Source organism: Paramormyrops kingsleyae, chromosome 7 (genome assembly GCF_048594095.1).
Source record: "Paramormyrops kingsleyae isolate MSU_618 chromosome 7, PKINGS_0.4, whole genome shotgun sequence".
In the NCBI taxonomy this organism is placed as follows: domain Eukaryota; kingdom Metazoa; phylum Chordata; class Actinopteri; order Osteoglossiformes; family Mormyridae; genus Paramormyrops; species Paramormyrops kingsleyae.
In genome coordinates, this window is record NC_132803.1 from 2,349,106 (window position 1) to 2,410,053 (window position 60,948).

Genomic DNA, 60,948 nt, shown 5'->3' on the forward strand with positions numbered 1-60,948 from the left:
GAATCCAGTGTGGACGGCTACGCTTTGACTCGAGAACTCTGGAAGGCAAAGATTGAGCGCAGTCACTAGTTTTACTTGGACTTTCCAGGGGATTCGTGGTATTTTTAGGCTGATTTATGTATTATGTATTATGTATTGTGTATTATGTATTGTGTAGTTCCATTACAAGCCAGGGGTCTGTTGTAAAATGATGTAATTGAAGTGCGATACATGTGATTACCTCTGTATCTCTAGCCCTCCTATGCAGAGTTTGACATCAGCGGCAATGTGCTCGGTCTGGTCTTCAACCAGGGCATGATTTGGTAAGAATGTGGACAAAACCAAAAGCTTCACTTTCATGTCATGTACTTCCTAAAATAAGCATAATATTTTCCATCCAATTACACTCCAGTTTTCTGTAATTGAAGTTCAAGCCTATGATTTGGGAAGGATGCTTTTATACATGCTAGGCCTGCTATACAGGCAGTGTGTCCCAAAGCATTTGCATTGTCATTGCCAGCATGTGACGTCATGTGACGTGTTTCTTTCAGATCGGACAGTGGGCCACTTCGGAGCATGTTGTGCCCCACCCTTAGACATGACTCTCTTTCTGTGCAGGATGGTCGCTGCCCCACCCTTAGACGTGACTCTCTTTCTGTGCAGGATGGGCGCTGCCCCACCCTTAGACGTGACTCTCTTTCTGTGCAGGATGGTCGCTGCCCCACCCTTAGACGTGACTCTCTTTCTGTGCAGGATGGGCGCTGCCTCACCCTTAGACGTGATTCTCTTTCTGTGCAGGATGGGCGCTGCCCCACCCTTAGACGTGACTCTCTTTCTGTGCAGGATGGGCGCTGCCCCACCCTTAGACGTGACTCTCTTTCTGTGCAGGATGGGCGCTGCCCCACCCTTAGACGTGACTCTCTTTCTGTGCAGGATGGGCGCTGCCCCACCCTTAGACGTGACTCTCTTTCTGTGCAGGATGGGGGCTGCCCCACCCTTAGACGTGACTCTCTTTCTGTGCAGGATGGTCGCTGCCTCACCCTTAGACGTGACTCTCTTTCTGTGCAGGATGGGCGCTGCCCCACCCTTAGACGTGACTCTCTTTCTGTGCAGGATGGGCGCTGCCCCACCCTTAGACGTGACTCTCTTTCTGTGCAGGATGGGGGCTGCCCCACCCTTAGACGTGACTCTCTTTCTGTGCAGGATGGTCGCTGCCTCACCCTTAGACGTGACTCTCTTTCTGTGCAGGATGGGCGCTGCCCCACCCTTAGACGTGACTCTCTTTCTGTGCAGGATGGGCGCTGCCCCACCCTTAGACGTGACTCTCTTTCTGTGCAGGATGGGTGCTGCCCCACCCTTAGACGTGACTCTCTTTCTGTGCAGGATGGGGGCTGCCCCACCCTTAGACGTGACTCTCTTTCTGTGCAGGATGGGCGCTGCCTCACCCTTAGACGTGACTCTCTTTCTGTGCAGGATGGGCGCTGCCCCACCCTTAGACGTGACTCTCTTTCTGTGCAGGATGGGCGCTGCCTCACCCTTAGACGTGACTCTCTTTCTGTGCAGGATGGGCGCTGCCCCACCCTTAGACGTGACTCTCTTTCTGTGCAGGATGGGGGCTGCCCCACCCTTAGACGTGACTCTCTTTCTGTGCAGGATGGTCGCTGCCTCACCCTTAGACGTGACTTTCTTTCTGTGCAGGATGGGTGCCTTCTACGCCCCTGGGCTGGTGGGCATCAATGTTCTTCGCCTGCTCACCTCCATGTACTACCAATGCTGGGCCGTCATGAGCTGTAATGTACCACATGAGAGGGTCTTCAAGGCCTCGAAGTCCAACAACTTCTACATGGGACTGCTCTTACTCATCCTCTTCCTCAGCCTCCTTCCTGTGGTGTACACCATCATGAGTCTGCCCCCATCCTTTGACTGTGGTCCTTTCAGGTAACCACTCACCCTGTCATGTGCTGCCAGTTTAATCAGACATCCCATAATTGCATTCTGACTGTTTTCATACAGCGGAAAGGGAAAGATGTTTGATGTTATTTCGGAGACCATAGACCTGGACCTTCCAGCATTTATGGGAACCCTGTTCAGCTACGCAGCCAATCCTGGACTAATCATCCCAGCAGTGTTACTGATGGTGTGAGTACAGAATACACTGTAATTCTGATGGGCTGTTGAGTACAGAATACACTGTTATTCTGATGGGCTGTTGAGTACAGAATACACTGTAATTCTGATGGGCTGTTGAGTACAGAATATACTGTAATTCTGATGGGCTGTTGAGTACAGAATACACTGTAATTCTGATGGGCTGTTGAGTACAGAATATACTGTAATTCTGATGGGCTGTTGAGTACAGAATATACTGTAATTCTGATGGGCTGTTGAGTACAGAATACACTGTAATTCTGATGGGCTGTTGAGTACAGAATACACTGTAATTCTGATGGGCTGTTGAGTACAGAATATACTGTAATTCTGATGGGCTGTTGAGTACAGAATACACTGTAATTCTGATGGGCTGTTGAGTACAGAATACACTGTAATTCTGATGGGCTGTTGAGTACAGAATATACTGTAATTCTGATGGGCTGTTGAGTACAGAATACACTGTAATTCTGATGGGCTGTTGAGTACAGAATATACTGTAATTCTGATGGGCTGTTGAGTACAGAATACACTGTAATTCTGATGGGCTGTTGAGTACAGAATATACTGTAATTCTGATGGGCTGTTGAGTACAGAATACACTATAATTCTGATGGGCTGTTGAGTACAGAATATACTGTAATTCTGATGGGCTGTTGAGTACAGAATACACTGTAATTCTGATGGGCTGTTGAGTACAGAAGACACTGTAATTCTGATGGGCTGTTGAGTACAGAATACACTGTAATTCTGATGGGCTGTTGAGTACAGAATACACTGTAATTCTGATGGGCTGTTGAGTACAGAAGACACTGTAATTCTGATGGGCTGTTGAGTACAGAAGACACTGTAATTCTGATGGGCTGTTGAGTACAGAATACACTGTAATTCTGATGGGCTGTTGAGTACAGAAGACACTGTTATCCTGTGTGTACAGAAGACACTGTAATTCTGATGGGCTGTTGAGTACAGAAGACACTGTAATTCTGATGGGCTGTTGAGTACAGAATACACTGTAATTCTGATGGGCTGTTGAGTACAGAAGACACTGTTATCCTGTGTGTACAGAATACTCTCTTATCCTTTTAGTCTGTGTGTACACAACACACTGATGTATTGACAAAGGGTGTTAGGGTACAGATTTAGTACTGAACACATAGTCACAGCGCTGGATTGGTGAGTACAGAACACACTCTACCTTGGCACTCTCTGTCTTGCCTCACAGCCTGGCTATTTACTACCTGAACTCTGTCTCAGAAGCGTACATAAACTCCAACAACGAACTGAAGAAGAAGATGCAGATGGTAAGTCTGAATGTTTGACATGTAATGCACAGCAAACACAATAAGCATAAAAAACAAGTGGAATGCATTTCTTTGCATTTGTGTGTAGAGTCGCCCCTTCATATCCACGGGGGCTTGAAGGACCCACAAAAATCTGCAAATGCTCAAGTGTCTTATATAAAATGGCGTAGTGATTTCATATGAGCTACGCACATCCTGAATACTTTAAGGGCGTACTCACACTTGGCCCGGTAGACGCGTACTGTGCCCAAGGACGACTGTCCCCCCTCCCCTGCTGCACTGCACTCACACTGCATTTAACGTCCCAGGCCCGAGCATGATTGCCCCCCTCCCCTGCTGCACTGCACTCGCACTGCATTTAACGTCCCAGGCCCGAGCATGATTGTCCCCCCTCCCCTGCTGCACTGCACTCGCACAGCATTTAACGTCCCAGGCCCGAGCATGATTGTCCCCCCTCCCCTGCTGCATTGCACTCGCACAGCATTTAACGTCCCAGGCCCGAGCATGATTGCCCCCCTCCCCTGCTGCACTGCACTCGCACTGCATTTAACGTCCCAGGCCCGAGCATGATTGCCCCCCCTCCCCTGCTGCACTGCATTCGCACTGCATTTAACGTCCCAGGCCCGAGCATGATTGCCCCCCTCCCCTGCTGCACTGCATTCGCACTGCATTTAACGTCCCAGGCCCGAGCATGATTGTCCCCCCTCCCCTGCTGCACTGCACTCGCACTGCATTTAACGTCCCAGGCCCGAGCATGATTGTCCCCCCTCCCCTGCTGCATTGCACTCGCACAGCATTTAACGTCCCAGGCCCGAGCATGATTGCCCCCCTCCCCTGCTGCACTGCACTCACACTGCATGTAATGTCCCAGGCCCGAGCATGATTGTCCCCCCTCCCCTGCTGCACTGCACTCACACTGCATTTAACATTCCAGGCCCGAGCATGATTGTCCCCCCTCCCCTGCTGCACTGCACTCACACTGCATTTAACGTCCCAGGCCCGAGCACACTTTTGTCATCATTGTGTGACTTTCTGTGTTGAAGGGCTATCTTACAGCACAATGAAGTTCATGATTAATGTCCTTATTTTGTGGCCTAAGATGACACATGGCCTTTTTATAGATTTATTGAGTATGTAACGCAGTGATCTCCATTTAATTGTGCTGTGCGTATAAGATATTTTACCAAATATCACTGAATTTTGGTGTATTGCATCCAGTTGTTCCTGGATCCTCTCATCAGCCTAAATTTCCAGCAAACACTGCACCTCTGTCACAGACCAAAGTATGGAAGCCCATGTCTGCCATCTGCAGTAGAGAAAAGCACTCATTTATCTCAGAATTCCGACTTATTAAGCCATAATTCTGATTTTTTATCCCAGAATTCTGACTTAGGTCGAAATTCAGACTTTTCTTAGCCAATCAGGCAGCATCACCTCCTCAGCAGGATGCTACTTATCCCAAACACGTATTATTCACATAATGTAATCTTCTAGCAGTCTGGATTCCATGTTCGCTCGCTTCATTTTGAAAACAGTAAGACAGGGTGGCACCAGCCCTGGGATCATCGCCTTGGTTTGAGTTATTCAGTTATTCTTGTCATGCCAGTGTTTGCCTGGGACTTCTAGTAGCTTCCAATACCCAACCTAGACAGCACCATGTTATTGTCTCAACGCTGATTATAGTTAAATGCCTTGAATTATGGCCAGTATTAAATTATCAGTGTTGAAGCTGAATTGATTTCTGGTCAATACTGAAAAATTGATAGTGGCAAAACTTTGATTCAATGTTGATATAAAGTGAAACATTGAAGATCAACGCTGTTTCAACCTTTTTGTCTGATATGGAATCAATGTAATTTCAACATATGTGTGCTATCTGGGAATTAACTGAAAGACACGTTTGATATTAACCCAACTGTAATTAGAACATATATTTTGTGCAATGTCACGATTGTTAGGGTCTGTGGCAGTTAATAATATAATAACTACCATTAATATAACTGTCAATAACGTAATCATTTTCCCGTTTTGTGTCTATAATGTAATAATGTGATGTTTTTTATTCAAAAATGTTAGTACACTGTTATTACTTTATTACCTTTTATTACAATAAGAACCGGAATAATTATGTTATTGGCAATTATTACAATAACGCTTGGTAATACTTCATTGGTTGCTATAGGGTCTTGTAGGTCTTATGCACGAAGCATTAACGTTAGATGTGCCAGTATCACACATTATGAGGCAAGAGATAAGTTATGTTGCCCCTTTTCTTTTCAAACCAGGTTAAAGTCAGAATTCTGACTTAATAAGTAAAAATTCTGAGATTAATGTGTTTTCTTTCTACTCCAGATGGTGAAAATGGGCTTCCATACCAAAGTGATATCAGTTAAATGTTTGTCGCAACCCAATCTGTACAGCCCACCCAATCTGTACAGCCCACCCAATCTGTACAGCCCACCCAATCTGTTCCTACTGAGTGCAATTCATGTATAATGTGCTTGTGCACATGCGTGTGCCAGTCGCACTATGATGTCATGCCTGTGTTCCGTGCTCAGGCAAAGTTAGTGATCACACTGGATGTGTATCGTGTCCAAGTCTACCTCTTGAACCAGACCTGGGCATGGTATGACGTACTCTGGCCAGGCAAGTTTAAGTTTTGATTTTTGGAACCTTTTGGATTTTTTTTTTAATATTATCGATTTGCAGTTAGTTAAATCCACGGAATAGGATCCCATGGATATGGAGGGCTGACTATAGTTTATGTTTATTGCATTGCCTTAATATATTACCACACTATTTTTACTCCCACTATAAGTGTACAGACGCTCCTCTACTTACGAATGAGATATGTTCCGAACGGCCATTTGTAACTTGAAATGTTCGTAAGTCGTTATTCAACATCATCTTAAGGGTATATGCAAGTACAAAGAACTAGGATGCTAGGAGTACGTACGCTACGCTGCTGCGCGGCGGGAGTAGCGGCCAGAAGGCGTACTAGGCAGAATTGTTGTGCAGAAAAAAAAATTGATGTTGCGGACAGGAAACGGGAGCCCAGTGAACACAATTTGGACTTACAGTCCTCTTCGTTCGTATGTCTGAAAGTTCGTAAGTTGAACGTTCGTAAGTAGAGGAGCTTCTGTATATACAATCTGTGTTCGAGTAAATGTGCTGTTTTTCATTTATTTCAATTCTTCACACTAGCAAAGAGATGAGGAGAAAAATCGCAGAAATAACACAAATAGCACTAATCAAGTGATGAAAGATCTAGAAGACCTGCTTCCCAACCGCTCTCTAGCACCCAAAGCACCTGCAGAGAGCAGTGCAGGTAAGCTGCAGTTAGAGGAAAAACTATATAATACGGACATTTATGAACCAGACATGAGCTTTTTGAGTGAAAGCAATGATTTGACCATTGTTGCTGTGTAGGGTTAGTTGACCATTGTTGCTGTGTAGGGTTAGTTGACCATTGTTGCTGTGTAGGGTTAGGGTTAGAGCTAGGCTGTGATGCCACCAGCCCCTGTGTTTGGTGTCGTTATCACACACTACTTTCAGCTAATGGTGGCTTGGTACTATAGCAGATTGATCACAACTGAAGTTGTAGTGACCTCTTCCTTCCTTTGATATTCTAGACAACGATCAGGGTGGTAAACCTGCCAAGGTTACAGGAAAGCCTGGGACGGCAGCCACTGGTGTCAACCTTCAGAAGGATGTGTCGCTGGCGAGCCCCAACCCCCGCATTGCAGTTACACACCCCCCAGGACCCCGGGGACCAGGGCCCCTACCTGGGGCAGAAACTAGCCGGAGCCGTGGGCGGGCACAGCCCTCCAGGAACTAAGTGCACAGTGACCACATCTGTGGCCTCCTCTAAGGGCTTCCATGATTCCACTGCCCCCTGGGCTGTAAGTGCAGAACTGGGATGTGATGGATGCTGCACCTCAATCTACACCAAGCCTGGACTGCTGGAGCATCTTCTCAACCAGCAGTGTCCAGCTAGAAGGCTGCAACTTTGTCCCTAAATCTGACGTCGCTTTTCTCTCACGGTATGGCCCAGAATATTTACTGAGCTGCCATTTACTCAACTCAGAGTGACACTTTACAAATGTCTGGGATTTTTCTCCAATTTAGATTTTTGTTCAAGACTTTGCAAGAATTTATCCGCCCATCCATCCATACATCCATCCATCGTCTAATCATTTATCTAGGGCAGGGTAATGGGAATGCAGCAGAGTTTGATGAATTTATTTATTTTACCAGAAAGGTGCATATAATACAATCATGCGGTCAAAGATGGACCGCAAATACAACGGTTGTCCCATATGATGAATGGAGCTGAAAAATTCATATCTCCCAGTGATGTCATAGTGCAATGCATTGCTCACTAGTTTCTGGTGATGCTGGTGCAAACAAACCTACTGCACTGCCAGTCGTGTAAAAGTATTGTTCATACAATTATGTACAGTACATGATACTTGAAAATGATAATAAACATGTTGCTGGTGTATGTATTTGTTATATTGTACTTTTAATCATAATTTTAGAGTGTACTCTTTCTATTCATAAAGTTTGCTTTAGTCTAGGTGTACAGTAGGCTATACCATCTAGGTTTGTGTAAGTGCACTGTATGATGTTTGCACAACGACAACATTGTCAAACAATGTATTTCTCAGAATGTTTCCCTGTCGTTATGCGACGCATGACTGTGTTCTCAAATTCCAAGAGGATGTGTCTTTGAAATTATGATTGAACTTTAGTTTAGTATCCAAGAACTAATAATGTAGTGCCACACACTATTGTTAAGTGGTTTAGGTATACTAAACTGAATTGAAACGATTAAACTATACTCTTAATTTAGTTTTTAAACAAATAAATTGTTCATTATAAAATTATCTATGTCTTTACTGTATTGTCTGCCTGAAACAATGTTTAAGCTAAAAATAAACATTTTAATAAAAAATTATAATACTTAACTTAAAAGCAGTCATCATGATGCATTATAGATACTGTCATAATTCATTATAATGCATTCATAAAGTATTATTAACACGACTATACAGACGCTCATCTGCTTATGAACTTTCAACTTACTAACTTTGAGACAAACGAATGAAGAGAACTATATAGTCCAAATTGTGTTCATTGGGCTCCCGTTTCCTGTCCTGTATCTCGTTCGTAAGTAGAGGAGCGTCTGTATTTATAAAAAGCCACATTATAGCTATGTTTATTATGCGTTATCAATGCTCTATGAAACTCTCATCTACAATGCACTATACATACCTTCATAATGCATTATAATGTCAGTATAAGAATTAAAGATGCTTTGCACTGCATTATGAAGGTATATAGTGTATTAAGCAATATTACTACAATTTATCTGAAGAGAAACGTCTCATCTTCACTGCACTATTGCACATCTGCTTGTCTGTTTATTCTCTGTTTATTTGTACACTGGCACTGGATTGGGTACAGGCATAATGGACTGAATCTGCTTCTCAGCAGATTTGACTTCCAGTCACTGGCACCCACTCCGCCAGTATGGCCAGCTCCAGTGCCTGTACCAGTGGGGGCTTTCAGTGCCACTGCCTTATAGTATGGATGCTGAAAGCCTCAATGAGATTACAGCAATAGTATTCAAACTTTTTCTGATATATTTATTTTTCTGCCTGCTGCCATCTACTGTTTTTATTTTGTAATTGCACTATTGGATATTTAGGGGATGAATTGGAAGATAACTGTGAAATATTGTAAGAAGTTGGCATGGATGAAAGACAGACAGAAGGACAGACAGAAAGACAGAAAGACAAATAGACCGACAGACAACATGCGTCTGTGCATTTGAGTGTTACCCATCTGACACGACAAACCTGTGGCTGACAAACACGGTACTTCAACCAAAAAAAATTTGCTTATCAGTCATCAGGTTTTTCTCAGGTTTCACCGGCTTAAAAAATTGATTTCGTTTCTAAAGTTACAATTTTCAGCAGCTTCTTTAATTGCATATTCAAAATTCAAACACTAGTGCATAGTAACTCACATCCCGAGGAAACTTTCAGCTTTTACTGACCATTCTCTTGTTTTCACATCTGAAGTGCTACTATAGTAAGTCATGAAAGTATGTACAGTCTTGAGCAGAGGCTGGTACAGCAGCATCCCTGCAGAGGCAAAGGTAACCAGATCACCCACCTTTATAGTTAATGAGTCACAGCACACCTTGCAGTGATAGTGGAGCTGTTTAGTGCTGTTTTCTTAGGGTTACACTGACCCTAACCCTCACCCAGACAGGCTCATGCTTTCTTAATCAGTCCTTCTCTTTTCTTTGTCTTCTTTGGGCTGCATATGTGTGGAACTCTGTGTGTCTTCATGATCGCCTGTGACCTTATGTGTTTCTGCAGGGCCCCTCACAATTCAAAGGAATGTTGCTTGGATGTTGTGAAATGTCTGTGTGTGTGTGGGGGGGGGGGGGGGCTGAGATCCTTTGACTAAAGTTAATAGTGTCCTGCTCTCTTCTCCTCCCCTCTCCTGTCTCTCCTCCACTCTCACGCCCTCTGCTCTCCTCATCTTGCTCCTCCCCTTGCTCCCCTCTTATCTCTGTCCTCAGTTCTCCCTATTGTAACAGAACAGGAAACCTTACGCTATGCTTTAATATACTATAAAATTAATACTATTACTAATACAGACAATAGTGTTTCATAGTGAAGAAATTTTAAAAAATCTCACTGGCATGAACAAAAGTTAAGTGTCTCTATTTAATACAAGCACTACTTTACCAAAGCCCTTAGCATACACCCTACTTGCATGCTTTGTGTAAAACATGATATGTTGTGTAAAGCATAATATGTCCACAGTTTATGTGCACGTTATGTGTACACACGTAGACCTGTGTGATTTGCCTCTTTATTTTTCCTGCTGGGTACCATGATTGCTTGGCCTTTCTGTCATATCCTTGTATGTTTGTATGGGTAGGAGGTAAGTAATTTTCTTTTCTTTCTTTAATTATTGGACAGTAAAGTTTGGGGTTTTGAGATTTGTTTTGTTAGTTTCTTTTCTTTCTTTGGCTCCACCCTTGTCCCTTATTCCCTTCAGTGACATGACTATGCGCGTAAATCAAAGGGCCTGAATAAAAGGGCTACGTTTTGAATCTTCTCATAACCATGTGAAGTACATGACTACATTACTCATTATCCTGCTTGTAGACCACTGCAGTCCCCTGCAGACCTGTTATGGCCATCTGACCCAGACCAGGGGTGTAACGATCAACTGAATCAAGCCGAAAACATGCAAAACACACTAACAAAAATAAAAGCTGAATTTGCTTAGCTGTCCAACAGCAGTGCAATAACATAAGTTTGTGGTTTCCTTGTTCTGTCATTTCGGCTCCAAGCACTGGTAGGTGAGCATGTGGGGTTAGCATGCTGGAGTTTGGCTCAGCGCTGGACAGCAGGTATGGAAAGGCAGAGGACATTGAGCAGGAGAAGCCCTGTCTGAGCGCCACCAAGCATCGTGTTACCTGCCCTGACAGTCTGTAATGCTGCCTCTGGCCACCATGACATGCAAATGCACAGGGAGCTGCTGTCGTCTCGCTGTTTTTATGTAAAACCAGGTATCTGAACAAAGACTGTTTTATGAGGTGTGAAAATGAGACCAAAGGAATCAATGTGTTTCATGAAAATCTGGTTTCATTTGAAGAGTCAAAGCAGCTAACTGACCGAAGTTATGAAAAACATTTTAATAAACAGCAGGATACAATCTATGTGAACCAAACATACAGACAATCAAATTTAAGGGATTATAGCTCAGTCAGTAACTACATAATCTGAACAGGCAGTCCAGTTCTTAATCCATTTGCTATTGGACACATAACATGTAACTAAAATCTACTCCAGTTCAACAATAACAGTGTTTAAGTCAATGTTTCCCAGTCCGGTTCTCAGGGATCCATAGAGAGTCCATGTTTTTGCTCCCTCCAAGCCCCTAGCAAAAACATGGACTGTCTGATAGGGACCACAGAGGGAGCAAAAACATGGACTGTCTGATAGGGAACACAGAGGGAGCAAAAACATGGACTGTCTGATAGGGAACACGGAGGGAGCAAAAACATGGACTGTCTGATAGGGAACACAGAGGGAGCAAAAACATGGACTGTCTGATAGGGAACACAGAGGGAGCAAAAACATGGACTGTCTGATAGGGAACACAGAGGGAGCAAAAACATGGACTGTCTGATAGGGAACACAGAGGGAGCAAAAACATGGACTGTCTGATAGGGAACACAGAGGGAGCAAAAACATGGGCAGACTGTAGGGAACACAGAGGGAGCAAAAACATGGGCAGACTGTAGGGACCCCAAAGACCGGACTGGGAAACTGCTTTAAGTGATGGGGAGGTCTGGGCCTTTTCTAATAAGTGAGTGGTGATATTTTTTTCCAGCATGCATTTGAATAACACAGGTTTATGGACCATTTATACAGATACACTTGAATGTTTTATTTTAAGCATATTCCATCTTGCTCTCCTTTAAGACACACACATAGAAGATGACATATATGACTATTCTGCCAAGGGCAGGAATCAAATTGGCAACCTTTCAATCATGGCCGCAGAAGCCAGACCCACTGAGCTACACATCCCTCTTTGTAAAGTTATCTGTGGTCTATGCTATCTATGGTAAATGTGTCTTGAGAGCGCCTGGTGGATGCAGTTGACACGCACTGGATCAGAGTGTAATTAATGTTTTATGGTTTCACTGTTGATATGGGTCTATTCAATGGGGTCTCTGCTGCCCTCTTTCACATTCTCTTTGATTGTAGAGATTATTTTATAGTTACTAATATTTAATTGTTTTATAGTTAATTGTTGTATCGTTTTGGAGCGTGGGGGCAGAAGAGGGGCCTACGATAAGTGCAGCCTAGGGCCCGTGAACTTGTTAATCTGCCACTGTATATATGTTACATCCATTTAAACACCTTTCAACTTAATGTTTCAATAGATCTGCAAAGAACCTTAAACATGTTTAAATTAACATTAATATAAAAAAGTAAGAGTGAGTTATATGGCATCTGATTTTCATAATCATTCTCTTCATGTTAAAAACAAGTCCTCAGATTTGTTTCTAAAATAAAACATATACAGTATAAAACATGGATCATTTAAAATAATTGTTAAAACATCACATTTCATCAACAAACAGGAAAACAGGATCATTAGGTGTTAATGTTTGTCATTCACGTTACCTTCATTTATCACGGCTGGTGTCTGTCCAGCACAATGGAGGCTTACACTATGTTGAATATCGTAAGGTTATGTTTGAGGACAGTGTCCTTGACAGCATCAAAAACAAAGCGGATGTTCTGTGTGTCTGTGGCACAAGTGAAGTGGGCGTAGATGGTTTTCTTCTTGTCTGGATTTTGCTCCACAAACATTTTCAGAATGAATTGTTTGGCTGATTCTGCATCATTTGGGCCTGAAAACACCACAAACCATTACCGCTCTGGGCCACTAAACCCTACAGTCATCATTATCCACCAGGAAGTACTACTTAGAAAATCCATTATTATCCACTATGTATGGTAAAATAATCATCACATAAACACCATGATCACAACTGAACCAGCAGCTATGGGCTATGTGGCTGTGCACACTCCTGACAGCCAGGAGAATTATCCACAAATTATTTAAACGTATGAAGTATTTAAAAGTGTAAATAATTCAAATTTCTGTAAATAATGATGTGAGATGAACATCAGAACAACAATGAAACCAGGTGATACATTAGAAAAAAACTATCAGCATAACCATTTTTGCATTTCCTTGTAAAATATTTTATTCTACGTTTATAGTAAGTGTGCTTCACATTACAGAGCCATAATATTTTGCTGTCAGTTTGGAAACGAAACACTGGAAAAGTCCAACGCAGCCAATGCACACAAACAGAAACAAGGGAGTATAGGAACTTACCCTTGAAGTCAGGGAAATAGTCACCTAAGTGGGAATATGCAATCTTCTCCTCTAAAATGTCTTTTTTATTAAGGAAGAGAATAACAGAGGACTCCTCAAACCAGGCATTGCTAATGATGGTCTTGAACAAAGCCTTGCTTTCCTCCATGCGGTTCTGGAAAAAAGACCATCACCAACCATGTAAACCCCAAGATACAACCACAGTCAATTGCATCATTAACAGACAGATATCAGATTTCACAGGAGACCATGATCAAACTTTTGACACCAATCAGTAATAAATAATATGTCTATAAATCAGTGAAAAATAAATTTCTTTATTTCTCAAATGGGAAAAGCAAACTTTGGGTTAAATATTATTATCATGTTTCTGGGTTATATTGATGTGTTTATTTACACATATTCCATATCAGTTTTACTTTTAAAGATCTGCTTGAATATACTTACCTCATTGCGAGATTCATATAAGACTTGGTCATATTCATTAAGTGCGGCAAGAAAGATGATGGATGTGACCTTCTCAAAGCAGTGAATCCATTTCCTCCTTTCCGATCTCTGACCTCCTACATCGACCATCCTGAAAGAATCATATCACACCAAAAACCCCATAACTCCTATAGCAGTCTGTACATTGGCATCTCTACTTCCGTGACTCTCCATAACCCTTAACGTTTACCATGAATCACGTGACTCTCCATAACCCTTAACGTTTACCATGAATCACCTCTAACTCCTAAAACCAATATCACCATGGATCTGATTCCATTCCTTGCCAGAGACGCACCTGAAGATCATATTTTCTAGGAGGAAGGGGTACTCTATAATTCCTGTCGTGGGTGCCCTAACTCGTAAGACATCTTGTTCAGTTGGCACATATGCAGGTGCGGAGATCCGACCCATGGAGTCCAGGTAGCTGAAAGTAAATGATGAAACATAAACATTGTCACGGCTGGTAAGCCTGAAGGTAGCGCAGTCAGAACAAGTCCACTGGTGTTTCAATAGTTCCAATGTGCTTAAAATAGTTCTACTTATTTATACATAGAGACACAACATACAGAACAACTTACTATTTTGCAGAATCAGACAGCTGGTATTCACGTCTGCGCTTATAGCATTCCTGAATGCCTTTGTCACTCCACAGTTGGCTGATGGCTTTGGCGTGTCTCTGGACTAAGGTGGTCACCAGGTCCACGTCCACCTGCTCCACGATGTCTGCATTTTTCTAAAATCAGAAAAGTCTCCCTGCTAAAGCTGAACATTTTACCAGCCCAGCACACCTGTGCTACCTGTGTCACGCAGCATCGGCACACCTGTGCTACCTGTGTCACGCAGCATCGGCACACCTGTGCTACCTGTGTCACGCAGCATCGGCACACCTGTGCTACCTGTGTCATGCAGCACTGCTTTATCAGCCATGTATGACAACAGAAAGGTTACCATGGCAAGGAGAAGCCAAGCCAGAAGCCCAATAAGTCTACAGCCACAGCACAATTAAGTGCCACAACTGATGTATAATTACAGGACAAGCAGTTCTCTGCTGATGTAAGCAATCCGTTCCACAAACTTATATGCAAGTCAAATTTTGTCTATTTACCATTCAAGACACCTTCTAGCAAAAAACACATATGCAAGGACCAACGTAGTAATACATACTAAAGAACAAAAATTAAATGAAAAAATAAAGTGTAAATTTACTTACAGGAGTACGTCGCCTTTTTGTATTAGCGCTTCCGTAAACTCTGCATCTCAGATATTTTTTTTGCCCAGATTCACTTAAATCATTTTGGTTTAATTCAAGAGCTACCTGTATTTTTTTCACTATATATTTAAATTCTGTGTTTATTTACCTTACCTTTACCATTAAATAATTAGAACCCCAGACATTAATGACCAAACCATAACTTTTACAAATCTTGTAAATGCTGACTAATACTCATCAGCTATGCTTGCGTGTGCCTTTCTCCCAAAACCCTCTCTACCACGTGACATTGTCATCTTGCACATGCACTCTGAAACCTGCCTAGCAAGTTACACCACTCCTAACTTGGAGATTAATCAGGGAACCTTCATCTGATGTTTTGAGTTTCTCATGACTATGTGTATGAGCTATATGAACGAAACACTCGCATGGGTGATGGAAAGATTACAATGTTCTGATGGTCCACGAAGGAGATGCCCAGTGTCTTCATGGCCTGGATCATGGCCTGTATAGCCGTGAAGATGTTCTGATAGACGAGCTTGGTGAAGTCTCTCCGGTCATCCTCTGAATATCCCGCACCATGAATGATCCTCATCTGCTTAATAAATGTGCTCTTTCCACTCTCTCCAGTCCCTGACCAAACATAGGTAAAGACATCTTTTGTACCTGCTTAAAATGCAAAATTTTGACTCACTGTTTACTTATTTGCATTAATTTGCTTGACTCACGTAACACCAAACAATCAAGAACGAAGCTTTGCCAAAATGAGGAAATGAAGTAACATTCTTATCCAAAATTCTTATGTTCTTATGTTCTTAAAATAGCAAGTTTGTCCACTAATGTAACATGTGTCTGCGTGAATATACATAAGCACAAGCATAAATAAAAGTATATGATATGAAATGTAATTCAATGTAATAAAATTTTTAAATATCGCAGTTAGTCATACAGTTATTTGTGAACTATAGTTATATACCTACAAACAGCAATGTCAAAAGACATACATTTTAATTACTGACACATTGTTGTTTGTATTTACATATTTCTTTAATGCATCAAATTCTCTTTTTTGACAGTGGACTTACCCAATAACAGTAGTTTTATTTCTCGTCTGGAGTTTTGCTTGTCACGCCGGAGCTGTCTCTCAATCTCTCTACTAATGCGTTCACATTCCCTGTCTTCCGCTGACAGGCAGCATTCAGCCATTGTTCCAAGTACTGCTGTGACCCTTTTTGATCTTTTTAAACTACTTATACAAGGACTACATATGTTTAAACAAGTTATTCCTTACAGGAGGCTCCCGAAACCAGTTTCTTTCACTATAGGTACTGCTGCTCAGTCCTCAGGTGAGTGAAATGCAGTCATTCAGGTAAAAGGTGTTTTCATATCTAAAACTGGATATGCAAGCCTGACCCAGCACGTGTATGCGGAGTCCGTTCTTCCTGATACAAAGCAGCCGGAAACTCCCCAGTTAAATGAATTGAGTAGAAGTCTGGGAATAACTTTATCGTGAATTCGGTCTTTCACTATACCCTTTTTTTTTACTGCCTTGTTCCTGCTTCAAAATACTTACATTTTACACCAGTAACTTTACATTACCTACATGTGTAGAGTTTTGTACACCAAGGTAAATTTATACTATTATTTATATGATACTATTTCCAGTACTGAGGTCTCAAAATATGAATTTAAAGGTTTTACAGGGACAATGCCATCCAGTGCTCATTGTTGTGTTATACATTGTTGTGTTAGACATCCCATTCTAAATCCATCGACACTCCATCCATCCTTACGCTTGGAGATGTGAGGCTTGCATGCAGCTACTCGGTCATAGAAGCCCATCCCATGAAGTTCCCGGGGCCACAGACTGTGAAATATCTATCTGGGAAAAAAAATTAATGAACCGACTTAATGCAAAGGTGGTATCCTTGAATTCTCTGAGCTCTTCAGAATGACCCGTTCTTTCACTGTTTGTGAACCTCACTGTATGTTTGGGTGCTTGATTGCCTGTGGCAATCAGCCTGAATGAGACACCTGAATTTTATTAAGAGGTGTGTCCCAATGCTTTTGTCCATAAGAACATAAGAACATAAGAAATTTACAAACGAGAGGAGGCCATTCGGCCCATTAAGCTCGTTTGGGGAGAACATAACTAATAGCTCAGAGTTGTTAAAATAGCTCAGAGTTGTCAATATCATTAATGTAAATTAGGAACAATAGAGGTCCTAAAATTGAACCCTGCGGTACCCCACTATGAACGGAGGCCCACTGTGACATTGTGCCTCTAATAACTACTCGCTGCTTCCTGTCAGTTAGCCAGTTTTTGATCCAAGTTGCCACAGTTCCTAAAATCCCTGCAGCTTTAAGCTTTAGCAAGAGACGTTTGTGGGGGACAACATCAAAGGCCTTCTGGAAATCTAAGTAAATCACATCATAGGCCTTTTTGTGATCAATTTCACTTGTAGCTTCCTCAAAGAACTCAAGTAGATTCGTTAAGCAGGATCTACCTCTCCTAAATCCATGTTGGCTATCCTTTATGATGTTATTTGCATCTAGGTAATCTACCATTTTCACTTGAATTATAGCTTCCATTATTTTTCCAGTAATGCTAGTTAAACTGATTGGCCTATAGTTTGCTGGATTACTTCTATCCCCTTTTTTGAATATGGGTGTTATATTAGCATGCTTCCAATCTGAAGGTACCACACCCGCAGATAACGATTTCTGGAATATTAAAGTTAAAGGTTGGCTAATAATATCCCTCATCTCTTTTAAGACTATAGGTAAGATGCCATCAGGCCCCTGCGATTTATTTATTTTAGCTAGGCTTAGTATCACATCAACCTCAGTTATACATATATATACAATGTATGTATCCGGAATGTTGAGCAGACCAGCTGCTGTGAGGAAGTAAGCCGACTGCTGTCTTGGTGTGGGGGTAGCAACTTGGAGCTGAACACACAGCAAACGCCCCCAGAAAATGCCCCCATCACCATTGGTCATACAGGACACTACACTCAGCAGGACTGAATCCTTCAAATCATTCAACAGCACCTCAAATGAGAGACAAGAATCACCTGCCCAACAGTGTCTGTTCTTCTTGCAATAGCTGAAGAAACGCAAGCTGTCACAAACATTGACTGCTCAGTTTTACATGGGTGCAATAGAACCCATTGTTCCACCCTCCATTTCTGTCTGGTTTGGCTCTGCACCATCTGCATCCTAAGCAGGGACTACAGCAAATTGTGGGATGTGCTGATCATCAGGATTGGGTTGGGAAACACGGCTCCATGTTAATTTGTTTATTAATATCTCAGTATCGGACAATGACCGTCACCCTCTGCTCACCACTTCCTCCAGAAGACCATGTTCAGTGATAGGCTCCTGTCTCTGTCATGCAGAACAGACAGACTCAGAAGGTCCTTTGTCCCTATGGCCATACAGCTCTTCAACGTCACATGGAAGGGGAGGAGTGTGATGGACTTAAGTGTTTAGGCCTGTATAGCACACTGCCCTCCTGTTACTTTCTTTTGTACTGTTGCAGTATGTATGTGTGCGTGAATGTCATAGGTCTGTGTGCCTATGTGTATGTATCTATCTATCTAATAAACCATTTTTTAATGTAGCTATTTTCATCTTTATTCTATTTACTGTTTTGTGTATTTTTTCCTGAGTGTGTTCACGCATACACACACACACACACACACACACACACACACGCATACACACACACACAATCTGCACACTTGTGCCACAACCAACAAATTCCTTTAACATCACGAGTCAAAAGATTATGATTCTTTATACAATGTTGTGTGCATGTTATTACTGAGGTTGCTAGTAAATTTAGTTTGGACTTACATGAACCATTTGCACAATGACATACAAAAATCCTTGATCTTAAGGACAGTCAGTGATGTTCAGCCTGCAGCCTGGACTGAGACCGTAGGCACTGCCTTGCACTCCATCCAGAACGTCACCTGCAGTGTCCTGTACAGCTCTTGGCAGGCTATTGCCGTTAATACTCCGCATGAACATCCATATTCAACAGAGGAAAAAAATACCTACTTTTCAAACACGTCCATTTGTGATTGTTGAGTACATACATTTCTCGCTGCTCTGTCTGGATCAAGTGTGACTCAAGGCAAGGCTGCGGTCTGAGAGCATGTGAAATAAACTTCTTTAAAAGTGGAACATACATGTAGCAGGTGGCACTAGCAAGCGCAAAGGCCTGGGGAATCCCCCCGGAATCCCAGGAAGTGATGCGATTATTCTGACGAATGAAAAGTCACCCATGCATCTTGGAAGCAGCCTTTATGCACTCACATTACTCCGCGTGGTTATACATTTTACTAGTTCAGCCTGCCTTGTCACGCTCCAAAAGCCTTATTTCTCGGTTTATTTTAGGATGTTCGGACCATATTCTGTCAATTTCGTTTTTGTCCCTCTGAAAAAAAATGTTTTTGCTCACAATTCTTGCCTCTGCATGCAACTGTGCTCATTTTGGAAGAGCGATAAAAACTGCATTTTTCAGTCACTTTTATACCCACATTAAACCTTCTCACCACACAAAGTTGGATTAGCATTTAAATCATATAAAAGAACAAAAATTAACTTGAACAAAAGCAGTGTTAGCAGTATGTAAAACTATCATTAGTCCCGTTTGCTGTGAAAAGCGATTCTCTTTTAGAACCATGAGCATCCATAAAGCCATATATTGCACAAACCACTGCAATGTCATGTGTTAATTAGCTTTGATATAGGGAGCATGTAATACGTAAAAAGCCAAACCCAGGCAGCTGAGCAGAGCGTTAACAGGAGGGGCTAAAACCTAAAGGATATATTGACAAAATCTTGAAAGGTTAAAAATTCTAAAGGTGGTACAAAATGGTACCACAGTATTTTCGTTAAACGTGTACAGAAAAGCTTTGGGAGCGTCAGGGCTTCACTGGTATGAGCGGCCGCTGATGCTCACTCAAGAAGGTCCAGCCTGAGCTGAGGATACCGTGGAAGCTGGGGGCCTGATCTGCACCCCTCTTCAACACCTATAACTTATAGCATAACGTTCACATTCTGAATGATCAAACTGATCAGTGAACATGATTAACGGGTGAGGAACGTGACACTTATGCATTTTTCTGAAAATGTGACCTATGGGCATGAGGAAACAGCCACAAGATGCATCAGATGTGGCCATTTTTTGAGCGGATGCTTGTCATGTGAGGAAAATCTTATCCCTGTTTATTCATGTAGACATAACAAAATGCATTATAAGCATTAAAACACAAATTCATAGAAAATTATTTACATAGACTTCCATTCTTTTAACTAAAACATACCAGGAGGGAACAATTGACTAAGTTTATTTTAAAAATCATAAAAGTTTCCTTACAAAACAGGATGACTGTGTACTGCAGAAGGCATGAGGACTGAGAGCCACATCACTTCCTGCCTCCTCACAGGGTGCCGTAACACGAGAACAAGCACGAGGACGGAGGCTCCAATCACACCAGAGAGCTACACAGAGGGTTAGACAAAGGGCAGGTCTGCTCAGGCATTGGGCCATCTACCTAAGGTAGAGGAATGTGGCTTATTAACAGACTCGGCAACAGTAACACTTAGGCTGTCTCCTCCACAACGTCCCCCTTCAGAAGAAGCGCCCAGAGTACTGCTTCACACTGTAATAAAACAAAAAAGCATGATTAAAAAAAAAAAGAAAAATCAACAATCAGCACAGGGAAGCTACCTAAAGCAGGCCGGTTTGTAGGGGTCTGTGGGCAGGCAGGGGACCAGAGGCAAAAAGCCAACCAGCAGTGCATGCTGGGATGCCCCCGACAGCAGGATGCAACATGACTTCGACACTGTGCAGTCTAATGTCTCTGCTTTCCTGAGGCAAACACTTCATTACATCTTTGAATTGGACTTCATACATTTCTCTTGAAAGCCAAACTAAAACTTAAACTTATACAAATCAGCAGAGGTACAAATGTGATCCTGCAAGCAGCTTTAAGAGGCGGTGCAGCAAAGCGGATGGTGTTCAGACAGACACTCGCACATACACAGCATCTATCACTTGCCTATTCTGTAACAGGTACTGGGCATTCTGGATCTGGTCCTGGGTGCCAGTGATGGTGATTATCCGATCCTCTGAGCCTTCCAAGGGCTCGTCGATTTTAATCGAGGCCCCCGATTCATGCCGTATCTGCTTGATCCGCTGGCCACCCTTTCCTATTATCGATCCCGCCAGCTGCAAGAGAACACATTCATACATTCAAATTTACCCTCTCTCTCAATCGATGACCGAAACACATTCTGCAGAATCAGCCAGCCAACTCACATCTTTGGGAATTGTCACTTGGGTTGTGATCACTGGACCGCCAATGTCCCCATAAGAGCCGCGGCCACCTACTGGGCACAGAACCCCGAATGAAATGGCTGGGAGAAGCACAGCATCCTGGGGGCGCCATGCAACACACTCACCTGACTGAAAGGGCTCCCAGGAGGAGGAATTGTCTCCATGGAAACAGGGTGGAAATAAAGCAGAAAAATTAAAACATTTTCTGGTACTAATGTATCTCAGCAAATTTTGTACAACTTAAGAGGTCCTTTGGTAACAAATCAGATTTATGACACGCTTTCAAATTAAACAGAACCAATACTATCCATCTTAAACAGGCCCAGTAAGACTGAAATCAGCACAACAACAACAATAACCCCTCTTCTAGCTGCATGCTTGGAGCTTAACAGCAAAGCAGCCAATCCAGGGACAGCATATCTGAAAAGGAAGTAGATCAGACTCACCATATCCACCACCACTCTGGGAAGAAAAAAAGCGTGATGTTAGAGTTAGTGACAATGATGCTACTGGCAAGCTACAGAAACATGCTATAAATCACAACCGTGTAACACGCCTGTAACCAAGCCCACAATACTGCTGACAGCATGCTAACAGTACCCCCCCGTCAATCACCACAGGTTCACAGCCACCCCCCCAATTACTGTCCACACAACCCAGCCCGCCACCCACTACTCACCAGGCTCTCATAACGATCGACGGGTCTTGCTCTTCTGTCGCTGCTTTCAGAATTACAGAAAATCAGTATGAGCTCCTATAGGCCCGGGGAAACATTCAGGATGTCTGTACCGACACTCACCCTCCTCTGGGGGGCGGAGGGGGGGGCAGGGGCAGATTCCGAGCACGACTGCCCCCCCTACCTCCTCTGCTTGCGAGTGGCGGGGGTGGCCCACGGCGGGGGCTCATATCGTCATAGTCCCTCCGTGAGGGAGGCAGGGGCCGACCCCCACGACCAGGAGGGGGCATGCGCTCAAACCCCCCACGGCCACGCATGGGGAAGCCCATGGGTCTGCGAGCACGCTCCTCGAACATGGTGAAGCCGCCATAGTCGTATGTTTCATCATAGAAGTTCGGGTCATAGGGCTGAGCACGGCCTTTGATGGGAGCCTGCAGCAATACAGACAGGATGAGCAGATAAAAGTTTAGGCTTAGAGCACATGCGGGTATTGAAAGGGTAGGCTTAGAGCACATGCGGGTATTAAAAGGTTAGGCTTAGAGCACATGCGGGTATTAAAAGGTTAGGCTTAGAGCACATGCGGGTATTAAAAGGTTAGGCTTAGAGCACATGCGGGTATTAAAAGGTTAGGCTTAGAGCACATGCGGGTGATAAAAGGTTAGGCTTAGAGCACATGCGAGTGATAAGAGGTTAGGCTTAGAGCACAAGCGGGTGATAAGAGGTTAGGCTTAGAGCACAAGCGGGTGATAAGAGGTTAGGCTTAGAGCACATGTGGGTGATAAGAGGTTAGGCTTAGAGCACATGTGGGTGATAAGAGGTTAGGCTTAGAGCACAAGCGGGTGATAAGAGGTTAGGCTTAGAGCACATGTGGGTGATAAGAGGTTAGGCTTAGAGCACAAGCGGGTGATAAGAGGTTAGGCTTAGAGCACATGTGGGTGATAAGAGGTTAGGCTTAGAGCACATGTGGGTGATAAGAGGTTAGGCTTAGAGCACATGTGGGTGATAAGAGGTTAGGCTTAGAGCACAAGCGGGTGATAAGAGGTTAGGCTTAGAGCACAAGCGGGTGATAAGAGGTTAGGCTTAGAGCACAAGCGGGTGATAAGAGGTTAGGGTACATTTGGATAAAGGTAGGAAAGAGAGGTCTGGCAGCACAGGCATGATGGACACTTAAGGTCTCACCTCTGATATGAGCTCCAGAATCACCTTGATGCACTCCACAACACGGTCAGGTTTACCACCAACCAACACCACGCGGTCTGTGGAGTGAGGGCAGCACTCCTGAAACAGCTTGATGGTCGTCTGCGTGTTCTGAATGGGGTAGGAAGACCAAGAACAAATGAGAGCGTGGAAACACCCCATTTATGCTCGGCTATGCTTGTGGCCAAAGTTACCTCTCGGAGCTCCTTGATCTTGGCACCTTTGACCCCAATAATTCCTCCTGCCAGACTCTGGTGAATGAGCAGCCTTAGCTCGCAGTCAAAGTCAATTCCATTGTAGTGCTGATACTGGCAGACATTCAGGAGACAAGTCACCAGTGCTGCATTCTCTGCTCCGCTATACACCCGACACACGCTGCAAACAGTCCACTCACCTCCTCTAAAGTGGGAATGATTTTCAGCAGAATTTCTCCAACTGTCTCTATGTCGGCACTGACACTGAGAATCCTTTTCATGGCATCAGGCCACATGTGGAAGACAATGCGATAGAGAGATGTGGCTTTAAACAATCACTGCCATGATGCATTACACAGCACAGGGATCACAGAACTGGGGTGGCCTCAGAACAGGGCTCAACACCCCACGACTGTGCTGAAAACATCTGTGCTCACATCCAGCACCATTATGGCTAACGTGCGTGACGCAGATGCACGCACAATCACACACGAGTATGTGCACGCACACGCGCACACACACACACGCACACACACAGAGCTGCCCTGGACCTGGGGAGGGCAGGGAAAAGCCTGTACTAGTTGACCTACAGCACTCCTGCAGGAGTGTGGGACTGACTGTGGCAGGAGGGACCTGGGGCTGTGGGAAGCAGGAGAGTATGCTTGGTTTAGGGAGGGGGGGGGGGGGTAGGGGGTGGAGTGGAGAGATATGGAATTGGCAAATACAGGGCTGCCAATGAACACTGTGGGGAGGTGGGGGCAGAGTGGGAGGCAGGGAGCGAGCAAGAGGAGCAGAAGCAGATGGGTGAGAGGTCTAAGGCCCACAGGAGATCATGAACTGAACGGGCTGAAGTGGGTCACCAGAACAGAGCAAGAAAAACGGCTTTCCACAAACCAGGAGCAAAAATGCTGTGAGAACCAAACGGACAGAAGCTGGGCTTGTTCCACTGTTTCTCTGAATGAATGAACAAACACGAACTTCCCGTGTAAGCAGACTCACAGCCGGAAACTCCCGTGTTAAAAAAAGAAAAAGTCCAAATCATATTCAAATACTTAATGGGGGTGGAGACAAAACTGAATGTAACAGTACACCGTTTAAAAAAGGGCAGACCATGAGGGGGGGAAAAAAAACGCTGACATGAAACAAGGCAGGTAATCAAAGACATGAGCTGGCTTTTCTAGTCAGGCAGTGAGGGAATAACTGTGGGACATACCGCTCAGGGCCACTGCTGTCAGGGACTGAAACACTGGCATTGTGCTGCAGTGCGAGGAGTTGGCAATGGGCAAGGGCAATCAATCACAAGTTGGTCAAGTAAGGCGCCCATTTGGGGAGGGGCGGGGTTATGGGCGTGGCCCACCAGGGTGTCAGGTGGGCGGTCAGGGGCGGATGTTGGGCCACGCAGGAGGGGCAAGCCGATCCAGTACATGGGCAACAGAGGAAGGGGCCAAAAATGAAACAAAGGAGAGGGAGAGGGGAAAAGGCACATTTTAATTGAATACAAGCTACACTCATGACTGTATTGTCCATCAGACAGGCTGAACACACAACGTCGTATGGGAACAGGAGGCCGACTCTACACATTTAAGACGGACTCGAGGACTACTGCCGTTTCAAACGAAGGCAGGGAAATTCAGGCTGTTCACCTTTACAAAGCCTCACAGCTGCAAGAGGACACCAAAGACTCGGGTAGATGGAAAATGGAAATCTCTGTGTCAACACAGAATGATAAACTGTCGGAATGTCTCCTCAAGGGCCTACATGTTACAAAGCCTCCACACTGCTGTGTGTACAAGTATTAAATGTATGAAACAGAGGCCTACAAGTAGGTAGAATGAGGACTGGTTCACTTTAGGGAAAATGCTTTAATTGCAGATTTATTTTAAAGCAGTGTGCTGCAGTTTTTTGAAGATGTGAAGTGAAATTAACCTAAACACCGGAAGGACAGGAAATGGGTGTGAGTGAGTAGCTGGTGGTTTTCCCTCACTACTGCCCCCCCTAGTGGCCCCCTCCAGGCATTGCTAGGGCAGCACTCTGGACATCAGCTGGATACTCACGTCTGTGCGCAAAGCCTTGATGTTCTTGCCGCCCTTCCCAATGACAGCACCAGCATTCTGGCAAAAACAAAGCAGAAGTAGCACAGGGAGAGGGAAACAGAACAACGGGCAAGTAGATGGAGCTAAAAGCGATATGGTCACACCTTACTCTGCAGCAGAACACGCAACTCAACCATTTCATCAGTGTTCCTAGACCTCTTGAATGCCTGTTCCTCCTCCATATCTTCAGCGGGTCGCTTTCCTGGAGAAAGGCAGATATAAAACATTAGGTCAGCCAACAAAACTGTCAGAACATCAGGCAGCCACAGAGCCCTCATTTAATATTGGAGTACATTGCATGTAGCAGGTGCTGCAGAAGATCTGGTGCTATGACAACAGTTTCAGAAATGACACAAATGACAAATGAAACAGTCAAAATTAAATGCAGAACCAGATCAGAGGGAAGCTCTTTCAATAGTACCAGCTAAGCCTGATTCTGACCATCACTGCCTGGGAAATTATATAAACAAGAACAAACAGGCAACAGAGATATCCTGTATAGCACTGAAGTATGAGGTCCAGTTTTTGTTGAACAAAATAGGATGACATTCTATTAGAACTTTTAGGCTGAAATGAACACATGCAGTATTGTTTGCATGGCCAGACTGACACCAGACTGACACCAGACTGACACCAGACTGACACCAGACTGACACCAAAAGACACTAGACTGACACCAGACTGACACCAGACTGACACCAGACTGACACCAGACTGACACCAAAAGACACCAGACTGACACCAGACTGACACCAGACTGACACCAGACTGACACCAGACTGACACCAAAAGACACCACTTCACCCATCAACAACAGTCAAGGGGGGTGTTTGAAGAAGCAGCATTTCTCAGTTAGCGAGAAGTAATGATCGTACAATAAGAGTTTATTTAAGCAACATTCCTACGGGACAATCATGACGTCTAGCTTAAGGTAACCCAGCTAACTGATAAAACCTGCTTCATGGGACACCCCCAGAAGTGGATGGATGACAGCTGGATTGTACATTATAACAATTATGATTATAATATTATAACATTATGATTAAGACAGAAAGGAAATGCTGAATTGGCCATTCAATTATGGCAGCCAAAACAACCATAACAAACGTCCCAGTACCAAAGTGGCAGTGGGGGCTTTTTTTGGTACTTCAGTATTTTGGGGTGGGGCTTGAAATGCTTCATTTGTCGATTGGTTAAAGAAAAAAGCCTGTCTCTGAAACGCAATACAAAACATTTTTTTAAAACTGAATTGAATTCAATTGCAAACTCAGAAAATAATGATAAATAAGGCAAAATAAAATAATAATAATAATGGATGTGTGGATAAGTGAAGTGACCCAAGCTTAAACTGCAATCTAACTTGGAAGAACCAAAGATCAGGACAGCATAAAATGCAAAAAAACATTTTGCATAATGTAGTAGGACAGCACAATAATGGAATATTTCTAAAACAAAAAGGAGTTCCACATAAATTTCTCACAAACCCGTCTAGGAATGATTTAAACAGCAAAGATGAAAATGATTATGATTGTCTTGGAGAATGCATGCACCATTCAGGCAAAAGCAGAGGTGGTAAACTTTAAACTGATTTTAAACATATACTTCATCATCTTGAAAAGGAATAATAATAATAATCGCAAAAGATACATGTTTTCCCTATTACAGAGTAATAATGTTTTAATGAAACCTAAACTCCCCGCACTATAACGTCCATACCGATTTGAAGTAAAGAAAAAGCCAGATCTTAATCTAGCTGACTGGCAAAGTATGAATTGCATGTGCACAACATGCAATGTTGGTATTAATATCACACATCGTCCAGCCCTATAATATACTACAGACAGTTTTCGAATTAAGTACAAAATAACCCGCCTTGCATTATGATGTCATTCAGCACCAGTACCACATTTTACGGTAATGGAAAACCAACTGCTTGAAGTACTGTACTTTCAGTACTTTTTCAAGATTCAAGATTCTTTCTTGAAGTATCAAAAGTAAGGTACCGGGTACCCTTTTAAGAGAACGCAGAATTATGGGACACTTTAGACTCTCTGGGGGAAAAGTAGGAGCTCTTGTTTTTATCCAGCTGATGTAATACAATGCAGAAGAACCGCTATAATTTAGAATTTAGATCACATAGAGGTGTGAATCGAGATTGCAGTTTTTTTATGATTAACTGCGCAGCCCTGCTACAGAGTACAGTGTGAATCGAGATCGCAGTTTTTATGATTAACTGCGCAGCCCTGCTACAGAATGCAGTTACATATCTGCAGCGATAAATGCCCTATAAACTTTGTTATTTTTTTTTTTAGCCCAAAGCTTAAATGCCACAGGGTGACTAACTTGCAGAGGACGTCTCTGGCTTACTCTGGTCATTCATACTCTTGGATGGGTTAGCGTGTAGGATGTTACCAGCAACATACGAGTTCAGTATGACAGAGCCGTCAGTCTTGGTCTCATCAACTACTCACTGTCTCCAGCGTTGGGGTAATTTATTAGGAAACAAAAATGTTCCCAAGCTACCGATTTAAGTGATGTAGGAGGGTCTCTGAGCTCTCTAGCACTATCCATAACCAAGTCACAGCCAGAATTAGCATAACGTTTTCCGTGTTGAACATCTACTTGTGAATTTAGGTTTCACTTGTGTCAAGAAATGTATTCATTCATTATGCATACTGAAATGAAAATGATGCAACGAAACTGCATGAGGAATATGACATGTACGGTTACAGTCCTTGTCTACACTTTTTTTTTATGTAGACTTGAAATGCTTTTCCATCAAAAACTATTGAAGAAAAAAATAATGACGCATATCAAACTGGCAAACAAATATCGATAATATTGATTTGGGAGGTCTCTACCAATTCCCACCCCCAGAAACAAAGAACAAATGGTGGGATTCAATCCCACAGCCCTAGAGGTCTGAAGGAGACTGTTTCCCACAAAGTCCCTGCACCATCCTAAAGCCGCCACATTTTTTTTTACACAAAAATGTGCATGTTGCCATGGTAATTACTCACACAACTCATTGTAAAAGTTAATTATAGATGCTTTATGACCATCTACAGCTGTGCAAGCCTTGTCAGTGCTGTTACAAATACATCTGTCATTCACTCAGGAGAAAAAGAGAACCTGCGCAATATTTCCCTGTTAAATTAGCTGGCAATTTTTTGCACTTTGTAAAAAATATACACCAAAGATGGCCAATTTAATCTGGATCACACAGGCAGAACAAGTCAAAGGATCTCCTGCTTTATGTAGCCTACCGCAGTGGTACAAGCAGCCTTACCGTTAGTGTCTGTGTTGCTGAAGGTACTTTCTTCTTCTTGTGGTTCAATTTCAGTCTCCATTGTCTTAACGTGCCAGTGAAGGGCAACCGGTTTCTCTCTGTGTCAAACAGCTGTCGATTTATTTTTTAAATTAGACTAGAACATGAGTGCAGGAGCCCAAACATTAACGAGTCAGTTCTGAGGGGAAAAGCAACACAACATCTTCTATATAAACTTTAAGTAAAGTACCATGACAGGACTGTTTCAAACGAGATACTGGAAAATGGCACTGGATTATCACCACAAGTGACATGGGTAAGTAAATATTCAAAAAGAAAGTGAGCACCTCCTAGCTGGGGTTATATATTTAAATATACATGAATGCATGTGCATATTTGGTTTTTACTGCGATGGCTCGACATTATCACAGTAGCAGTTAAATAAGCCGGATACGCGTTTCCTTTCACGTCGGACTCCACAAAAGGCCTGGTCACACTGCAGCTACGGCCGCCGAGGAAGAGCACAGCTACGTGCTTCGTGCTGGGTCGCCGCAGGAGGCCACAGTGCAGGGTTTAACAAAAATCCCAAAGAAGGTACTGCCACGTAGACTGTGTAAAGTTAACCATTTAGGCGTCTTCGTTTATTATAAAGCATCTCTGACAGCCACCCGAAATGGCTCACGCTACCTGGCGCTAGCCCCGGTTGTGCGGCGAACCCGTCCGAGGCAAAGCCGGCCGTCTTCACGGCGAGCAGCGGGGAAACGGCTCACCACGGCACCGCCCACCTAACATACTACTGGCCTTACCTTCGGACTGGGCTAGCACAGAGGGAGCGACACCGAACATGGGTGAAACCGGAAACAACCCGGCGTCCCCGAAGAGGCCATTACGACAAAAAGCGACGCGTAACCCCCGCTGCCAGCCAGATATAAAAATACATATAATTTCAACGAGGCTGTTAACCGGACTCATGTGTCCCTGCCGCATTCACTGTACAAGAAACATTCACCTTTTGCAGACAGTTAAAGCACTAATGGAAAGTGCCGTACAGACCTGTTCGTTGACTCGGTTCGGCCCCAAATCTCCCGACTGACTACTTTCACCATCAACCTAACCCTGCGCTCTGTCTCATTATCCCGCGTTCTGATTGGCTTAGAGAGAGGGTGATGGGTGGGCTCTGTAAATAACAAGGCAATTCATTGGGTAGAATGACTGCATGTCAATGTTAACGATACCCTTCGTAAAACACCTTTGTCAAAGATTTCCGCCTCTACACTCATAGTTTGGTTGATAAAAAGGGCGTAACGCGCTCCTCTGTTCTCTATTTGTTACTACTCCAGTGACGCAATACAAAGATTTTTAACATATGTGTGCAAAATGTAACCTATTATAATATATTTAAGAATATTCAAATAATTATTACTATTAATGAGCAGGGTAATGAACGATGAAAAACGAATAATCGTGAAACGAAGTATTTTTTAAAGCGCCGGTGTTCAAATGTTTTTACGTACATCCTCCATAACCGTTTATCCAGCACAATGGCATTTTGAGCCTGAAGCCTAGCCCTGGAAACTCAAGGCAATAATAAATCATAGACTTGGATGTCAGTGCGAATCACAAACCGAACAACACCGAACTACAACTGCTCTTGAGTTCATCCTGCCGGTATTATAGAACAGCCAAAAATTGGCAACCTCTGCCACAGGTTAAGAAAACAATATATATGTGAGAAAGCCAGCAAAATCGTCAAAGAATCTTGCAATACCTTTTCACCAGAGTTAAGAATACACATACAGTAAAATGCTGAGATCATCACATCACCAGACAGAATAACACATCGATTAGTGATGTTAGGTCTGATATTGAAACTCCGAAGCGGTGTCAGAAAAAAATTATTCATTGTATCAAAAAAAGAGGGCTGGGAGTCTATTCCAAAAGCAATGGAGATGGTTAAACTATGGACTGTGAAAAAAATCACAAATTTGACTGGTCAGAATGAGCCTGGTTGGACCTGTTTATATGGTGAAATTTTTCCTTATTCGCGCTTAACAATACAATACAAATGGTAAGTATAATATATATATATATATATATATATATATATATATATATATATATATATATATATATATATATATATATATATATTTGTGTGTGTGTGTATATATGTATATATACTATTATATATATATATATATATTTTGGTAAGAGTAATATCGGCAGACTTCGGGGTGGGGGGGGGGATGACGTCATCCGAATTCACAAATCACGAGTAACAAAATGCCACTCCCTTTACTAGAGTATTTCACTGCACTGCCGAGATAAATTAAACCGAATCCCGAATCGCTAACTGCAAACTATCTTTACCGTGGTTAGGAATGGAGAGTCGACTCCAGTTCAGTAATTTTTTTTTCAGTTTTTAATTATCTGTGTAGCTGTCAAAAAATGAAATTCTGTGGACTTCTGTGAAGCTGCTGTAAAAGTTGTGTGTGGATGACTGCCATTATATATAGGCTGCCTTTAGATCTGGGGGAAATAGGCCTAATCGTTTTTACGATGCATGCTGATGTGAAAGATTCTGCATCGATGCCGGAGAAAAAAAGAATCGGTTATTTAAAGTGTATGTAAATAAAGTACATTGAAAAATACAATCAAATTAATTGGAATAAAATTAGTGTAAAATAATAGTATGCCTTCCGGAAGCTACATTAAGCTTTTCCGTCAGGTGTGTAATTTATAGATAGGATTCATGGCGGAAGGAGAGCAGAAAGTTCAGCAGCCAGGGATTATAAACGTTCCCAATATCTTGAAAGCAGGCATTTGGGCACACTTTGGTTTTTCTGGAGTTAAAGGGAAAACGAGCTGAATAAAATGTGTTTTATGTAAGCAAAGGTTAACTAGCAAAGGTTAAATACTTTGGCAACACAACAAATATGAGAAACCACATTACTGGTTTTCACCCCGTGTTTACAGTTAGCAACTGCCAAAAATGTTGCAGCTAATCAGTAAATCATAGAAGTGATCGCATCAACGATAGCCCCGAAACTGCAAAAGAGCAAAGATGATCACGCAATCTATTACCGCATTCATTACCAAGGACCTCCATCGATCCTTATCCTGTTTTAGGAAATGCAGGCGTTCGCTTCAATCTGCATACCATGGAACACAGACAGGGCTATATTATGGTATTCATGGAATTCCATGTATTCGAAATGTGGTGTCTTAACACATTTTGGTTATTTTAATTTATTAGCGTCGTGTTATGTATACGTGTTCACATTATTGTATATTTTTCTAAAGATTGCAATTTCGAAATCGGCCTAGCACCTTAAACTCCAGACTGTTCTGTTTTATTTAACCCGCACCTGCGCGCCACCCCCGCAATCCCTTCCCGCGCCTCACAGTTTGAATACCTCTGGCGCTGACTGCTGTTCTGACACAGAATAACAAGGCGATTCGGGGAAGGGTGAGTGTAAACCGCGAATACCACAAAAAGGAATAAGAACAGCTGCCCGGGCGCACACCTCAAGAATGAGCAACATATTCTACCTTAAAGCTGTTTCCTTGTTGAATCGGCAATAATCAATCTTATGTCAGGACGCTGAAGGGAAGCACGGGAGTCCAAGTATAAGGGGTAAACTCGGGGTTTATTAGAGGAAGGATACAATCGGGGGCACAAATGTCAGCGACTACAGGACTTTAATGACAAGACTGGGGACTGGGAAGCATAAATACACAGACTCGATTGGACAATACTAGGAACAGCTGGTAACCAGGAGGATTCCACATGAGGTTAACGAGGGGGCGTGGCACACAGGAGCAGCACCATCAGGACGTGACATCTTATTTGCTCTGCTGTCACATATCACACTGTTATGTCTTTATTGTACCACTATCTTTTGCACTACTGTCAAGTTGTCTGCCTGGCTGACCTATATTACCTCATGACCATAACTCCTTGCACTTTACCCCTCATCTAGTATTTTTTTGTCCTTGTTATATTAATTTCTCAAGGCATATATATTTAAATATTTTTAGGTAAACCTTATATTTCTGACAATTTTTTATTTTTACTTCTGCATTGTCACTGGAGTGGCATGCCACATTTCTTTGTACACCATGACAATAAAGGTCTCTATTCTATTTAAAAAAAAAAAACATTTAATACGTATATTCAGTACAGAAATTAAATTTAAAAATCTTTGCTCATACCTGTTCCATTAGGGTATAAAAAACGCAATTAATTTTAGCGCAGTCAAAAACACAACGTATTATAGCGCCACATGGACTTCGACCGACAATGCCAGCTCTTAATAAAGAAGCTGTTCCATGCATTATCCCACACCGAGCAACTCTGATCTGAGGCATTTGTAGTGAGAGCTTCCGTATATTACCACCAGGTGGCAGTAGGTGACGGTTGTAACTTCAATATCATAAGTCCATTGTTTACAGTTGTTTTTTTCACTCAAGTATCACTGGAAGTGTATACTGAACTAAAAACTGATCATTTGACACACAATATACTGTATGTATTAATGTGAAGACATTCAATGAAAAAACACAGATCTATCATGTCATTAAAATTTCCTAACAATCAGGCATATTGTAACCTATTGCTCATCATGCGCACCTTCAAGCCTAGGTTAGCGCTTACATTTTACTCAGTATCAGTTTTTTTTGCCAAGTACTTTTCTGTGACTGACACCTGGGGAAATGAGGACTCAGATGCAGAAACAGGAGAAATTGGGGCTTTAATTGGAGCAAGAAAAAAATCAGGGTTGTATGCATGGGTCAGAAAACAGCACAGGCAGACAGAATCCAAATTGTAAGGCAAAAAAACATAGACTGGTGAACCAGGCAAGGGTTGGGCAAGGTGAGGACAACTATCAGAACAAGGCTAGGCAAACTCGGAATATAGGAACAAAATTATCACGATATCAGATGAAGCATTCAAATTCTCAGAAACTGAGAAGATCTCACGTCCGAGTAACACATCAGGGGACGTAAAATAGGTGGTGTAATAAGCAGAAATCACACGACAGCTGGGGATATACATGGCTGATAGTAGGAATCACAGGGGGGGCTGGAACACAGGCTGAGCAGGGTTTCCCTGACTGGGTGGAGTCCCAGAGCAGGGGCTCTCTGGGGGGCAGGGAGGGGGGCTGGGGCTTGGCGAGTTTGTGACAGTACCTCTCCTCAACAACTTATCTCCTGGCAGTGGATCCAAGACACTGGAGTAGTCATAATGAAATCCATCGACTAGGGAGGGGTCCAGGACGTAGCATGTGAGAACCCAGGACCATTCCTCGGCCCCGTACCCCTCCCAATTCACCAGAAACTGGAGGTTGTACAGCCATGACCACCTGTTCTATCCCCCAGGATACTCCTTCCACAAAACAACAACCAAGTAGTACTGGCTCCAGGGTCCTCTTACCTTCGCTTCTCCTACGGTTGGGACAGGGCAGCAGTTATGAGGTCCTTGGTGCCCGGCCGGTATGAAATCCCAAACTGGTCCACCTTGTCTGATGCACATTTAAAAGCTTAGCAGACGGGGAAGTTTTTCTGGTCTATCCAGACCAAAAAAAGGTTCCTTCACCCACTCCAGCCACTGTTGCCACTCTTACAGCTCTAATTTGACCGCCTGCAGTTCCCTATCTTCAATGTCAATTCCTTTTGGCTGAGGAGAGTTTTTTGGAGAAGGAGGCACACAGGTGTAGCTTATTGCCAGAGGGGGAGTGTTGAGACAGGACAGTCCGAACTCCTGTCTCAGAAGCTTCCACCTCAACCACAAACTATCTGGAAGGATCCAGTGTCTGCATGATAGGTACTGATGTGAATTATTTCTTCAACTCATCAAAAGCTTCTTGCACTGTTGATGTCCACTGAAAACGGCCCTTGGGAGAGGTTAATGCTGTTAGTGGGGCGGCAACTGAGCTGTACCCCCCCCCAAAAAAAACTGTCTATAGAAATGAGAAAACCACAGGAAGCATTGCAGTTCTCTACAGGAGCGAGGTTGTGACCAGTCGGGAACAGCATTGACGTACCCTGGGTCAGTCTGGATTAACCCCTCCGAAGTAACAAAGCCCAAAAAGGAGAACTTGCCTCCTTGGAATTCACAGTTCTCTGCTATAACAAATAAGTTGTAGTCCTCTGTGGATGTGTTGAACATGCTTGTGTTTGTTATGCTAAAAGATCACAATGTCATCCAGGTAAACGAATATGAATGTGTTGATCATGTCCCAGAGGAAATCATTAGTCAGGCTCTGGAACAGAGCAGGTGCGTTGGTCAACCCAAAAGGCTTCATCAGATACTCGAAATGACCTGTGGGTGTGTTGTTGGGTCTTTCGCTCATTACCGTCCCTGATCCTGACCAGATGATAAACATTGCATAAGTTCAAATTTAGTAAAAGTAGTGACCCCCCCTTGATGCAGGTCAAAGATGAAAGCCAGCATAGGTATTGGGTAATGGTTCTTAACGGTGATGTCATTGAGGCCTTTTTCTTCAGAATCCCATCTTTGTTCCCCACAAAGGAGAAGCTTGCCGCTGCTGGTGAGAAAGAAGGATGAATGATGGCTGCCTGGAAGCAACTACCCAACGTGCATCTCCATGGCCTGTCATTCGGGGGCTGATAGAGGATACAGCTGCGTCTTAGGAGGGGTTGGTCCTGGAAGTAAGTCAATAGCACAATCATATTGGCAATGCAGAGGGAACATGACAGCTCGAGACATGCTGAACAAGAACGATGAACATGTAGTGTTCGAGGTGTGGCAGGCGTGGTTCACTGGGATAGGGAGATGATGGAGAAGATGGAACCACGGTCTGGGCTATGTGTAGTCACCAAACCCTAGTAGTCAGATCTGTTGATCAATCCACTTTTGAAAGATTCCAGGGATTCACTGACCGCACAGACAGAAAATAAAAAGACAAAAAGAAAGAAAGGGAAGGGTGGGGCACAGTGTGAACAACAATCAGGGCAGGGCAAGAGAAACTCGGAAACTAGGAACAAAACAGAATGAAGAACCAGAGGAGAGATATCAGGTGATATGCTGTACGTTTCTGAGACTAAGAAGATCCTGCATCCCGATGATGTGTTAGAGAAACTAAAATATGCGGCATAATAAGCAGTAATCACACAACAGCCAGGGAGGGGCATGACTGATAATAGGAATCAGCAGAGAGTCTGAGATGCGGGCTGAGCAGGGCTTCCCCGACTGGGTGGAGTCCTGGTGTCGGGGTTCCCTGGGGGTTGTGGCTGGCGACAGAAGGAATCCCTCTATGAAGTGTGTGATGTTGACGGGGTGTCCCGGCTGGTTTGTGACACGTTTCATGTATGTGATCATTAAACGTGCCGTCTGTCTGGGCTAAAAAAACATTATCCACACTAAAACTAAAGTAATGTGCATTTACCAGTTTTAATATCCACAAAAAAGATGTTAACCATGTACAATGGCTGCAAAAAGGGGAGAAATTTTGAACAACTAGTTTCTCTCCTTCCTTACAACTTGCTAGGTTGATGGGGATAAGGGGAAGTGCTCAATTTTCTCATCAAATATTCTTGTTGAGCTGGGACATCATTGATATATTTTATAGTGAACAGTGGTGCTTTGCATGTTGTGGTGCCACATGAATAACATATCACCACTCTTGATATTTGAATGTACCTCACCACTGAAAAAACAACAAAACGTCTGAAAGTTTGTTTGAAGAATAATTCAAAGGGTATTTGTTTGTTTGTTTGCCTTACCCCAGGACATATCGAGAGAACCTACAGTGGATATAAACAGTGTACACGCCCCTGTTAAAATCCCAGGTTTTTAATGATGTAAAAAATGAGACCACGATCAAATCATTTCAAAACTTTCCCCAGTTTTAATGTACAATTCAACTGAAAAACAAACAAATCTGTTAGGGGTAAAAATATAAAAGATAAAAAACATACAAAAAAACTAGCTGTGTATGTGTACTCACCAGGGGTGTCAGACGCATTTTGAGTGGGGGGTGGGGCACATTGCCATAAAACTAATATTTTATATTAAATGTGGGGGTCCAAACTATTAATTATGAAATGTGAGGGGGGGACATCACCCTCAGATTTAATGGTGGCGACATCAACTCTTAAACTAATACTTTGTTGAAGCACTTTTTGATTTAATTACAGCATTCAGTCTATCAGCATCATCTTGGCAATATTTGCCCACTATTCCTTGCAAAAGGCTCCAAATCTATCAGATTGTGAGGGCATCTCTCATGCTCTGCCCTCGTCAGGTCACCCCATGGATTTTGTCATTTTTATATTTAATAATATTAGTAAATAATGTCTATAGAACAAATGATATTATTTAAATCCATCCATCTCTCCATCATACCCTTCCATCCATTTATGCTAAGCAGGGTCATTGTGGGTCCTGGCCCCAATCCCAGGGAGCACAGGTCATGTGAGAGGGTTACACTCTGCACAGGATGATTATGGAACACAGAATATAATATTTCTGATTTTGGATAAAAGCAACAAGATAAAAATTGCAATAAAGAAAATCAGGGTGCAAACCAATGTGGGTAACTGTCAGTACACTGGACCATGTCATTACATGGGTCAATACATGCATCTATTCTGTACACAGTCTTACAAGCCAGTTGTCTGGGTTTAGCTGATTGTCTATTACTTCAGTGCTGAATGTCCCTGATCTAGTGATCTGGAGGAAAAGGGGTTAATATGGTAAATTAATAGTTAGCTTATGAAGAGATAGGGTTATTCGTGGAATTGGAAGCCCCTTATTTTAACTATAGCAGCATTAAAAAATAGTGAGAGAGAGAAGAAAGATTTGAGGCAGACCAGAGACAGCCAACTCAAACACAAAGGATGGAACAGCTAATGGTGGTGACAGGGGCCCTAAAAAATTAGGAAAATAACTGGATTGGTTTGGACTGGGGGGCCTAATATGATATGCTTTCATGGGGCCCAAAATCTCTAGCAACGCCCCTGCACCTAACTCTCACAGATAGTTTTGTGGTCATTGTCCATTGTTTACCTATCACCTGTAGCAGTAGGTGAGACTTAACACTTAGGTTATCATTCTATACTTAAATAGAGAGAGAGTGTATATTAAAACCCTGGATAAGATCTAAAGCTTTGTCTGAGAATCAGGTTGGAGTGTATGAAGGAAGAAGATCCAAAAGACAGACTGGAGGAAGTTTCTTTAAAGGTGAGAATTAGTATATCATATTCTATTATAAATATTGGCCTTGTTAAATCAGGGAATGCATCGTAATTTCGTTGTTTGTTATTCTCAGCAATTCAATGACAATGAAGTCTTCTTATTCCTGCATAAGTAACATAAACGGTAATTAGTATGAACTATAAGACCAACCCACTATCGTTGCATATTTTTTTCAGTTTTTCAGGGGTTGATATTCTGGTCTCTGTTTTGGTGTATTTTACAGTCATTTAATATTATTTATCAGGTTATTTTATAATCATTCTTTATCATAATCGTATTCTTACTCGTACGTAGCTTGTTAGATTCGCTTTTGTCTTTCTATTACGTTTCATCAAGTACAGTTCATTAAACAGGTGGAAAGGCATTTCACTGCACAGTGGTACAGTGCATTATTGTGGATGTGACAAATAAAACTTGATACTCGACAACGTGTAGGTGCTAATTATACACTATAACTTCACGTGACGTGTAATATTACGGGAAAGCTAATTAGATTCAATCAAGTTTCTGATATTAATAAATATGCATAAGATTTAGGATTTAGCGAATATATTGTGACACGTGATGACCGAACAGCACCGTATTTCAGCCTTCAACAAGGCTTTGTATATACAGAAATGCAACTGCGCTATATCGTCTTCTGTCGAAAAGGTATAGCTACACCGTTACACTTCATTTTGTTTGCGTCTTCAGAAATTAATCTGGGTACTCAGATTATTATTTCGTTTTCATGTCAATGGCTATCAATTTCCGGTCTTCGAAATGTATACAAAAATGTATCAAATTCTCACACAATACCCGTGGATAAATCTGCAATTTCAATGAGCTTATTTCCCTAAAATGCCGTCAACAGCAATTCCACGGACTGCACAGATACGCTTTATATCGTAATTATTTGTCTTAGATTCAACCCATGTTGTGCGTCAAACTGCACGTCACAGATACATAGGATAGAGTGTTTGAGGGGAAGTGCGCATATATCTCTGCCTTTTAACACCATCAGGTAATTGGAATGCTATATATACTGTCTGGAGGCACAAATAGACTAAGTATTGTAAATAATTTTCTGAGCATTGTAATGAAAGTAAACGCATTTAGCTACATCACGGTATAATTTCCTCAGCCTTTTTTAATGCTTATCAATTCAACCGGCGGTGTGTACTCTGTATGTCTACGTCTAAGGGCTTTTACTCTGAAAACGTATGCATCGTTACATCGAAATACCTAGGTGAATAACATGCTCTTGGCTATGAACACTTTTACACTGCTGCTTATGCGGTTGTAGGCGGCGATCGGCGCATTCTGGTACCCTGTTATTACCATCGTTTTCTTCTTTCAGTCTACAGTTCCTCTGCGCTATTGAAAATCAAGATCTACCCCGTGTAGCGGCGGGGGGGAGGGGGGGACAGCAATACTGATTGGGCCGAATCTCTGGGACATTTTCATTATTTAGAAATGTGACACTGCAGGACAATTTTCGCGGAGACAGAGAGAAAGACCATTCCATCACATTCGCTCGCCGACTCTTTGAATCCAGGCTGAGGTTTTGGCATCGCAGGATCCGCCATGATTTCCTTCTGGAAGGGGGATGGAGCGGCTTGTTGGGGGTTCTGCTGGGTTCTGCTCGGGTTCTGCTGGGTTCTGCTCGGGTTCTGGAGGGCTTGCGCCGCTTGTCCCGCATCTTGCATTTGCAATGCGTCCAGAATCGTATGTCTTGAACAGGATCCTGGGCTTGCGGCTTTCCCTGTTCTCCAGTCAGATATTGACATGGAAAATGTCACCGAAATGTGAGTAAGATCTATCATTATTTTTACACTAGCCTATTTCTACTAGTACTCGTGCAAACCATAGTAATCCAGCTAAACCGAATAATAAATCAAAGATTTACATTAAACAAAGGAATTGAAGTATCGTATGCGAAATAATGATACTGTATAAGGAGGAATATGTCAGTTAATTTTCCCCACAATTTACAACTCTTGCATTTTAATATTGGTGAAGTGTTAACAATTAGTAATTTACACCAGCTGCCCCCTTTTGGGTGCGTAATTCTATTGGGTTATTATCATTTAAGAATAAGCACTCCCATTTTTTGTTATTAAACGATAAAAATATGTTTCATATGAAACAAGCGGGACTCCCGTAGAGGTGGGACAGTGTGCGCAAATGGTAACGTTTCCAAGTGACTATCAAAGAGTGCTAGATGATACGGAATATGCCATAAAACGTCTGTTTGTTACATTTACTGTTTCTCTGTGTAGAGATTTTAATTTCTTGTTAATTAAACTGAATATCAGTACAGAATAATACCCACTCTTGGGAGAAATACGTGTAAATTTGGCCTTTATTTGTTCTTGAACATAGAAAGGAGTTTTAGACTATGATGCATCATAGGCCCATAGACAACTTTTACAGGTGTAACTTGGCTGAAATGCAAAAAATGAAATACTTTATATTGTTGTTCTGTATGTTTCAGGGAAATTGGCTACGAGATAACTGTTAGCATAATGGTCAGATTGTTCCACTGAGGTGCATTTGTCGTTTGATTGCAGTTTATGAAGTTTGTGTATTCTAACAGTTTTACACACTGGCTACAGTCCCACAATGTAAATGGCAAATGGTATTACTTGAAGTGAAATAAATCAGTAATATTTGCAACATGAAAATAGTAAATATTAAACAGTAAATATTTGCAAATTGAACATTATTGTTTCATATTTGAAATGTGTTTATTTTAATAGATTTATTGCAAATCAAAGCAGACTGTCTTCAATCAATGACAATGATCTAAAGTTCTATACAAACCTCAGGAGTCTGTAAGTATCATGCATTTTTTATGGGTTTATTGAGTTTTCGAAATCAGACATCTGCTCACAACAAAATGCGGTAATACTTTACTTGAGGGGCCACAGATAATGTAGCATTAAACTGTTACTTTTGAATTAATCAGCAAGGTACCACTGAGGTACCCTGAGCAAGGTACCACCCCTAAGCACTGCTCCCCGGGCGCTGAATTAGCTGCCCCCTGCAATGTCATGATGTCACATGGGTCAAATCCAGAGGACACATTTCGTTGTCGTGCACTGTGTGCTGTGGTGTGTCAACAATGATCACTGATCATCAAATTCTAAATTCTAACCACAAACTAAATGTTGGGTACATACTGATCTCATGCACGTTCATCATTAATGAATAGTGATGCATCTTTTTTCTCAAGAACTTATATTTGTTACTATATCTGTTACTTCTGTGAACCTTTTTGAATTACCAAAGGAACTATCGAAGTAACAAATAATGAATGAATAACACAAGTGAAATACTGGGTAACACTTTACTTGAGGGGACACAATGTAGTAGTGCTCGCTTAATTAATGCATTAACCATTAACTAAGTGTCAGCTCATCATTAATCAGTTATGACGGTTCATGTATTCCATGCAGGAACTATGTTACTTAATTAACTAATTAGTTAGTAGTTAACTAATATAGTTCCTGAATGAAATACATGAACCATCATGTTTGATTAATGATGAGCAAATATTGGAGCAGTACATAACTAATACTTAGTTACTGGTTAATTAATGCATTAAGCAAGCGTGTACTACTACATAATTTGTGTCCCCTCAGTGATCAAATGTTTCATCTTTAATGAATTGTGAAGTTACTCTATCTATTAATTCTGTAAAACTTCGTGAAATACTGAAGGAGCTACCAAGGACCTACCAGGGAAGTACTGAAGAACAAGTAACGAATTAAACAAGTGAAATACTGATCACATGTTTGTTCCCCTTTATTGAATCATGATGCATCCTTAAGTAGTTACTCAATTTGTGCATAATTTCTACTTCACTAGTAGTTACCGCTAAGTATTTGTGCCCCGTCAATTAAAGTGTAACCAAAAATACAGCTTTGGTCAGTCAAGATGAAATGTATTGAGGTGCAACATGTTATTGCTGGAGCCAAAACGCTGCCTGTTCACCCTGGTTCTTCATAATGTGTATGGGCTTCAGACATGGGTTGAACTAATTATTATTAAAAATGAACCAATTTAGCTTCCTTTTTACGTACTTTAGTAACTGAAAGTCGGCACTATGGCTGTGTGAGTTGAAGGCGCAGGTGTATTTACATGCAAATAATTATGTAAAGGGTGGAGGGTGGGGGGTGGGGGGTCTGGGATATATCCTCACATTAAATAAAATCAGCACATGATGCTACAAAATAGAGTATTTTACTTTTCTCTAACAGAACTGTGACAAAGACAGACCTGACTTCCATTTCCCCAGTGGCCTTTCTGAGTAATGCCAAACTGCAGTATCTGTAAGTTTGTTTATCATTTTTATCATTATTATAACTAATTATTATATTCGCTGATGTCTGTAATTGAAAGTAAGGTCATATATATACATGTTATTAACCATAGCAAGACTAGTAATGTTAACAGTAATGGAAGTACTGCTGGAAGTGACAGTAATAGTCTTGATTATGACTGTGGCAGTGTTGACTGTAACACGAGCAGTATAAATAGCAGAAACCACATCAGTATCTGCAGTGGAATATTCAAGAAGTCAGACAAAATCACCTATATTTATTTGCTATGTCAATGTGAGCTCTAGAGAGTATGAATTAATAACAGCAGTATTAGTATTTTTGTGATAATTGGGGTACAAATGTGTTTAGAATATAGCAGCTGACCAGATTATTATTTTGGTTCATAGGAATCTAAAGGACAACAGATTACCTACGTTGTCATGGAAATCCTTCCAAAACATAAACATTTCTTATCTGTAAGTTCTTTAATTCAATATTTTTCCATTTCATAGGATGCAGACATTTTAATTATACAAAAAATAGTAATTTTCTGCATCATTGCCTTGAATGAAATTGAGATATTTGTACATATATATCAGATGACAACATGCTAAGCTGTGTGGCTCAGTGAGGGCTGCCTTTGCTAACCATAACTCTAACCCCTAATCCAACCCTAACCCTAAACCTAACCCTAACCATGCTAACTTCAGTCTACTGTGCCCAAGGCTGCTGGGTGGAAACCCACTCCAGTGCTCCTGTGGGAACCTCTGGCTCAGACACTTTCTGGGAGAGCAGGCTGAGAGCCAGAGGTTGCGCTGCCTAGAAGAAGGTGTTGGAGAGAAGCCGCTGTCCCAGCTCTCCCCTCCCACATGCGGTACCTTTTTAATACTGCACATGTGTGTGAGACCACAAGAGCCACATTTCAGGAAGAATGTCAAGAAATGACAACAGTTAATAAATTTATCAGGAAAATATCTGAACATTAAATAATAGCATTTAATAACATTTAAGAATGCAAATGTACTTTAAACAAACATCTTATTGATTGTTCTACTTCTTGGCATTAGGCTGAGTACTATAACACAGCATATCTGTATGTTTGTGAGTGCTGTTACTCTACCGCTAACATACCTGTATGTGTGTGAGTGCTGTTCCTCTATCCCCAGGATACCTGAATGTGTGTGAGTGCTGTTTCTCTATCCCCAGGATACCTGTATGTGTGTGAGTGCTGTTCCTCTATCCTCAGCATACCTGTATGTGTGTGAGTGCTGTTCCTCTATCCCCAGGATACCTGTATGTATTTGAGTGCTGTTCCTCTATCCACAGGATACCTGTATGTGTGTGAGTGCTGTTCCTCTATCCCCAGCATACCTGAATGTGTGGGAGTGCTGTTCCTCTATCCCCAGGATACCTGTATGTATGTGAGTGCTGTTCCTCTATCCACAGGATACCTGTATGTGTGTGAGTGCTGTTCCTCTATCCCCAGCATACCTGAATGTGTGGGAGTGCTGTTCCTACCCCCCAGCATACCTGAATGTGTGTGAGTGCTGTTCCTGTGTCCCCAGTATATCTGTATATGTGTGGGAGTGCTGTTACTACCCCCCAGCATACCTGAATGTGTATGAGTGCTGTTACTGTATCCCGAGTATATCTGTATATGTGTGGGAGTGCTGTTATTACCCCCCAGCATACCTGAATGTGTGTGAGTGCTGTTCCTGTGTCCCCAGTATATCTGTATATGTGTGGGAGTGCTGTTACTACCCCCCAGCATACCTGAATGTGTGTGAGTGCTGTTCCCGTGTCCCCAGTATATCTGTATATGTGTGGGAGTGCTGTTCCTACCCCCCAGCATACCTGAATGTGTATGAGTGCTGTTCCCGTATCCCCATTATATCTGTATATGTGTGGGAGTGCTGTTACTACTCTCCAGCATACCTGAATGTGTGTGAGTGCTGTTCCTCTATCCCCAGGATACCTGTATGTGTGTGAGTGCTGTTCCTCTATCCCCAGGATACCTGTATGTGTGTGAGTGCTGTCCCTGTATCCCCAGTATATCTGTATATGTGTGGGAGTGCTGTTCCTACCCCCCAGCATACCTGAATGTGTGTGAGTGCTGTTCCTGTATCCCCAGTATATCTGTATATGTGTGGGAGTGCTGTTCCTACCCCCCAGCAAACCTGAATATGTGTGAGTGCTGTTCCTGTACCCCCAGTATATATGTAGGTGCTGTTACTACCCCCCAGCACACCTGTATTTCTGCGATCATTTGTCATATGTGTTAATGTTCACCACAAAACCTAAACAGAGATAAGTTGTATATGTATTTTCAAGCTGCCTTGAAGGAAATTTATTTTCTGTTTTGTTGCTTGTAGTTCCTCCAAATACTGTGACCAGTCCATCTGTCATCACTGAAATGGAAGGAAGTGAAATTACAGTCACATGTAGTACATCTGGGGTACCCACTCCTCAGCTTAAATGGGACACAAGCAGTATAGCCACTGTACGTCAGGTGAGGTTTGCAGTCTTCCTAGCCGAAATCTAACCCTAACCCTAACCTTAAACATAATTGTATTTCCTGGTTACACTGACAGGGAAATTTTGAATGATACCATTAACTGATATATTTTTGTCTAATTTCGCCAGTACCGTTTATTAGTGGAATACCAGTATGAAAGCTCGATCCGCTGACAGGATTTAATAATGAATTATAAAATTGACGTGGACTGTATAAAACTGCATTGTTGACCAGTAATTTGAGACCTGTTCTGAACAGAGTTGGCATTCGTGACATAAGGGATATCGAACCCCCCCAATAATGAAGAAATATCTAGTGAACTAACAAAATAACTGCTTCATCCTCTATTATTTTGGGGTTGGCAATATAGTCTCTTTGTTTATGAAATTACTTGTTAAGTGCAACTACAAAATTTTTGCATCTTTATTTACCATGAAGGTCACAGTTCCTGTTTTGTTTTGGGAAAGCCCATTTTGCACACATTTTCAAATTTTTCTGTGTGTCAAACTAGAACTAATTCTATTTTTAAACGTTACACCAAAATTGAAGCAGTGCTACATAATTTTAGAAAAGAAAATGACAGTTTTCTTTTGGACACTTAATCCTGTTAGCACAATAACTCAAAAAGTATTTGAAAGAACTTTTTCAGTCTGTTTCCATACTCTGTTGCTACCTATTGCTACTGTTTCAGTTTTGGAGCTCAGGTCTTAGATCTATCAGGTATAGATTTTCAGTTGTAGATAGTAATAATAAGATCCATTAAAGATCAAATAGAGTAAATATACTAGTGACATCGAATGAAGTTGTCCTCTTCACAAGGTTGAGGTCTTGTCTAAGTTACTCTTCTTTTTGCTGTCATTAAGCACTGTTTCTTCAATCTTGGTGCAATCTGTATCAGAATTTGACTTGGTCAAAGTCTTCACCCTTACAACATGTCTGCAAAGGTTGTTAAAGATCTGTGAAATACTTTTTGAGTAGCGGTGTAACACTACACAAAAACACTGTTCGGTACATACCTTGGTTTTGAAGTCACGGTTCGGTATGTTTTTGGTACAGCAGGAGTAAAAGAAACATAAATTGCTTGTTTTTTTCTTTATTAAACAGTGGTTTGAATAAAGTATGACTGTCTTTCTTAAATAAAAAGTCTCTGTCAATACAGCTGCAACATACTAATAAAAAACTAAAATTTACTCAAAAGTTAATCACAATAAATATTCTCTCAAATAAATAACAATAAAATTAATATCCATTACGGTGCACATTCAGAAAATGAATGCTACCTGATCTGTACTGTATTCACATTAGCAGATTTCAGATTCATATTAGAATTGTACAAGACAAATATTGTCTCAAAAAAGCACAACAAAATAAATATCCATTATGGTGCAGCATTTAAAAATACCTGCACTGTACTTGTATTCACATTAACAGCTTCCAGCTTCACATTAGGACGTACTGCACATGCATAGTGGTGCAGCTTCATCCGGCCCTTTCCGAATGTCGCTCGGGGGAAACACACAAACACACAAAGGTTTGCATGTGTTGCATTTGTTCGGTACATATGAGTACTGAACTGAAAGACCCGTACTGAAAATTTTCGGTATGAATACGTGTACTGTTACACTCCTATGTTTGAGTTATTTGGCTAACGGGATCAAATGTTTGAAACTGTGTTTTTTTTTTTGGTATCACTGTGCAGTACTGCTTCAGTTTTGAGGGGATCAGTCTCAGAATTTGACCACGTTTAGCATGTCAGGGTCAGCGCCCGTCGGGCCCCATCCTTCACGTGTCCTCCCCTGTTTGGCCAGCAGGTGTTGCTGGCCATCCTGTTCTCCACCCTGTTTCTTGTCCTTCAAGTCCCTAGTGTGTTTCTCCAGCTCCCCAGACTGCTGCATAGCTCATGGGTTGAGTTAGAAGCTGACCCTTAGTTCTGGGTTCGAGGCTGGCCATTGGCCTGCCTTAGCATTTGTTTATTTTTGGGTTTTATTTTATCCTTAACTTTTGGTTTTTCCTTATATCTTTTATGGTTTATCCTGTCTGTGTCTTGTTTTATGTTTGTGTGTTGTTTGGTTCTTAGTTTGTCATGGTGTTGTTAGCTTTTAGTGTTTCATAATACTTGGTGTTTGTTGGAGTTCTCTTATTCTGTGATTAGTTAATTGTAATCCACCCCACCCGTTTCTAGTCAATCTACGTTCCATTTGATTGGTTGAGTTGATTACAAGTTACACTTGTCCTTTTTATTTCTGACCTCTTGTGGTCCTGCTATTTTTATGTTTTGTTCCCATTGTTGATTTTGTTTTTCCCAATAAACCCCTGTTGTCTCTTAGATCCACAAGGGCACCATCACCTTTTCTCTGCCTGCACAGTGCCGTGCCATAAGAACAACGTATCTGCAAAGTTTGAAAAGGATTTGTAAAATACTTTTAGAGTTACTGTATTCACCAGGTCGGATGTTCTACAGCTGCCCCTTTCATGCTTTCATGCTTTTCATGCTACATAGCGCTGCTCCTTTATTTTTGCAATTTCGTAATATACCTACCAAACCAGAAATAAAATATCTGTTACGATGATGGCGATTGATTATGATAATAATGACAAAGTGTTATATGTATGAAAAAATAAGTATATCAACTCACTGGAGGTATACAGTATATCTTCTCTCAGATATACACCTGTATATCCTCTGAAATGGTATCATGGTTATGTCTTCTCAGGTTGATAGCTATGCACTCAAGGCTGTCCTAACCCTGAAGGGGCTTTCTGTCTCTGACAATGGCAGACGGGTCATCTGCAGCGCTGAGAACACGGCCGGGGGCAGTGAAGCCTCCGTGCTGCTCAACATTCTGTGTGAGCCCAGCATTGTAGCTTTGTATTCATATGATGCACTTGTTTGGTTGATTATGTTTAGCTGTCTTTCTGTAATTCTATGTTTGACGCAGTTGATACTGTAATTATTGGGCTCTGCCTAAAGAAATATGTGATGCTCTTCTGAACATGTGCTCAGTTGCTCCGAGGATCCTGCAGCTCCTGACTCCTGTGCTGGATCACCACTGGTGCATCCCCTTTAGTGTGGCGGGGAATCCCAAGCCAGAGCTGCAGTGGTATCACCAAGGGAAGCTGGTCCCTGACCAAGACTACATCAAGACGCTGATCCACGACTGGACAGAGAGCGAGTATCACGGCTGTTTGCAGCTAGACAATCCTACACATATTAACAATGGGGATTACACTTTGGTGGCTAAGAACCAGTTTGGCCAGGACCAGAAGACAGTGTCAGCACACTTCATGCGCATGCCTGGGATTGATGACGATGGTGAGTATAGAAAGAACTCACATTCTATGTAGGCAAATTTGTGTCTGACATGAATGGGTGTGCACCTTCCATCCCGGTATGAAGACTCTCCACTTTAAGATCCATACTCAAGGTGTATAAATCTGATTTGCTTCCATTTATAATTTATTAGATAACACTTTACTTGACGGGGCACAAAAAATATAATATTACTTATTTATTAATTAACCACAAACTAAGTCTTAGTTACATACTTATCTCAAATTTATCTTTAACAAATTGTGATGCATGTCTTATCTCAAACAGTTACTATATTTGTTACTACATCTGTTAATTATGTAAACCATTATGAACCACTGAAGGAACTACTGAAGGAACAATTAATGAATAACACAAGTGAAATACTGATCTCATATTTGTTCATCGTTAATGAATCATGACACTTCTCAAGTAGCGACTATATTTGTTCATGATTTGTACTTCAGTAATAATGGAGTTATTACTAAGTATTTGTACCCCATTAAGTAACGTGTCACCCTTTATTTTTTATGGTTTATCAGCATGGACTTTTTTCTTGTGCTTACAAAAATTGTACTTTGTAGTAACAAATGTTGATTTTTTTTTCTTTTTATAACAGGTCCTGATTATGAGGGTAAGTATCTTTGTACTGTTTATTAAATAGCATGTTATTCAGGTTTTGATTAAAGCTAAAATTTTGTTTTTGTGACAATCATGTTAAGTTTCAGGATATTGTGAACAAGCTAAAATAAAGCACAAGAGAGTTTCAGTCTGTTGGACATACAAAAACCAAAATATACACAATTTATAGTGTAGAACAGTGTTTCCCAACCAAGTTCTTGGAGACCCTCAGACAGTCAAAATTTTTGCTCCCTCCCAACTCCCAACAGAACTGTACCATGGATTTATTATTATTATTATTATTATTATTATTATTATTATTTATTCAACAGCAATGGTGCCTATATCCTCTCATGTGGATTTGTGTATATGTTCTCTTAAGAAAAACAATGTGTGCCCCCCTCCCACAATACACATCTTCTCATGATGAAAGTTATGTAACAACAAAAGAAGAATGAGATATTTACATTTTCTGTTTAAGTGTTTGGGCTTATGGATTTATATTTATTAAGTAATTCAAACAGCTTCTATATAATATATTTTTTAATGGTATCAAAAACTAATACTAGTGAACAGAAAGTGTTTATATTGTTTAATAACTATCAGGAGTATGTGTATTAGAAGCCAGAAAGATGGATATATTATTGAATAGTTTTGCTTCAGAAATTAATCTTGTAATTCAATTTCATTTTTTAAATATCAGATGACTCGGAACCTACTGACAGTGTGGCTGTAAGTATGTGCATAGTATGTACAGTGTGACTGCATATATATAGACAATTTATACAGTGTGGCTGTAAGTATGTGCATAGTATGTACAGTGTGACTGCATATATATAGACAGTTTATACAGTGTGGCTGTAAGTATGTACATTGTATGTACAGTGTGACTGCATATATATAGACAGTTTATACAGTGTGGCTGTAAGTATGTGCATAGTATGTACAGTGTGACTGCATATATAGAGACAATTTATACAGTGTGGCTGTATGTTGACAGTGTGTGCACTGATTGCATGTACACAGACAGTGTGAACAGTGTGGCTGTGAATATGTAGACAGTGTGTATATTATGACTGTAGCCCATATGTGGACTGTGTGTGCAGTGGGGATGCAAGTATCTAGACAGTGTGCTTCTAGAATTGTTAGAAATAATTCTTCTACACAGACATACAGTTTTTTTCAGTGTGATTGTATTATGTACAGTATATAGACAGTGTATAGTGTAGTTGTAAGTATGTGTACAGTGTGTACAGTGTGACTGCATATATATAGACAGTGTACAGCATGGCTTTAAGTACAGTATGTTGACAGTGTGTACACTGTGACTGCATGTTCTCAGGCAGTGTGTACAGTGTTGTATTATGTTATTTGCATTTTGTGAATTGTTTTTATAGGTGTATGTAGTCGTGGGAGTTGCAGCCGTAGCTTTTACTGGATTCATTCTGTTGTTGGTTCTTCTGAAATTTGGAAGAAACTCAAAATTTGGAATGAAAGGTAAGTCCTGATAAACAGATGGGAATTAAATATTTATTTTATCAGGCTTATCCTGCCACTTACTTGATGGGCCACAGTTGATTTTAGGTGTTTCCTGGTTAATATTGTAGACCTTATGGTTTTGGTTGCTGCAATACAGGGATGGTTGTGCAGAAGGTAGGGCAGTATCTCCGTGTTTGTGTCTGCTGAGGAACATCTCACAGATCTCTTTGGGCTACTCCAGTTTCCTCATGCAATCCAAATGCATGTGAGCTCGATGAATCGATTACTCTATATTTACCAGTAGTGTTTGATTTCCTAAGTGGCCTGCGAAGTGACCAGGGTGTCCAGAGTGTCCCCTGTCTTGTGTCTGCGCCTCTTGGGATCCCTGCAGGCTCAGTGCAGCCCTCTACCAGAGAAGTTGTATGGAAAATTTGTGTGGATGGAGAAGGGATGAAGGACATTCTTCTCACTAAAATCCAAAATGAAAGACCGTTCAAAGTGCTTTGCTGTGCACGTCTGAATGTGTGTGTGTGTCTGTCTCATTGCCTTTCTCTTTTTTCAGCATCATCTTCTGTGATCAGTAATGATGATGACTCTGCCAGCCCCCTTCATCACGTTTCTAATGGCAACACTACTCCGTCAGAGATGGGAAATGACCTGGTCATGATTGGAATGACAAAGATTCCAGTTATTGAGAACCCACAATACTTCAGCGGGTCTAGCAGCTTGCTCCAGTCACACACCTGTGAGTACCAGTGATGCTACAATCTCACCATAGTGAGTATTGCTGATGGGACAGTTATAATCCTGTGAGTATCATTAATACTACTAATGCTGTTGGAGACTGAATCTGGCTTCTCAAACCAGGGTTTTTCATAGCGGCTCTGCCATCCATTTCCAGTGTTCACAGATGGCCCACAGTGATTTCTCCTCTGTCTATGGAGTGAACACTGTTCTTTTCCTGTTCCACAGTCGTTAAGCACATCAAACGACACAACATCGTACTGAAGAGGGAGCTGGGAGAGGGGGCATTTGGCAAGGTCTTCCTGGCAGAATGTTACAGCTTGTCTCGCGATCAGGAGAAAATGCTGGTGGCTGTTAAGGTACGCGGCCATTGAAGCTTCACTGTGCTTGATGCCTTACAGCCTATGGGCAGGGGAAAGCCAGCACAGTGCTGGCAAATGTAGGCCGACTTCGGCTGAATGAGTCGTTAGCCTCCTGTGAGTCTTCATGTGGACAAAAGGACAGAATAGCGATTTTATTTGTAAACAGCCCAGCGAGGACTGCCTGTACGACCTAATGCTTTCTGAGCTGTCCTGTCTATGGTGTCAGTGAATACTGCCTGTGCAAGCCAATCCTTTGTAAACTGTCCTGCAGATGCTGAAAGAAGCCAGTGAAGACTGTCGGGCAGACTTTCGGCGGGAAGCAGAGCTTCTGACTAACCTTCAGCATGAACACATCGTGACTTTCTATGGTGTCTGTGTGGAAGGTGACCCTCTCATCATGGTGTTTGAGTATATGAGACATGGGGATCTCAACAGGTTCCTCAGGTTTGTTTACCTGTATATGTACTTATAAACGTGTGTTTAGTGGTATGTCTGCATGCGGTATTGTTTATATCGTGGGTATATAATACCATACCAGTGCATACATTGCCGTAATGCATATACCCTGTTCCAGGGCACATGGTCCTGATGCAGGCCTGATGGCAGATGGACGGCAGGTGGCGCAGGCTGAGCTCAGCCCCTCCCAGATGCTGCACATTGCCCAGCAGATTGCTGCAGGGATGGTGTACTTGGCTTCACAGCACTTTGTGCATCGCGACCTGGCTACACGCAACTGCTTGGTAGGGGAGAACCTTCTCGTGAAGATTGGAGACTTTGGGATGTCCCGGGATGTGTACAGCACTGATTACTATAGGGTGAGCACTAATTGTGATCTAATGAGATTTAGATAAGTGCATCTTTACCAATCAGGTTATCGTGTAAGGTTTTACTAAACGACTGTTGGTTCCTGTAGACTGCACAAATACTATGTTGAACAGTGCATTAAACACGTGCGATTTACATCACAAGCATTGAGTAGCTTGACCCAGTTTGTAGCAGGGTTTACATTTGTTTTATTGCCAATCAACACAGAACAGAGGTGGATAGTTCAGGTCCAGAAAGTAAAAATCCGGATCAAGATTTTGTTTCAGCCAACAAGTTGAGTTTAAAGAGTCACAGTCACAGAGTACTCAGCTGGTTGGTTGAAACAAAATCTTGGTCTGGATTTTTATTTTCCGCATCTGAACTATCCACCGCTGCACAAAAGTAATATTTTCTGCTGGCCACAGCAACAAAATCCAAGTGATTAAATAGGAACAGAACGAGTTAAGACAGGGATGGGGGACCTGATCCATGGAGGGCCGCTGCGGGTTTTCGGAATGACCTCTCAGTCAGCCAATAACAGAGCGTCCCCAGGACTGGAGCTGAGAACCACTGCTTTATTACTGGCTGACTGAGAGGTCGTCCCAAAAAGCTGCACCCACACTGACCCTCCATGGATCAGGTTCGCCGCCCCTGAGAGGCAGACTAGGCTGCATCTCTGCAGGAGTGATGATGTCTGTGGGAGCTTTTTGCAGGTAGCTGTAAATGTATATAATCTGAAGCTGTGTTCCTGCGCCAGGTGGGAGGCCACACCATGCTCCCCATACGCTGGATGCCCCCAGAGAGCATCATGTACAGAAGGTTCACCACCGAGAGTGACGTGTGGAGTCTGGGCGTCGTTCTCTGGGAGATCTTCACCTATGGCAAGCAGCCCTGGTACCAGCTGTCTAACAATGAGGTCTGTGACAAATCTATTCATCCTTTCCCTCCTAAGCCTTTTCTGTAGGGCATGCAGAGAACATTTCAAGTAAAAAAAACTACCACAGTTGGAAAATGCATAGCAAGTTAAATTGAGATTTATCCTTGCAGATCCCTGTCAACCAGGGATCTCATTATTAGTTCCATGAGATTTTACCACAGTTGAACTAAAAGGGTGGAATAACTTAAAGGTTTTTAGTCAAGAGAGTACAGTCAGTTCAAAAAGGTATATAAGACCTTTTTTGAGTGATTTCTGATTGTGGTGTGGTTGAGAGTTCCAGAACTTGCAGCTTGTGTTCAGTCATGTTGTCGCTGAAGCAGAAATATTACTGAGGGTTATTGCAGCACTGGGTGACTAAGAGATATACAGGTGATATACAGAGACATACTAAGAGATATACAGGTGGGTAGCCATCCAACCTGATGCAGAATTCTAGGCAACTCAGGAAGTTCAGGCAGTGTGCTGCAAAAAAACCTTCTACAGCACTACTGTGGGATATGTGCTTTGTGGGAGTGTCACTGCCTGGTGTGGCAGCTGCGGCACCGAGGACCACAGAGGATAATCACCAGGATAGAACTGCCCACCCTGCAGGGCATCTGCATCCAGTGACGTAGGTCCAGGACATTAAGTATTATCAGAGACGTCCTCCACCCATGCCAGTCAGGTAGGTGCCTCCAGAGCCTTAGGATCAGGGCTGAGAGCCTGAGGAGAAGCTTCTACCCCCAGGCCAAAAGGATCATTAACACCAGCAATTAAAATAAATTAAAGCAGCAACCTGCACTTTAAGTATTTTTCTCAAATACTGTCTTATAACATTTAATCTGTACTTTTTATATACTTTAGTAACACTTTACTTGAAGGGACACAAATCATGCAGTACGCTATTGCATAAGTATTAATTAACCACAAACTAAGTCTTAGTTACATACTGCTTTCATGTTTGCTCATCATTAATGAATTGTGATGGATCTTTTATCTAGCTACTATATTTGTTCATGATTTGTACTTCAGTAGTAACTCAGTTACTGCTAACTATTTGCTCCGCCTTACTTATTGCACAGCCCGGGGGTAGCAGCAATTTTAGTTCACTGCTGCTGTACCGGTGCATTCATGCATGTAACAAATTATAAATCTTAAATCTTGAAAATACACAAAGACGTCCTGCAGCAGGTAAAGCAGCATGGTTTAAAGCAAAGTAGACAATAATAGGCTTGGGCGGTATCTAATGTTTCTTACCGTCATGCCATTCAGACATTATACCACGGTATTACCTTATACCACCCAAGCCCTGACAAAAGGACAAGGGGACACCCCCCCCCCCCTTATTGACCAGTACATAGTGACCCTTCAAACCAGAAGTCCAGTGGCAACGCTTTTTTCCACTTTATGTATTCTAGGAGTTACAATTACATTTGCATTTCGTGATCTGAGAGTGGATTTCAGATTCTAACCAGAAATGAAAATGTTTAAATCTATCCTAAACAGGAACCGAATGAAGAGGCATGACAATAGCTGTAATATGATCAGATATTTCAATTGTGCTAACAATGCTTGCTTCCATATTTTATGGTGCATGAAGGGTGCAGTTTATAACTGCTGAGGATATGGCCTTCCAGAATGTTCCTGTGATAATGAGCAATGCAAGCATACATTCATTTGTATCTTAAATAATTAAAAATCAATTGTATTTTAGGGTTAGGAGGTAGAATTAGGTTTGAAACATTGGAAAAACAGCTGATGTCCACTGAAATATAAAACCAAATATAAAAGGGCAAATTTTGGGCTGATTTAACTTCAAACACTCCAAGTTAACCACAGAAAACGACATATATTCTATTTTATGGTTTGATAGGTAGTTTTTATGGGCTCACGGATAAAAACTAATTTAAATTAATTTTTAAATTGTCCCAAGCAAGAGGGTAAGAGAAATGAGAATCCCAGTGCTAGCAGTAATCTCTGCGGGACACCCAAGAGGAAAGAGAGAATTACGATCCCAGTGCTAGCAGTAATCTCTGCGGGACACCCAATAGGAAAGGGAGAATTACGATCCCAGTGCTAGCAGTAATCTCTGCGGGACACCCAATAGGAAAGGGAGAATTACGATCCCAGTGCTAGCAGTAATCTCTGCGGGACACCCAATAGGAAAGGGAGAATTACGATCCCAGTGCTAGCAGTAATCTCTGCGGGACACCCAATAGGAAAGGGAGAATTACGATCCCAGTGCTAGCAGTAATCTCTGCGGGACACCCAATAGGAAAGGGAGAATTACGATCCCAGTGCTAGCAGTAATCTCTGCGGGACACCCAAGAGGAAAGGGAGAATTACGATCCCAGTGCTAGCAGTAATCTCTGCGGGACACCCAATAGGAAAGAGAGAATTACGATCCCAGTGCTTACAGTAATCTCTGCGGGACACCCAAGAGGAAAGAGAGAATTACGATCCCAGTGCTAGCAGTAATCTCTGCGGGACACCCAAGAGGAAAGAGAGAATTACGATCCCAGTGCTAGCAGTAATCTCTGCGGGACACCCAATAGGAAAGGGAGAATTACGATCCCAGTGCTAGCAGTAATCTCTGCGGGACACCCAATAGGAAAGAGAGAATTACGATCCCAGTGCTTACAGTAATCTCTGCGGGACACCCAATAGGAAAGGGAGAATTACGATCCCAGTGCTAGCAGTAATCTCTGCGGGACACCCAAGAGGAAAGACAGAATTACGATCCCAGTGCTAGCAGTAATCTCTGCGGGACACCCAATAGGAAAGGGAGAATTACGATCGAGTGCTAGCAGTAATCTCTGCGGGACACCCAATAGGAAAGGGAGAATTACGATCCCAGTGCTAGCAGTAATCTCTGCGGGACACCCAATAGGAAAGGGAGAATTACGATCCCAGTGCTAGCAGTAATCTCTGCGGGACACCCAATAGGAAAGGGAGAATTACGATCCCAGTGCTAGCCGTAATCTCTGCGGGACACCCAAGAGGAAAGAGAGAATTACGATCCCAGTGCTAGCAGTAATCTCTGCGCGACACCCAATAGGAAAGGGAGAATTACGATCCCTGTGCTAGCAGTAATCTCTGCGGGACACCCAATAGGAAAGGGAGAATTACGATCCCAGTGCTAGCCGTAATCTCTGCGGGACACCCAAGAGGAAAGAGAGAATTACGATCCCAGTGCTTACAGTAATCTCTGCGGGACACCCAATAGGAAAGGGAAAGTCTAAATGAAAAGATGATATGCTAAATAAAATTTGACTGTTTGAATAATAATAAATTTGTCTGTCTTAAACCAGGGGTGGCCGGTCTTATCCAGAAAGCACCATTGTGCACGCTGATCATAGCTGCACCTCCCTAATTAGATTAGTAGACGACTGATTAATGAAAGAGTCCTCACACCTGGATTTGAACAGCTGACCTAAAGATTATCCCAAAAACCTGCACACACAATGGTCCTTTGTGCATAAGATTGGCCAACCTTGTCTTAAACATTTTCTAGATGTTTGTCTGAGTGATGGTCGGCTGATTAGTACATATTATATCCAGTAAGATATCCTGCAGGTTTTTGGGTTGAAGTTGTCTTATTTTTATACTGTATTATCTTTTTGCTGAAGGTTTTTCTAGGATCCTTACAGGATAGAAAACATACTGTGATCTTGAGATATATCAGTCCTGAATCCTGTAATGACTAAAGTATAACTAGAAAGTTTTTTTAACAAATTATAAACAAAATTCCTTTTATTCACTTTTATTAATAACAAGAATCACTTTTCTGTCCCCTTGCATTAGGTATCATTGAACTACCCAATTAAAAGCCCAGGCTTTGACTGTCAGAAACTGTTGTTTTTGTCCATGTATGGGGTCTAAGCACCTAAAAAGGACTGGTACTTCATAACCTGTGACTTCTCTTTCCCATCTAAAGCAGGGTTTCCCAACCCTGACCCCAGGGACCCCCAGGTAGTCCCTGTTCTTGCTCCGACCCAACTCCCTGCCAGACAGTCCACATTTTTGCTTCTTAGGAGGGAGCAAAAACGTGGACTGGAGGTCCCCAAGGACCGGGTTGGGAAACACTGATCTAAAGCTTTTGCTCTCTCCTTACAGGTGATTGAATGCATCACACAAGGCCGGGTTCTCCAGCGACCTCGCACCTGCTCCAAGGAGGTTTACGACCTGATGCTAGGCTGCTGGCAGCGAGAACCACACCTTAGGATTAACATCAAGGAGATTCACAACTCACTGCTTAACTTGGCAAAAACCTCACCTGTCTACCTGGACATCCTGGGCTGAGACACTGGGACACCTTGTGTGATGGTGAAAGGCTGTTTGTGTGGGAGAAAGATGTTTGCATGTGTTCAGGATGTATGTGTTTGTGTTTGTTCATCTAATTCCTGCTTCTGCCTATTGAGATATACAAAATATTTTCTAATGGGAAAAAACAAACAATCAATTTAAAAATCAATTTCGTTCCCAAAGCACAGTGGAAGTACACATACACTTTTGACTGAAAAAAGTCAAACAAAAGAACTATAAAATATTTCTGTGATTGTTTATTTTACCTGAAAATATAATGGAAAATAATTTAATAACCCAGAACCAGTAGTATTTTGAGTGCAAAAGCGACACACCCATAAAATCTATGTACAGCATCATGGTTCATGATTCATGCTAAGGATATGGAAATGTCATTGTACAGTGTTGTAGGCTGAAAAAATTGTCTTGAGTAAAAATCTGTTATTTAGATAACAGCAATTTAATTAAAATATTTATTACATATATATGAAGTAAGAAATTTCTCCACGAGAAAAATCTTGTGAACTGATTAATCTCAGTATCCACCAGCTCCATCTGTAACATATAAATTGATTTAAAATGATATTTTAGGTATTTTCAGTGTGCATTTCTCCAATGAAGGCAGGAATGACTACTGGATATTTACCATTTCTTTTTTTCTAGATTATTGGTTCTGTACTCTGATTTGTGCAATAAGGATATTAAAAATAATGAAGGAGAAGCAGCCACATTGATAGTATCTTTCTGTTGGTGGGATTATGTGCAGACCCTCAGGACAATAATATGTCATTCACACCCAGGAATTTTCTCTAAGCAATGAGTAGATCTTTCATTTGCTATAGCACAATTATCTCCCAAATAAGCATTTGTTAGATGGAGGCTTTGTGTAAATATGAAACTATTTTCAGTATTACTCTATAGCATCTCATATTGTATTTACTGCAAATACATAGTAAGAAGGCTTTACTGAGATTGAATTGTGTCTTTTTTTAGCAGATTGAGCAGTAGTTTACACCTAACACAGGATTGTATGCTACAACAGTAGCTAGCCATGCAGCACTGTACTTTAAAAGCTGTTTATACTACTGATGGAATAGTAACACAGCTAAATCCAGTCATCCCCCCCAAAAAGGGTCTGATCAGTGAGTACCTTATCCCAGTGTTTCCCAATCTGGTTCTTGGAGATCCCCAGATGAGCTGAGGAGCAAAAATGTGGACTGTCTGGCAGGGAGCTCGGAGGAAGCAGAAATATGGACTGTCTGGCAGGGAGCTCGGAGGAAGCAGAAATATGGACTGTCTGGCAGGGAGCTCGGAGGAAGCAAAAATGTGAACTGTCTGGCAGGGAGCTCGGAGGAAGCAAAAATGTGGACTGTCTGGCAGGGAGCTCGGAGGAAGCAGAAATGTGGACTGTCTGGCAGGGAGCTCGGAGGAAGCAAAAATGTGGACTGTCTGGCAGGGAGCTCGGAGGAAGCAGAAATGTGGACTGTCTGGCAGGGAGCTCGGAGGAAGCAAAAAAGTGGAGTCTGGTGATTCCCAAGGAGCAGCTTGAGAATCACTGCCTTATCCTACTGCCTTTATCGCTGACAAAAGCCCTGTTTGAAAAACACCTGGAAGGTTAAAAATGATATAACCTACAAAGCTGTTTTATGTTTGAATACTTTCTGTCTGGTTTTTAGTTTATGTATTCATTTATTTAATTTTTGTAATATACTTTATATATTAATATAATCTTATTTTTGACCATCATTTGTACAGAAAACAGCCTACTGGCCCTTTTATTTTATCGTATTTTTATGTCTTTTTAACTTTGTAAAAGACTGGTTTTTGTGAAAAACTGTATAAAATGTAGTAGTAGTTGTAGTAGTCACAGTCACTCTGAAGTGTAATACCATATTACTATAATAATACATCACTGTATTGTATAGTAGCCTATACAAGTAATACAACAGCATACAACTTTACAGTGCAGATGTGTACTCTTCTGCACCATTCAGTATTAATGCAGGAGTCACACTACTTTACAGCTGAGTATTAAAAGCAGTGGAGTGTACAATGTTATGCTGTTGAGTCTTAATGCAGCATATTTGGTGATTTACCATTAATACTGCATGTCATCATCTTTGCACACTGACAGCCAACTTGCAAATCAGATGTCAACGCGGCATTAATTTCAAATGCTACATGTTACAAGAAAAGTTGTCTTTACAGGATACATCCAGTTAGCATTGCTTGCTAAGCCTAATTTTGATAATTGTGACTATGCGGGATGAAATAATGTTCTTTGCACTGATGAAAATAAGGTTTTGTTAACATTTTGAATAAAAACTGTGAATACATAAACAGAACACTTCTTATGAATGTAACTATACAATGGTATTAACCTGAATGTATGTGAACCTTGGATTTCCTATGTTTGTTTTTCAGTCGGGGTCTTACAGTGTGTCTTTGTGCTGTGTGACAGGCTTTGCTACAGGTTAGCCCAGAATTTCTGTGCATCACGAATGATGCTTATCTAAATAAAAAACTAAAATCTCTTACAATACAGTACATTTCAATAAATGTGTTGTCTTTCAATGTGCTGTAAATGTACTGTATTCTGTGTGCGCCCTCGGATGCAGAAATCCATCAAGACAAATCAATGGTTTGTGCTTGTTTGGTTTTCATTGTGATTTAAAGCAGTAAATGTCTTTGATAAACAGTGGAATCTGTGAACATACATATCCATGGCACTTTTTTTGTTCATGGTATACAATGAACTACCAAAATAAAAGGAAAACTTATGAAGGACAGAAAGCATATTGAAAACAGCTTATTCCACACAGTTGAGCCTTATCAGTTAATGAAGCAGTGAATCCCATTATGATTATGGCCATGGTCAAAAATATTTGGTAAATATTGCACAACATGAAGATATTTCAACAGGAATACTGACATTGCTGTTGCAATGGACTCTAAGAGACACATCCACAGCTACAGCCAAACATGGCTGACTGTCTTCGACCACAATATGCAGACATTATATGCCAGTGTTGCAGTGCATAAAATGAACTTTGTGTACAAATTCACATATATTATTAGCAGTGATTTTCTGATGAAGAATGCAATGTCTATAGCGCTGAATCCCCTCGATTCAGACATGGGGGGGAGGCTTTTGCTTGAACAATTGAAAGTGCCCACCCTTTTGAGGTCCAGAGTTTTTTGTATCACCTGTGACGACACAAAATTTATTTGGGGGTGGCAACCCCCCAGTCGAGCACCTGGCACTGGAGGGGTCTGCACACTGCATCTGCTCACTCTGATCTTCCTGCCCCGGGTGAAGCCTCACCACTCTATAGAAGGAAAAGTAAAACGGCTAAACGTTATTTATTAATAGCTCATTTTCTATTCCCTATCTCCCTCCTTTATTTATTGTGTATTTTTATCTTGACGCTATGTTTAGATTGTATGCTTGTAAGCAAATACCTTATCCTTCTGTACATGGTGAAGAAAAGGATT

The 60,948-nt window shown here is 41.9% G+C and overlaps 4 protein-coding genes across 11 annotated transcripts in view; 2 read left to right on the plus strand and 2 right to left on the minus strand.

The window, feature by feature from the left end:
* The window catches only part of tmc2a (transmembrane channel-like 2a), a 16,758-nt gene extending 8,497 nt beyond the window's left edge, over window positions 1-8,261 (plus strand). Inside the window, exons 12-17 of one of the 2 annotated variants that reach the window (XM_072713837.1) lie at window positions 235-302; window positions 1,678-1,917; window positions 1,993-2,118; window positions 3,353-3,431; window positions 6,636-6,759; window positions 7,064-8,261. In XM_072713837.1, the coding sequence (XP_072569938.1) occupies window positions 235-302; window positions 1,678-1,917; window positions 1,993-2,118; window positions 3,353-3,431; window positions 6,636-6,759; window positions 7,064-7,269 (843 nt within the window). In that variant the 3' untranslated portion in view covers window positions 7,270-8,261. The remainder of the gene's footprint in view (window positions 1-234; window positions 303-1,677; window positions 1,918-1,992; window positions 2,119-3,352; window positions 3,432-6,635; window positions 6,760-7,063) is intronic. The other variant, XM_072713838.1, reaches the window with a different exon arrangement.
* A 2,828-nt stretch (window positions 8,262-11,089) lies between these two features.
* LOC111851433 (guanine nucleotide-binding protein subunit alpha-14-like) lies at window positions 11,090-16,595 on the minus strand. Its single transcript, XM_023826374.2, has 7 exons — window positions 16,170-16,595; window positions 15,533-15,717; window positions 14,453-14,607; window positions 14,170-14,298; window positions 13,833-13,962; window positions 13,386-13,539; window positions 11,090-12,891 (listed from the first exon to the last, which is right to left on the minus strand). The coding sequence occupies exons 1-7, from the start codon at window positions 16,288-16,290 to the stop codon at window positions 12,704-12,706; spliced, it is 1,062 nt and encodes a 353-aa protein (XP_023682142.1). The 5' UTR covers window positions 16,291-16,595; the 3' UTR covers window positions 11,090-12,703.
* A 3,707-nt stretch (window positions 16,596-20,302) lies between these two features.
* LOC111851432 (heterogeneous nuclear ribonucleoprotein K) lies at window positions 20,303-29,999 on the minus strand. 7 transcript variants are annotated; one of them, XM_072714022.1, is made up of 15 exons: window positions 29,921-29,999; window positions 28,889-28,986; window positions 25,704-25,801; window positions 25,561-25,617; window positions 24,720-24,763; window positions 23,707-23,779; window positions 23,507-23,620; window positions 23,295-23,423; window positions 22,239-22,546; window positions 22,119-22,161; window positions 21,886-21,901; window positions 21,565-21,597; window positions 21,422-21,489; window positions 21,162-21,331; window positions 20,303-20,762 (listed from the first exon to the last, which is right to left on the minus strand). In XM_072714022.1, exons 1-15 carry the CDS (start codon window positions 29,971-29,973, stop codon window positions 20,732-20,734), a joined length of 1,335 nt encoding a protein of 444 aa, XP_072570123.1. In that variant the 5' UTR covers window positions 29,974-29,999; the 3' UTR covers window positions 20,303-20,731. The 7 variants fall into 7 exon arrangements, with proteins under 7 accessions (XP_072570123.1, XP_023682138.1, XP_023682134.1 ...); XM_023826370.2 differs by lacking the exon at window positions 28,889-28,986 and having other exon boundaries at window positions 21,422-21,492; window positions 29,921-29,988; XM_023826366.2 differs by lacking the exons at window positions 24,720-24,763; window positions 29,921-29,999 and adding an exon at window positions 29,674-29,856 and having other exon boundaries at window positions 21,422-21,492.
* Window positions 30,000-38,472: 8,473 nt separating this feature from the next.
* Window positions 38,473-60,027, plus strand: LOC111851431 (BDNF/NT-3 growth factors receptor-like). The gene is made up of 17 exons (XM_072714021.1): window positions 38,473-39,877; window positions 40,832-40,906; window positions 42,335-42,406; window positions 42,805-42,873; window positions 43,123-43,271; window positions 44,770-44,906; window positions 47,627-47,759; window positions 47,917-48,225; window positions 48,842-48,856; window positions 49,547-49,575; window positions 50,241-50,340; window positions 50,885-51,067; window positions 51,295-51,425; window positions 51,700-51,872; window positions 52,003-52,243; window positions 52,990-53,148; window positions 57,265-60,027. Exons 1-17 carry the CDS (start codon window positions 39,657-39,659, stop codon window positions 57,448-57,450), a joined length of 2,382 nt encoding a protein of 793 aa, XP_072570122.1. The 5' UTR covers window positions 38,473-39,656; the 3' UTR covers window positions 57,451-60,027.
* The last annotated feature ends 921 nt before the right edge of the window (window positions 60,028-60,948 follow it).

What these genes read in the sequence shown, in the direction of transcription:
- LOC111851433 (XM_023826374.2), bottom strand. Translation starts at nt 16,290, where the DNA reads ATGGCTGAATGCTGCCTGTCAGCGGAAGACAGGGAATGTGAACGCATT. An exon ending in AATAAAACTACTGTTATTGG is followed by an intron (nt 15,718 to 16,169) that starts GTAAGTCCACTG and finishes ATGTTTGGTCAG; the next exon opens with GGACTGGAGAGAGTGGAAAG. An exon ending in TCGTGGACCATCAGAACATT is followed by an intron (nt 14,608 to 15,532) that starts GTAATCTTTCCA and finishes TTCTGATTTTAG; the next exon opens with AAAAATGCAGACATCGTGGA.
- LOC111851432 (XM_023826366.2), bottom strand. Translation starts at nt 29,854, where the DNA reads ATGCGGCAGGGACACATGAGTCCGGTTAACAGCCTCGTTGAAATTATA. An exon ending in CAGCAACACAGACACTAACG is followed by an intron (nt 25,802 to 28,888) that starts GTAAGGCTGCTT and finishes GCCTTTCTCCAG; the next exon opens with GAAAGCGACCCGCTGAAGAT. An exon ending in GTGTTCTGCTGCAGAGTAAG is followed by an intron (nt 25,618 to 25,703) that starts GTGTGACCATAT and finishes TGTTTTTGCCAG; the next exon opens with AATGCTGGTGCTGTCATTGG.
- LOC111851431 (XM_072714021.1), top strand. Translation starts at nt 39,657, where the DNA reads ATGATTTCCTTCTGGAAGGGGGATGGAGCGGCTTGTTGGGGGTTCTGC. An exon ending in ATGGAAAATGTCACCGAAAT is followed by an intron (nt 39,878 to 40,831) that starts GTGAGTAAGATC and finishes TTATTTTAATAG; the next exon opens with ATTTATTGCAAATCAAAGCA. An exon ending in AATGCCAAACTGCAGTATCT is followed by an intron (nt 42,407 to 42,804) that starts GTAAGTTTGTTT and finishes TTTGGTTCATAG; the next exon opens with GAATCTAAAGGACAACAGAT.